The sequence below is a fragment of the Saccostrea cucullata genome, unplaced genomic scaffold, assembly GCF_032062105.1.
Source record: "Saccostrea cucullata isolate Sc308-1 unplaced genomic scaffold, CSIRO_AGI_Scuc_v1 ctg1320, whole genome shotgun sequence".
In the NCBI taxonomy this organism is placed as follows: Eukaryota; Metazoa; Mollusca; class Bivalvia; order Ostreida; family Ostreidae; genus Saccostrea; species Saccostrea cuccullata.
Window position 1 is genome coordinate 1 of NW_026930614.1, and position 70,713 is coordinate 70,713.

The 70,713-nt window shown below is 32.6% G+C and overlaps 4 protein-coding genes and 1 pseudogene across 5 annotated transcripts; all 5 read right to left on the reverse strand.

Moving 5' to 3' along the window:
* Window positions 1-224: 224 nt before the first annotated feature.
* Window positions 225-12,947, reverse strand: LOC134229265 (uncharacterized). 2 transcript variants are annotated; one of them, XM_062710976.1, is made up of 11 exons: window positions 12,895-12,947; window positions 12,299-12,439; window positions 8,753-8,832; window positions 8,496-8,567; window positions 7,975-8,251; window positions 5,764-5,889; window positions 5,524-5,597; window positions 1,863-1,934; window positions 1,547-1,706; window positions 496-605; window positions 225-342 (listed from the first exon to the last, which is right to left on the reverse strand). In XM_062710976.1, the coding sequence occupies exons 1-11, from the start codon at window positions 12,923-12,925 to the stop codon at window positions 241-243; spliced, it is 1,245 nt and encodes a 414-aa protein (XP_062566960.1). In that variant the 5' UTR covers window positions 12,926-12,947; the 3' UTR covers window positions 225-240. The 2 variants fall into 2 exon arrangements, with proteins under 2 accessions (XP_062566960.1, XP_062566961.1); XM_062710977.1 differs by lacking the exons at window positions 12,299-12,439; window positions 12,895-12,947 and adding an exon at window positions 10,465-10,596.
* Window positions 12,948-15,738: 2,791 nt separating this feature from the next.
* On the reverse strand, window positions 15,739-20,795 carry LOC134229263 (uncharacterized). The gene is made up of 12 exons (XM_062710975.1): window positions 20,741-20,795; window positions 20,388-20,534; window positions 19,663-19,742; window positions 19,289-19,360; window positions 18,756-19,038; window positions 18,256-18,381; window positions 18,009-18,082; window positions 17,823-17,894; window positions 17,486-17,645; window positions 16,457-16,566; window positions 16,201-16,294; window positions 15,739-15,947 (listed from the first exon to the last, which is right to left on the reverse strand). Exons 1-12 carry the CDS (start codon window positions 20,769-20,771, stop codon window positions 15,742-15,744), a joined length of 1,455 nt encoding a protein of 484 aa, XP_062566959.1. The 5' UTR covers window positions 20,772-20,795; the 3' UTR covers window positions 15,739-15,741.
* Window positions 20,796-23,200: 2,405 nt separating this feature from the next.
* LOC134229266 (uncharacterized) lies at window positions 23,201-32,517 on the reverse strand. Its single transcript, XM_062710978.1, has 12 exons — window positions 32,439-32,517; window positions 31,819-31,971; window positions 30,505-30,584; window positions 30,278-30,349; window positions 27,319-27,661; window positions 26,226-26,336; window positions 25,969-26,042; window positions 24,637-24,708; window positions 24,146-24,368; window positions 23,850-23,956; window positions 23,664-23,757; window positions 23,201-23,524 (listed from the first exon to the last, which is right to left on the reverse strand). Exons 1-12 carry the CDS (start codon window positions 32,452-32,454, stop codon window positions 23,292-23,294), a joined length of 1,578 nt encoding a protein of 525 aa, XP_062566962.1. The 5' UTR covers window positions 32,455-32,517; the 3' UTR covers window positions 23,201-23,291.
* Window positions 32,518-42,078: 9,561 nt separating this feature from the next.
* Window positions 42,079-53,381, reverse strand: LOC134229267 (uncharacterized). The gene is made up of 13 exons (XM_062710979.1): window positions 53,284-53,381; window positions 52,857-53,009; window positions 49,119-49,198; window positions 48,757-48,828; window positions 48,205-48,223; window positions 47,863-48,060; window positions 47,271-47,381; window positions 46,959-47,032; window positions 46,697-46,768; window positions 46,319-46,499; window positions 42,904-43,010; window positions 42,544-42,640; window positions 42,079-42,296 (listed from the first exon to the last, which is right to left on the reverse strand). Exons 1-13 carry the CDS (start codon window positions 53,297-53,299, stop codon window positions 42,079-42,081), a joined length of 1,398 nt encoding a protein of 465 aa, XP_062566963.1. The 5' UTR covers window positions 53,300-53,381.
* A 2,383-nt stretch (window positions 53,382-55,764) lies between these two features.
* LOC134229257 (uncharacterized) lies at window positions 55,765-68,986 on the reverse strand (annotated as a pseudogene).
* Between the last annotated feature and the right edge of the window lie 1,727 nt (window positions 68,987-70,713).

The following is a 70,713-nucleotide window of genomic DNA, read 5'->3' on the forward strand; positions in this document are numbered from 1 at the left end:
CCTACAACATATAGGTGGTGATTAGGGAAGAAATATAAAGTTTGATTCGTTAATTGTATCCTGGAAAATGGACAAACTATGAAATATCTCATATCAAAAACATCTCATGGAGATTTTTTTTTTGAAATCTGCTTTTAAATTAATTTGAAAATTAAGACAAAACAAATATTCCGTCACCGCAACTCTAGCCTAAGTGTACAAATGAAACTAGGAATCATAAGAAATGTATTGTATTCTTGTTTACATACCTCGCAATTGACTTTGAATGAAATACGATATAGCCTGTGCTTCCTTTTCTGAGAAATTTTCCATCAACATGGAGCAATGACTATGGCAGTATGCCTATAAAGAAATACAATATTCCATAATGTGAGGATATTACCTATGATAAATCAACAATGCTAAATTTTGAAACAAAAAAAGGGTCGATAGAGATTAGATCGTGAATTTGTGTCTCGGAACGAAATAAGAACACCGAAAGGTATAATTTTCCACCTCTGCTTTAGCATAGGACAATTGACTTGGTCCAACCATCATACATTTCCCATCAACCAGGTGGAAGTTTGTAGGACAATTATGGCTGGAAACTGTGTATCGGCAGCCAACTACAAAACAGAACGTTTCGAAATTAAAAGAAAAACAGGTCCTCAAACATTTTCACTTTTTGGTTATTTCTTAGGTATGTTTGAATTATCATTTAGCAGCAAATAAATACTTTTTTAAGTTACCTTTTTGTAATATGCCAAACGTTTTTATTATTATTTACATTTTTTAGATTCTATGCCATACCAATATTTTATATTACGAGTATTTAAAACATATTTCTGGAATTACCGGTAAGATTTCTTGATTGAAAGACCAATATAAGCTCTTTGTTACTTCGTATTACTATTCTGTTCTTTTTAGAGTAAATGGAAAAAAAAAAATCTTTTTCAAAACAATTTGAAACATGAAATCTATTTTCAAAAATTGTTGATCAATACATAACATAACTGTCTTATAAAATTTGCTTATGAAAGTCAGTGAGACATTTTATTTTTATCATAAAAATATCTATGAATAGTTAAGTAATAATTAAGGGGGGCAACTGTGGTTTTCAATGCGCAATGTTTCGCCCATCATAGTAAAATAAGAAGCGTATTTACTGTTTTAAAGCATTCTTTTTCACTTAATTAATAAAATTACACAAAACTAAGAAATTAAAGGTTTAAATATGTAATTACAATTTTATATAACAGAATTTTTCACCGATTTTTCAACTGATAGGTACCTTGACGTTGAGTGTGTTTTTGGTGCTATGATAAACTGAAGCTCTTAAAGAAAAGAGTATTTAAATTTTTTTTAATCACGTAGTTGATGTACTTGTATTTTGAGACGGTCCCTTAAAAATACATGGACGGTAGATTTTCCCCAAACTTTGCATGTGCATCGAAGGTATTGTAAGTCATATATGGTATAAAAATGAAGAGTTTCGCTAGTGTAGTTTTTACACAATAAAACCCCAGTCGACTCCCTTAAGGTGTTAAATTTAATGGTTATACATTACCTCCCGTGAATGGAGCTTTGGTGGTGAATGTTGACCCATGTGTCAATGCCACGTGGTTACAAAGATCTCCTGTACAACAATCACCATCCACTGAGAGCTCAACAGGATCATTTCTCTTACCGAACACATTACCAGCTTGAGTGTTAAACTGCTTGCATACCTGTACAAGAAGAACTCAAGAATTTGAGATAAAAATGTGTTAGAAAAGTTCCTATATTTGATGAATCTCACAGAAAATATATCTTTTTCACAAAGTTCATTTTATTTAAAAAAAAATCTGGAATATTTATTCGTTCGTTCAATAGGAATTGCCTACACTGTCAAGCATGCATCCCATTTTATATCCCTGCTCACCACTAAAGCTCAGTGTTTTCAGGACGTAGCATTTCTGTTCAAGATAAATTGTACTATAAAATTATTGCAGAACTTAGAAGTAAGATTACTCACTGCTGGTAATGTGCGAATCGAGAAAATCTTGGTTTCGGACACTGACTACTATTGGCACCTGTGAATTGTCTGATTAAATATATATTTTTTGAAATAACACAATAAAAATCATTTTCAGAAAGCAAATTTATTACATAGTTTAGCGATTGGATTGCTTTCATATCCGAAAAGTGCTTGATATCGAAAATATGTAAGTTGATGTTTACATCGTGTTTTACGTGTACTCGCATTCGAATGATATAATTATATTAAAAGGACTACTTGACTAATTGGACAGCTAAGTGGATAAAATAAACTTTAACAAACGTTATGCATGCCATGGTCACAAATAATGTGCTTTAAATGAATTCTATCTGAGGAATTTGCCAATAACTAGAGTTTTAACGTCATCAGAAAGAAAATTAAAGTACTAGATTCTGGTTTCTTCTTCTCAATAACCTTTAGAATTTTTTGTGTTCAAAAAATGGATTTTTAGAGTCTTCCAGAAATTGAACGGCTTCCTCGAATAAAAATCTGAACGATAAGACCACTACTCTTGAAGAATATGGCAAATAAAACCTATTTTGGTCAAGTAAAATTTTCTTCAGGGTTCAAAGCAACGGATTTAAGTTTCATTATCTGTTCAAATTTCTAAAAAAAAGTGGATAATTACAGTTTTTTATTTTCTTAAAATAATAGTTTGGATATTAATTCTTACTAGCTTTCGCTTTCACTCATTTGTCAAAACAAAGGGTACCATTGAGTACTAAGCTTGTCAAAGTCAAATGTTTCCTTAAAACAGTATGAACTACTCCCAAAATGGTGTCTACCAAATTTGCTCTGCGTCTCGTTGTAAATCAAACATCATTGATAATTTGTTGAATTTTGGCTTACATAACATCGGTTGTGTTTGTCCTGGTCGCAAAGGCCGGTAATCATCTTTGATGACTATTTTATCAATTATGATCATTGATATTCATCTGCTTATGTGTCTATAAAGGGATATTCTACTTTAGACAATATATTGATTTTGCATTTTCTGTCACAAGCCCTTATAGATAGCAAAAAAAGGTTAATATACTGTGCGTTCATCGATTTTAAACAGGCTTTTGATACTGTATGGAGAGACGGCCTTTGGTACAAATTATTTTCAAACGGTGTTAGTGGGAAGTGTTTCAACTATATTAGAAATATGTATGCAGGCATAAAATCGAGAATTAATGTGAATGGTGTGTCTTCTGAATTTTTTAACTGCAATGTCGGGGTTAGACAAGGTGAAAATCTTTCACCTTTTTTATTTTCATTGTATATCAATGACTTAGAAAATTATCTTACAGAAAAGAATGTTAACGGTTTAGAGAATTTTTCAAAAGAGATTGAGGATGATCTTAACATTTTTATCAAGCTGTTTATTTTATTTTATGCTGATGATACGGTTATTTTAGCTGAAACCGCAAATGATTTACAACATGCGTTAAATGAATTTTCTGTATATTGCAAAACGTGGAAACTCCATGTTAATGTTAAGAAAACAAAAATTGTCATTTTTTCAAAAGGACGACCCCCCCAAAATACATTCAAATACAATGACGATGTTTTAGAAACTGTTAAAGATTTCAATTATCTAGGTATTTTATTCTCAAGATCAGGGTCTTTTTCAAAGGCCAAGAAACACTTATGTAACCAAGCACAAAAGGCAATGTACGGCATTATAAGAAAAATTCGTTTATATAATCTATCTCTGGACTGTCAGCTAGATCTTTTTGATAAAGTTGTTGTTCCTGTTTTGTTATATGGATGTGAACTATGGGGATTTGAAAATATTGATATTATCGAACGTCTACATTTAAGATTTTTGAAATATATTTTAAACTTAAAATCTAGTACACCGAGTTTTATGGTATATGGGGAAATTGGACGTTACCCGATGCATGTGCGCATTTATACAAGAGTGATATCTTATTGGGGGAAATTGATGCATGGAAATGAGAATAAGATCTGTAGAATTATTTCTTTACATCTTTATTATAAATACACTAAAAATGGGATTAGTAATCCATGGATATCTTTCATACAGAATATTCTTAATACAACGGGGCTCTGTAATATTTGGACTAATCAAAATTTTCATAGTGTTAAATGGTAAAGAAACGAGGAGGGGGGATGTTAACCTATTGGATTTTTGGCCCAACGGAACATTTATGGGGAGACTCTGTATAATGTGGAGAAGATGCCGATTGAAGCATTATGAGCTGGTTTAAGAATAGAATTTCTTGGCAATACTGCAAAGAAAATACAGGGGAGTTAAAATGAATATAGAAATAACTCAGAGTGTATGTGTATTATAAAGAAATCCAGAGAGTTCCGAATGTGAAGATGTGAAGTAGCTTGGTCCTTTGGGTCATCTTTGTCAATAAATGTTAGGTTAAAAGAAGTACACATCAGATTTTTTAAAAATAAATAATGGATTTATTCGTTATTTTTAGTGTAAATTCATGTTTCTGGAATTTGTAAGATTGGCTGAATTGACCAATCAGAAATTAGAATCTATCTTTGGTTGTGCTTAGACGTAAAAAAAAAAACCCTCCCCTGTCTTTGTTCAATCGCATCATCTCGGGTCTTTCCGTCAGAGGTCGGAAAAACAACCTCAAATGTATTAACATCGCCGGATGTTAAAAAGTTATACATTTCCTGTTTAGTCAAATGTAGGATAGACGGAGTTAGAAGTCCCTTCTGTAGTATATTTTAGGTAATATCATTACATTGAATAAAGTAAAACTCCATATTCCACAGATAAAAGGTCTCCATGCATTTATTTCAAAGATAATGAAAAAGGAGGGTTGTCATGGCGTCTACCGTATGCATTCGAGGTCGTTTTTCCGTTAGTCGGAAAGGCCCGAGAAGTTGCGATTGGTCTTTGTTTAGAACAATCAGATAATGACTCGGGCTTTTCCGTCAGAAAAAAGGAAATTATGAAGTATTACAAATATGTAGTTATCTTTAAAGTGTAAGCTACACAATAAATAAACATAGTAATTTAATGCTACAACATGATACAATTGTTATCGTACGGTCTATCTATAGTAGTTTTCACAGTTTTCCCAGAATGCACGACCGTGAAGCCGAGCATGCGTATTCAAGGAATTTCGACTAACGTAGTTGCTAGCGCTCGAGAGCGCTAGCACTAATGTAATGTTCAACATGTAAAAAGCAAATATGAATAGATTCAGTAAAATACATTGAACGGGTGTAATCTAAAGCAGTTCCTGGATTGCTCCTTACATGTGTTCAACCAACAAGCAATTCTACTGCATAAAACCATACTGAACATTTATTTACTAATTACGACTTTAAAAAATGTTCATTACGACTTAATGAAATCATCTCTGAACGTTTATTTGACATAAACTGCCTTATTGATGTAGACCAATAGTAGCTAGTGTCCGAAGCCAAGATTTTCTCAATTAGCACATTACCAGCAGTGTTACTATTATATTCACCATTACCTTTTCGTAATTATTTCTGTTAGGAATTCAATATGAAAGAATTACCTCCCCTGGCTCACAGACAGTATGGTTTGTGCAGTTAGCAGGATTTGAGACATGTTGACATGAGTAACATTCAGCTGTGGAGAAAGAAGGTACGACAAATATATTTTATCACAAAATTCAAACAAGATCAATAAGATTATAATTCTTATGTCAGCCATTTTAATGGACAGTCGATCCGTGATCTTTATTATCAACATCAAATATTAGTGAAATGTCTTGTAACAGTAAGTGTAACCTCACCGCATTTTCCACACGTTCTGGGGCAGGCTTGTACCATACAGTCATCGGTACACATGTCTCGTTTGATCATGGCGAGGCGCTGGCAAGATGCATGATCAATATCATCACACTTGGATGAGAGGTTAGCTATGAAAAATATATGAACCAAAAAAAAAAAAAGATTGTATAGGATACCATTATGTAAAGGAATACTTTATCAATGTTACAAATTGCTTAAGACTTCTAAGTATCTCTATGAAATGAGCTCGAATATGAAAGTGTGTGTGAGGTCATATGTGTATGTATGGTTGGGGATTATAGACTTGCGTACAATTTGTGACAGTTCTGTGAGTGCTCTAATGAAAAAAAGGGCATATTCATCTGAATTTAAAACCTTCTTAAGCTTTCAAGAGTAAAACTTATTCAAGTATTGAAAGCAACGAAGGAAGGGCGTCTATTTGCGTTTCATTACTTGAGCAAGAGTATTCAATGTATACAATATAAGTATCTAAAATTAAGAAGAAAAATACGAAATGCTTCTGTAAAGCTTTAGGCCTTTCATTCTATCTTCTGAGGTTTTACAAAAATTAACTAATATAGTAACGTTACACGATAATTCGCGAAGCATATGACGTCGTTATTACGTCATAGTTAATAGTTCATTGCGTACAGGTAAAAAGACGGGAAATTTTTAGACTTCAAAAAGAACGATCTTGTACTTTTGCGTCGAATTTGGTCTGGACCTTTATTCATTAATCATTTTTAAGATTTTAACATTGAATTTAGATTCTACAATGCAAATTAAACTATATCCATTGCAAAAACCGCTATTAAAATCGATTGAAGTAGGATTAAGACTAGCCTGGTTCCCTGTCCCTGTTATGCTTCGTAATCTCCACGTCGCTGCCTTGGTAAGGATGATACAGGGGACCATGATAGATTAAGACAAGAACTATATTTTGTGTCGGAAGGCTTTTTAGAAGAAAATGATAAATTTTCCCCTTTTTAACTATATACAGTGCTGTTAATTTTAGATTCCAATTTCCCCCTATTTTTCATGCTGGTTGCACACAAAACTTTTTTGCGGTGAAATGTGTTATGCTTGTTCTGAAATATCTATTGAATTATTTCTTATGAATTCTTTCGATGAATTATGACAAATATAGTAAATATATTCTGAAAGTCCAGGAAAAAATGGGCAAAATTTAATACAAAATTGGCACGTTTGTAGTAATATCTAAAAAATTACATCATATACTCGCACTTTTGATTTTCTTTTCTGAATGATTAAAATAACTGACTTTTCTGCTTAAATTCTGCAAAAGTTTAAGACTTTAAAATAATTTTCTTGCTTATTTAATTTTCAATGTCAGAAAAATCACATTTTGTGAGTACAGAAAGGTCAAATAATTTATTATGCACAGCAATTTGAAATTTTTTCTTAGTCACAATTTAAAAAAGTCTTTTTTAAATAGATTTATAGTTTATTTTGTTCCATGCTTTATTTGGATAAAAATATTGGAGAGAAAACTTTGAAAATGTAATTTTTTTATGAAGACACACATTTCAGTGCAAAAAGGTCATATTTAATGTACTGTAGCGCCAAAAGAAGTATAATGACTACCATATTTTAATTTGATTTTTAATTAAGCCGTGTGTGTAGAGAGTAAAAACATACTTGACAAAAAAGTTTAAGACTTTAAATATCAGGAGCCAACCTCAATAAAAAATTTCCCGTACTTTTACCTGTACGCAACAATCTGACGTCATAGAACATTTGACTTTATAGTGATAATGGTTTTATAAAATAGTTCGGGTTCGGAATGCATATATTTGTATACGTCACAGCTCAATTGTTGTGATTATACCCTGGATCTATACAGACGTCTGTCGACACTGTCCCGTCCGGAGTCCACAGCTCAGGTGGAATGTAACCTATGTTACCCCTCACCTTTTTTCACAATTTCTACTTATTAAATACAGGTATTGTACTAGATTACTAAAGCACATCACAACAACTTTATTATATCGACGTCATATACTCCGCGAATTATAGTGTAACGTTACAATGATACTACAGTTGTTTATTTAGTAAAGCTTCAGAAGATAGAATGAAAGGCCTAAGCTTTACTGAAGTTTTTCGTGTTTTTCTTCTTCATTTTAAGTATTTGATTCCGACCACTGAGACCTTTTATTGGATTATCCATATATTAAGTATCTATATACTATTACGTTGTTGTGATGTCGTCATCATCGGCGGAGTTGTTGTTTGTGTTGCAAATGTAGGAGTTGTCGTTCGTGGATGCATTGTTGTCATCATAGGTGGCGTGGTTGTTCCAAACGAAGGTGTTGTCGTTCTCTTAGCTGATGTAAAGTTAAACAAGTCGACCTGTCTTTCACCAACAGGACGATTTCTGTTACACAGGTCATTATCACAACATTCACCCTCAAGGTTTGACCTACGTCCAATGAGTGTCGGTGTTGCAGATCCAAACAATCGTGTACAGACCTAGATTTAATCAAAAGTTACGATTGAAACTTGGTGGATTTGTCTTAAAGTTCTATAATAATAAGGGGAATTTCAAATAAAAGTGTATATTTAGTCATTGTTTTATTTTTCTTTTCTCGACTGTAAATGCTTTCAAAGTAGTATAAAATTTATATAACAATATTTTAGTAAACAATTTAAAATATTTACTATGTCTTAACCAATATCACTTATTTATTAATCTTTATAAACAGAAAACATTTACATCTGAACTTGCGCAGCCTTGTCTGTAATTGATGGAAAAATCATCTCCTAAAGACTCAGTTACGAAGCAAAACTGAAAGAACAACAAAGATGCTATTCTAAATAGTATCAAGTAAAAGGTTTTGGAAACATAGTAAACTTTTTTGAATAAATAAACCAAAAATGTTGAACTTCATAACAAAAAAAAAATCTTTTACTCGACATCAATTAACATTCTCTTTTGAAATAATAAACGGAAGAATTTTTAAAGTTACTTACATAAGAATTGTCTGAACAAATCACTGTGGTGTTGCACATTGTCGGCGAGGACAACCCATTACAATCGTAACATTTGAGGGCTGAATAACATTAAACAGGTTGGGATCACTCGCCTAAATGGGACATAATAGTCAGTTTGGGATATGATAGTCCAGATGGGATATGAATTTACAGTGCAAGAAATGAAATTTTTTATTTTGGATATAAATATCATAAATCCGCAACAGGAAAATTACCGGGGGGTATAAAGGTATAACTTTTGGTTCACAAGTTTTTCTGTATGGCCATTGTTCAGGAGATTGATCCCTCGGAAGTTCCATAACTTGTTGGGGATCAATCTTACAAACTGTAGGGTTGCAGAAAAACTTGCTTACCAAAACACATCTTCCTTTTTAAGTGCATTGATGCGGATTTATAATATTTATTGCCAAAATAAAAATTTATATCCCATTTGGGATATTTTATCCCAAACGGACTATTATATCCCATTTGGGTGAGTGGTCCAAACCTGTTAAAATAATGCCCCAAGAAACTGTTTCATTTCTGCCCTGATTAAATGAATCATTATTAGTTCTATGATTTATTGAAGAAGCTCTAGGCATTAAACAAAATAGAAATCATTCGCATATAGTATAATATGGACAGTATCTGGTACATGCAATGAAAACAAAATATTCCACTTTCAAGTTTGGACTGATTTCATTGCAAGTACAAGATAATGTATATAATTTTGGGGTTAACGCCCCTTTTTCAGATTGACGCCATTCTTGAGACCCATTTGGTTGTAGAAATTATGTCAGTCATGCCCTCATTGTATCTAGACATTTGTTGCAATTCGTTGCTCTCCGGTACAAACATGATTTTATTTCTCTCTCAACTTTAATGTTGATGTATATAACTTTAGTAACTTTTGTACATGTTTTTACATTGTGCCTTTGATTCACTGTCATTTATTGCATGTTTCAATATATGACCATTTTTATTCTGTTAAAGGAGTTATGTTCTTATTTGATTGTGGTTGGAAAGGAAAATAATAAAATATGTACACAACGGTTTTTTTTAATACCGAAATTAATTTAACATTTAGATTGTAATGAGTTCTGTGGTAGTTTGTACAGCTGAGATAAAAGAACAAATTTTTGAATGAATCCCCAAAAAATTATTTATGAAAATAAACAACAACAAAAAAATATTTTCTCTCCCTCCTTTCACACCACACCCAAAACTCAAATAGCTTATCAGATACAAAGATTTCCAATGGCTGTACTTTTATTATAATTTAGAAAAAGTTCATCTTTAATGAAAAATCTGTATAAAAGCTTTTGGAAATTTCTTTCTTAGATTTTATTCACAATGACATACAAATCTGTTCAATAAAATCACTAGTCACACTGGAATGCTCTCGCCACCACGTGCTGATCGGCTCCATGATAACCACACATGCGGACAATCGACTACAGAGAATTCACCACGGTAGTTTGAGACCCGGACTCGCTGGTTTCACTCTCCGGCTTGGAATAAATGTACTAAGTTTTTTAAAACAATCCAATCTCAGCATCTGCATGAATAGTAAGCTTCTTATCACACATCTCTTATTGGTCTCCGTCGAGCCAAACACCCCTCACGCCTTACACATTGTAAATATCATACGTTTAACTAACCTTAAAATAAATTTACACACAGTAAAGCCCAAAACAAAAGAACATACTTACAATATTGAATACTGACCAACAAAACAAATACTTTCACCGGCTAGGGAAAACACAGAAATATGACACTTTGCAAGCATTCCTTAGTACATGTTTCACACCTCGAACAAACACTTGCATCATCTCGGGTCCTTCCGTCAGAGGTTGGAAAAACAACCTCGAATGTATTAAATCACCGGATGTTAAAAAATTACACATTTCTTGTTTATTCAAATATAGGATAGACGGAGTTAGAAGTTAGCGGATCATTTTTCTTCACGTAGAGTGTGGAAATTTTTAGGTTGATGACGCTTTTTCTACAGGCAAAAGGGTCAGTTTTCGACGTCGAGTAATTACCCTGCTTAATCTACCATTTCTTCCACAGACTTTGGTTGTTTTTTTTTCAACCAGACTTTGATATCTCTGGAAGAACTGATATTAAGTTGTTCACGCGTAGGAACAATAAAAGCAGCAGTTTTTGTTTATTTTTTTTTTTTGGCACCAGTGGTCAAAGTAATTTATAGAACGGCTAAAAAACTCTCTAAATGTCTCACCAGTATATTGTTTGCAAACCCTGAACTTATCTTTGTACGTACTTGCCGTGAGATTGTACCTTTTCAGAAAGAATAGCTTTCTTTGTGACGTCATAGTCATAAGTGTCAAGTACACTACCTTTCAGATTTGGAACTAATCTCAAAGCCCATGCTGCTTTTTGCCATTTGTGGAGTGTTGCGAGCAGTTCAAAGGATTTTAAGAAAACATCTATGTCCTATACTTCAACATATTTGGGCAAGATATGCTTGACCTTGTGCTTCGTCTCCTTTTCAGTTGTACCAGGTTACTGTATAGTCGCTTTCTCTTTCGTCGCATGTTCCTGCATTTGTAACTCTTTCATTCTTACCAATAGCGTCCTCTCCTCAAATCCTTTTCATGAAGCACTTTATTTTCTTGAGTATCTCTCTCCAGTTTGATTCTTGCAGCTCAATCTCCTTTATCTCCTGTTCTCGTCTAACTATTCTCTCCTCCTGCTCAACTGCACTGGCATGTTTCCACACCTCAATACACGTAGACAAATCATGACCTTTATCAATAACCTCCTGAACCCAACTAAAGTAAAGACATCATTATTCTAGAGAACAACAACCACCTCCAACCAATGAGTAGCCTTTCAGTGTGTGACTAGTAGTTAAAAAACATACTATGAAATTAGAAACACAATTATAGTGAACCTTTTCTACTATTCTAAACCATTAACACTCAACCTGCCTTAAAAATACCACCGCTGCCACCATATGTAACGATTTCTTTGGAATTTTGTACGGCTGAGATAAAAGAAGAAATTGTAAAATTAACCCTAAAAAATATTAATGAAAATAAACAACAAAATAAAACTCTATCCCTCCTTTCACACCACACCCCCCAAAAAATAAATCAGTAATTAACTTTACAAATATCTGATACACTGTAATGAAATCACTATAAATCATTCTTTTTGTCTCAAATAGCCAATCAAATAAAAGATTTACAATAGCTGTACTTTATTAGAAATTCAAAAAAAGATCAACTTTGAAGAATAATCTGTCGTCTACGGTTACTCATTAACCCAAAATAAATCAACAAAAACTAAGCACCCACACATGCACACAAAAAGTAAGCAAAGGCTTGGATTAACTTTATTACACAGATATTAAGGTATTTATCCATTTTTTGCAATAAATTGCAAGAATTGTCTACAAATATACTCAAGGTGTTATTTGCCAGGTACCTTCATACATATTCATTATTTAAGAAATACTATTTTTAGGGTATTCATTGTTACAACAAGAATTTTATCAACAAAAAAGAGAAAAAAACGTACGACAAAATTTGCATGTTCTTGGACAGATCTTTGATAAGCATGGATCAATGCAGATATTAATATTGGCAGCAAAACCTTGGCACGCTTGATCATCAACATTGTCACAAAGCTGCTGGGAATATATTGCAGCAAAGTGGATCACTACACCGAGAAAGAGCTAAGTATTACTTCAATAAATTCTGATCGATTGATATAAGAATTTTGTTGTGAAATAAAACGTACAAGTTCCTTCTTTATTGAACACTATACAGGTATATATGTCAAATTATAGATAAGTATCAGAGATCGGAATCATGCGTGATTATTGTTATTTCTTGCAAAAAAGAAACGAAACAAATAAAAAGCTAAAATTAACAAAAATAAAATGCGAAAGAATCCAAATTTTTTTTTTGAAATTATATTCTGTTCATTGTGATAACATACGTGTCCCTAATTTATTATCTACTTTGAACTTTAGTCCAATAAATACTGTTATAATATGTTTGAAACATTCTCTGAATCTGCTTTCAAAAATATGACTGATCAACTGCTAACTTACAGCGCAAATAAGAATTAAATAAACAGAAAACTGGAAGTAACAATAAAGTATATCATACCTAAGAGTTGAATGAAAGCCCTCATGGTCATGTCGATATCAACTGTTCGATTGCTTATCTATATATTTGCAGAGAAACAAAACCATGCAATAAATTACATAATAATATATTTAATTGCAGAACACATTTCACTTAAAGGGCAATGTCTTGAATTGGGATAATGGGTTATGTATAGTAATTTAGTGTCGTAAGTTGAATTACATCCGATGCTGTACATCCAAGTTTGTATACAAGTCCGCTCCATATGATTCGGATATAACGCATTTCTGTAAGGATGCAATATGAACTAGTGCTAATTGTAACTGGGACCGTTACAGATGTTCCCCAAACGCTTCCCAACTCCCTTCTGGTGCCATATTCCCTGTACGCTTCAATAAATAGCCCAAAATCTATGCATTTGAGACTTTAACAACGCCAAATTCATTCAGATTTTAGCATTGCACGCGTGCGCATGTGAATGTATGTGCGTAATGACCATATCATCCTGTCTACACAATCCATATATATAAATATACTAAATATTAAAGTATTTAATCCAAACGTATTTAAAAATACGTTCATTCAAGTGTATTTTTGATTTAATTCATTTCACGTGCAAGCACGTGTATACATGAGCATGGTGACCATATCTTCTTGTAGAAGTCCATTACATCTATCCATGTTCTAAATCCCACCCCGTTTGGTTGAAAACCAAGGGAGTTATAGCTTTTTAAAGTTTCAGCCAATTAGATTACAGCGCACTTGTATGCTTGTACATGGTGACCATACCGTCTTGTAGAAGTTCAATATATCTATGTTCCAAATCCCACCCCATTTGGTTGAAAACCAAGGGAGTTATAGCTTTTTAAAGTTTCAGCCAATCAGATTACAGCGCATGTGTATGCATGTACATGGTGACCATACCGTCTTGTAGAAGTTCAATATATCTATGTGTCAAATCCCACCCCGTTTGGTTGAAAACCAAGGGAGTTATAGCTATTTAAAGTTTCAGCCAATCAGATTGCAGCGCACGTGCATGCACGTGTTTTCATGATAATTGCTATATATCATGTTGTAGGATATCCCAATGCATGGCTATGTTCAAATTTTCAAAGGATTTCGTCGAAAAACAAGAAAGATATTAAGACTTTAGTTTCAGCCAATCAGAGCAAAGCGCACGTGCATGTGCGTGAGATCTTGCTATTTTGACCATGTCATCTTGTCTATACTACTAATATATCCTTACATTATGAGTTTCAAAGCATTTCATAAAAAATATAAAAGTTAAGGCAATATACATTATATTGGCCATTTCACGTCTTGCACGTGCTCCCTCTTGCCAGCACACGTGCATGTACGTGCTTTCATGAAAATTCTTATATATCATGCTGTAGATCTTTATAATATATGACTATGTTCAAAATTTCAAAGGATTATGACGTAAAACAAGAAAAATATTGAGACTTTAGTTTCAGCCAATCAGAGCGAAGCGCACGTGCATGCGCATGAGATCTTGCTATTTTGACCATGTCGTTTTGTTTATACTACTAATACAGTGGACCCTCATTTATCCGGACGCTTTGGTTCCCTGTCAATTTGTCCGGATATGTGAAGCATCTGGATATCTGAATCACCAGTTAAACAAGACAAAATAACATTTAAAAATTTCGTTCCGATGAAAAATCGTGCGGATACTGAAGCATCCGGATATCTGGCGTCCGGATATCTGAAGGTCCACTGTATGTCTTTATATTTTGAGTTTCAAAACGTTTCTTTAAAAAATAGAAAAATTACGGCAATATACATTATATTTGTTATTCACGTGTTGCATGTGCCCGCTCTTGCAAGCACGTGCACGCAAAATGACCTTCGTTCGGCAACTCTACATAACATGCCTACTTACCCTAAAAAGGTTTCACCTAAGTCGGATGTATAGTTTACAAGATCACTCGTGGACAAAATTTTCCCAGGAAGAAGAGAAAAAAATTAATAAGAAAAAGAAACAGAGTAAAAACAATATGTTCCCCAACTTCGTTTGGGGAACATAAATATATGCTACTAATACGTACATACTTGATACGAAGTATTTAAACTGTTTAATGAACTATACAATTTTCTTTTTGAAATTGAATTGAAATGACTATTTTCCACTATTTTCTGAAAATTTTAAATAAATATAATGATGATTTTTATAGATCGTCTCTTATCTAATGTTATATGTTATAAATAGTTGTATATATATATATATGCAAACATGGTCTTAACTTGGAGAGTATAGGCTGCGTTGCAATCATTTACTGACGTCACGCCATCACAGTTGTACGTAACATCTCAATGCTAAAAAAACCTTGCAAGTTATGTTTAAGTTTTTCATTTAACTATCGAATTTGGATAAAATAAAATCTTTAATATACTTTTTTACAAAATGCTATTAAAATATTTGCTAATCTGATGCCAAAAGATATAGTCCAAGTTCCCATGCAAATTTTTTTTCCAAAAAGAAATTTTAATTTATATCCACAACTTTTCCACTGATAAAAGTAAATCTCATAATATGAAAAGCCTTTCAGTAGCTAGTATTATTTTATAATACCTACAAGATATATCTATATATAGAGTTGAAGACGACAGAATTTTTTTTTCTTTTAACATATAAGTTTTTGAAGAAGTTTTGCTTCATACAGTGTATATGAAAAAAATATAGGTCTACTTGTAACGTGGCGCAATCGTATTTTTATCCCCATACACTACTTGCATTCTCTTCTTTTCATTTTAAATAAAAACATTTATTCAATGCAAGTAATTTAATAAACTTCATTGTCAAGGGAAAAAAAATCAGTATAATATATATAAAACTTTATTCCCATTTTATTTCATTGGAGCTTGACACAGGAAGTAGTGAAGTGACGTGCACGAGACCGGATGTACTCCTCTTGTTGATGAAGAGTAGGTCAGACAGTAGTGTCCACTAACGGGGGATGAAGAGTGGGCTACAACAGTCCCGGCAACGTTCCAGGTATAATCTCCATCGTGATCAGCATCCTGAGCTCCAATGTATACATAATTTGATCGACCTACAACATATGGGTGTAAGTTAGGGAGGGAATTTAAAGGGAGACAAAGAATCAGTCACTCTAAAATAGGCAAACCATAAAATATCTTGTATTATAAACGTCTTGTAAACAAATTTGTTTTTGTTCTAAGATGAAATCCGTTTTAAATTAATTTCTTTGAAAAGAGAAAAAAATGTCATATCGACTCAAGCATAAATGTAAAAATTATTGTATTCTTGTTTCTTATAGTGTGGAATGCATGTGTTGTACATACCTCGTAACTGAGTTTGAATGAAATACGATATAGCATGTGCTTCCTTTCCTGAGAAATTTTCCATCAACATGGAGCAGTGACTATGGCAGTAGGCCTATAAAGAAATACGATAATCAATAATGTGAGGATATTGCCTATGATAAATGAACAATACTAAGTTTTGAAAATAAAAAAAATATTAAAACATCTCGATAGATATTGAATTGAGAATTTATTTCTCAGAACGAAATAAAAACCAACAGGGGGAATAACGCACCTCTGCTTTAGCATAGGACACTTGACCAGGTCCAACCATCATACATTTCCCATCAACCAGGTGAAAATTTGTAGGACAATGATGATTGGCGGCTGTGTATCGGCAGCCAACTACAAAATAGAACATATTTAAATTTAAAAAAAAGCAGTTCCTCAAATATTTTAACTTCTTTGATTATTTTTTAAGGATGTAAAATCATCATTTAGCAACAAATGAATACTGTTTTCGGTTAACATTTTGTGATATGCTAAAGGTTGTAAAACTTTTTTAAATGGTACAATATTATTGGTGGTTTGATATTTTATAAAGATAGTATGCCATGCCAATATTTTATTTACGAATGTTACAAACATATCTTTAGAAGTAAGATTTCTTTATTGAAAGACCAATATATGTTCTTTGTTACTTTGTACTAATATTCTATTCTTTTCAGAGTAAACGGAAAATTTCTTTTCAAAACAATGTGAAAATGAAATTTAAAAAAAAAATATTGTTGATCAATGCATATCAAAACTTTTTTTTATAAAACGTGCTTAGGAAAGGCAGTTAGACATTTTAATTTCTAAATAAAAATATATATTTATAAATAGTTAAATAAAAAGAAATTTTTATATTTTATAAATCTATAGTAAAAGATTTTTAAGACAAGCTATTGAAAATTAAATAGGTTGATGAAACAAGAATATCTTGTTTAAAGTCATCATTTCTCAATACAAATAGAAAAGAGTCATTAAGCAATCCTGTTTTAAAACGGAATTGAAAAAGCCAATTTCCTTCCTAATTTGCACCAAAAACGTAGTAAGGCTTTATCTATTTAGAAGCATTTTTTGTATTTCACTGAATTAGAATGTAGATATAAATCCTTAGTTAGTGAAAAATAAAAAAAAAGTTTAGATAACGAATGACCAATTTAAAGAGAATTCCACAATCAATACAAATCTGTAAATAAGTAATAAAACACAGAATCCACCAAATCCAGAGGTGAAACCAGGTGCCAAGGAAGATTAAATACGAATGGTTAAACGTTACCTCCTGTGGGGGGTGCTTTGGTGGTGTATGTTGATCCATGTGTTAATGCCACGTGGTTACAAAGATCCCCCGTGCAACAGTCACCATCGACTGAAAGCTCAACAGGATCATTTCTTTTACCAAACACATTACCAGCTTGAGTGTTAAACTGCTTGCATACCTGAACAAGAAAAACTCGAGAATTTTAGATAAAATGTTGTTAGAAAAGGTCTTATATTTAATGAATCTCACCGAAAATATTAATATTTTCTTTTTTTGCAGATTTCATTTTATTTAGATTTAAAAAAAAAAAAAAATTATGGAATATTTATTCACTAGTTAAATAGGAATTACATACACTGTCAAGCATGCATCCCATTTTATATCCTTGCTCACCACTAAAGCTCAATGTTTTCAGGACGTAGCATTTCTGTTCAAGATAAATTGTACACATGTACTATAAAACAGTTTCATAACTTATAAGTAACATTACTAATATATTCACCATGACTTTTTCGTAATTATTTTTTTAGGAAAGAATTACCTCCCCTGGTTCACAGACAGCATGGTTTGTGCAGTTAGCAGGATTTGAGACATGCTGACATGAGTAACATTCAGCTGTGGAAAGAGAAGGTACACCAAATATATTTTATCACAGATTTCAAAAAATATCAATGAAATGATATTTTTTTCTTCTAATGCCAATTATTTTAATGGACAGCTGAGCCATGACCTTTATTATCAATATCATATATTGGTGGAATGTCTTGCGACAGTACACATAACCTCACCGCATTTTCCACAGGTTCTAGGACAGGCTTGTACCATACAGTCATCGGTACACATGTCTCGTTTGATCATGGCAAGACGCTGACAAGATGCATGATCAATATCATCACACTTGGATGAGAGGTTAGCTATGAAAAATGTCATATAAGAATTAAAGATTGCATAAAACAATATCATACTTAGGAATACTTCTTAAAATATACAACCATGTTATTCTAGGTCACTGAATATCTCTGTAAAAATTAACTCGAGTATGAGAGCGTGGTGCTGTGTGGGAGTATAATTATTAAATGAGGTTTTCGACTTGCGTATATCTTTTTGATATTTCTGTGCTTTCTTTTTGAAAAGAAGTTTATCTTCTGAATTTTAAGCCTTCTAAATCCTTCAGGAGGAAAACATGTTCAAGTACTGAAAGCAATGGATGAAGGGCGTCCATTTTCATTCTATTACTGGAAGAAGAATATTTAACGTATTTTATTTAACTATATATATTTAAGATTACGTTGTTGTGATGTCGTCATCATCGGGGGAGTTGCTGTTTGTGTTGCAAACGTAGGAGTTGTCGTACGTGGACGCATTGTTGTCATCATAGGTGGCGTGGTTGTTCCAAAAGTAGGAGTTGTCGTTCTTGGACGCATTGTGGTTGTCGTATCGAAGAAGTCCACCTGCCTTTTACCTACAGGACGATTCCTGTTACAAAGGTCGTTATCACAACATTCTCCCTCAAGGTTTGACCTACGTCCAATGAGTGACGGTGTTCCAGATCCAAACAATCGTGTACAGACCTAGATTTAATCAAAAGTTACGATTGATAAGAGGTGGAATTAATTGTCTTAAAGTTCTACGATAAAAAGGGGAATTTCAAATAAAAGTGTATATATAGTCATTATTTTATTTTGCTTATCTTGACTGTAAATGCTTTCAGAATAGTATTTGCTTACATTTATATACAACAATACTTATGTATTTCAAAATATTGACTGTGTTTTATCACACAACACGTATTCATCAATCTCTGTAAACTGAAAACTTTACATCTGAGCTGGCGCAGCCTTGTCTGTAATTGATGGAAAAATCATCTCCTAAAGACTCAGTTACGATGCAGGACTACAAGAACAACAAACATACTTTCCTAATTAGTACATGTATCACTTGAAATATATGAAGATAACGAACAGTATTCAAGCTCAAAAGTCCAAGTCCAAGTCAAGGAAAGGATTTTGGAAACAAAAGCAACATCCTTAAGTACATTATATGTATTTTTGTTTATATACTGATGAGCCGCATGGCTTAAAGTTATTCAATAAAGAAGAATTAAGTAAAGAAAGAAGCTTAATTTTTTTTTATACTTAAGATCAATTAATTCTAGTATTTTCTATTATATTTCTTTTATGTATAAAATTGCTTACATAAGATTTGTCTGTACAAATCATTGTTGTGTTGCACATTGTGGGCGAGGACACTCCATCACAATGAAAACATTTGAGTGCTGAATAGCATTAAAATAAAAAAAATGTCAAGACAATGGTAACATTTGAGGGCTGAATAGCATTAAAATAAAAAAATGTCAAGACAATGGTAACATTTGAGGGCTGAATAGCATTAAAATAATGGCAAGACAATGGTAACATTTGAGGGCTGAATAACATTAAAGTAATGTCAAGAAATTCTTTCATTTTGTCCTCATTAAATGATTTGTTTTTTACTAATTCGATGATTTCATAAATAAGAGTTGTTAAGCAATAAAAGATAGATTCTCATATACAAGTCCATGTAAGTTATCTAGAGCTCATGCAATGAAAACATTTTCAAATTTAGGCTGTCACATGTATTTTATGAATATGATATGTGAATAGAGAGGAATTTATCCATTTTTTGCGATAAATTGCCCTTTCCTTGAAATTGCTCCAAACAAATACACAGTGTGCTATTTGACACGTAAAACATTTGGCTTCATACCTATATATTAACTTTTTCTTGATATTCGTCTTTCAATAATTGTCAATTTTGCTATCTTAAAACGCATGCACAAGATGTAACTTTATTTTGCTTCAGCATAATAAAAGGCATACTATCTTTTAGTTTATACATTGTGGTAACGAGACTTTCAACAATAGCAAAAAGGAAAACTTACGACACAGATTGCATGTTCTTGGACAGAGCTTTGATAAGCATGGATCATTGCAGATGTTTACATTGGCAGCAAAACCCTGACAAACTTGATCATCAATATTGTCACACAGCTGCTGGGATGATATTGCAGCAAACTGAATCACTACACCTAAAAAGAGCTAAGTATTACTTTAATAAATTCTGGTCGATTGATAGAAGAATTTTGAAGCACAATAAAGCGAATGAGTTCCTTCTTTATTGAAAACTTGTATACAGTTTATAAATATGTCAAATTTCAGATAAATATTAGAGATTGGAATCATACATGATTATAAAAATAGCAAACTAGAAGTAACAATAAAGTAATTATCAAACCTAAGAGTTCAATAAAAGTCCTCATGGTCATGTCAATAGTAACTGTCCGATTGCTTATCTAGAATGATAACCAAGGAAACATATAGGTGTGAATTAGATACGGCATATTTTCTTACCAAACGTTTAAACATTTAAACCTTAAACATGTCTTTAATCATCTAACTATAGCATTGATAAAAAAAATTCCTGTTCTTTTTGAATATAAAACATTGTTTTAAAGTTCATATCACCTTAGAAAAAGTTGATTTATTTAAACAGATATCATATAAGATAACGGCATTGATAATGAAAAGCCAGAAGTCCGTACTTAATAACAGCTAGATCGAACGAAATAAGGTTCACATTTTCAATATTGTAATGTAGATTAGAGTTCATGTCTCCAAGTTGATTCAATAAACAAAACCCAACTTCGTTTTTGCAAATATTTTAGTCAAAACAAAGACCCGGGTAACAAAAACAATCTAAATTTCTATTGAATACTGACTCTTTCATACGAATTGTCAGGGCAATATTTTTTCGCTGAATCATCTTTTGTTTTTATATTTTCCTAATTTTGACGATGATCACACAAAGGGATTGACGGGGGATGCTCAGGGGATGCTCACTCCACCGTTTTACCAGATCCCACATTATTTTTTCTAGGAATGTGTCTTCACAAAGTTTCTATTATTGTTTCATTAAACATAGATTGTTATAGCACAGTGACTCCTCTTGATTGAAATTGGTAAATATTGAAACGTTCAGTAAGACGTTGCATATAGTTGACGTACAAGAAGTTTATAAATGAAGTTCAATTACTGAGTATGTGTTAGAATGGTTAATCGTTCCCTATCATAGTGCGATAAAGAGTACAATATATTGCTCCTCATTATATTTAGTAATATGACCATAGTCATTGCCTGCTAGTTTATGAAAAGGATAATGAAATGAAAAGTGGAGATAGGAAATACACATGAAACCCTAGAAATGTAACAATTATTGAGGTACTATAATTCAAATAGCTTGAATTTTTTTTGTCCTGTGGCTTTTTTTTCATTGAGATAAGTCCTGTCATTGCTAAGTGCATTATTTGTAAATAACTAAATTTGACCTGCTCCGTGATCCAATTTTCTTAATTTTAAATCATGAAGAAGTTTGATATTTAATAAAATTTTAAAACTTAATTTTTAAAATAATATTTACCCAGACGATTAATTATAAAGTTATGGTATACTTCAAACAATCCTCGTGCCTGAAGAAAATGTAACAACACTATAGCTTTTGATTCTTTCAAAAGGACTAAGCTGTACATATATACTTTACCGATAAAATATCTAGGTAAGTGAATGTGGTGACCACCATTAAAATTAAAATTCCAAGAAAAAAAAAACAGGTATTAACTTATCTCATAATATACATTACGTGACGTTTTTACCATTTGCTAATTGAGATTTAAACCTTTATTTTTTCATTTTATTCATGTAGAAATAAAAAACAAAGCACAAGAATACGGTTAATTCTTTTATTTAAAAAAAAAAACCCCTGGGTGCCATTAATCAACACCCACCTTAGTATGTTATTTACTGACAACGTACAAATATAGAGATTCACCTTTAAATCACAACTGTTAATCGGTATCTTCTTCAATAAAACAGGAACTCGGAAATTTTCCAGTCTTGTGAATGCTCAACAACGAAATACTGTTGGGAGAGTCTTCCAACGAACTGTCGATAACTTGTTGTGCTCCTCTATTACCCGACTAGTAATGAAGCAGACTTTATTAAAAAAAAAACTACACAATATGACGTAAACACTTGCAGTTTCCCCATCTCGGTATTCAAATTTTAATCGACGAAGTTTATTCAATAAACATAAATTATTCCCATTCATATTGATGTCGACTTGGTATATCACAGTGAACTTGAAATAAGATGGAACACATAATATGCCATGTCTGTTTTTTATTTGGATGTTATTCTGACTTTTAATGACTTTTATGAAAATATTCCCATCATGCTCTTAGAACGATCAAATTTTTTTATAATTGTAACAATTGATGTAACTTCAATTCAATTCAGCATTTTTAAATTCTACGGAGATTATAATGCTGTTTAAGGAAACATTACCATTTAATAGGTTTTATTTTGGCTGACTTGTTTCATGTCAATGATCAAGCCAATGCTTTTGTACTTTTAATTACGGAATGTTCCTTCTACTTAATCAATAAATAGGCATACGGTAGGTGTGACTCGTCAACAGGGTATGCTTATTCCTTCTGGTATCTGATTTTATTTCTGGAGTTTCTGAGAGTCTGCGATTTGTGTCTTCTTATTCAAAGATTTCCTATATATCGCTATTTGTTGTTTTCAACAAATCGGAATGATCTTTTATTATATTTAAGTATCAATATTAAAAATAAACTAAAATAAATATTGATACAGGTTGTGATATGTCGGCCTAGTTATTGCAGATGCTTTATATGCCAGTTTCAAAATCAGTAATTAAAGGTGACAATACAGATTGAAATATAACTGAAATAAGCAAGAAATTAAATGAGATCACAAAAAATACTTTATTTAAATTTTGCTTCACAGATATAATAATGAATATCATCACATGAAGAAGGCTTAAGCAAATGGTCATGGGGTCCCCTGTGCCCCCCGTGTCCCTCTAGAACAAGACAGTCGTTACCGTGTAGGTCACGAGGAACACCTGGAACTCTTTGACGTGACGTGTCCCAAACCAGGTGATTATGGGAATCGGTGTGAGCTCCCAGTATAATAACTTTCCTATCATTTGGTAGACCTGTAAAATTAGTAGAATATTTTTATATAGCTATCATTCCACAAATAATTTTGTCAATGTTAAAAAAATTAGTTTAAATGGTATTTCAATGCCACTAGGGCAAGGAAGAATAATGACAATAAATAACTACTAAACTTACCCCAAAATACACTATCCATAAGGATCCGGATGCTATCTATGTCACGGTCTGATATATTTTCTAAGAGATTAGAGCAATGATACTTGCAGGAAATCTAAAATGAAGCATTAAGTTGATAATTTTGGTTTCGCTCAGCTTTTTGCTATACATAATGTGAATGAATGTGAATTCTCTTCATTACATTACCTTTGCACTTTCGTATGTTGACAATTCTGTACCAATAAAAAGACATTTTCCCTCCACAAGACTAAAACCAGTAGGACAGTGGTGTCCTGCTACATACATGCATCCGTCTAAAAAAAATATTAAAAATGCTGAATATTTTTCATAACTGCCAGAGTCATGTTTAGAATTCAAATTACGTATTTTGAATAATATATAAAGCATGTTGCGACCTTTATTAACTTATACTTAAAAAAATCTTCTAATGCCTTGATTTGTCTCAACTCCGTTTTTCAAACTATAAAATGCACAAAATCAACCTGGTGGGGTCGTGGTAGATTGAGGCTGCGTAGGCGCATGCGTAGTTGTATGCGTAGGAGCATGTGTAGGAGCATGCGTAGTAGTTGTGGTGGATGTAGTGTGAATAATGGGGTGGTGATTGCAGAGGTCCCCATTACAGCAATCTCCATCTAAAATCAAACCTAAATGGTCGCTTCTTCGTCCAAACACATTGCCAGCATTTATGTGGAACCTTGTACACACCTATGTTATGTAAAGTTTTTTTTTATTCTATAGAAGGTGGAAAAATGGAATTTGTGAAAGGCGTTTTGCTTGTCAATTTGCTTATAACAAGTACTATAAAGTCTAAACCAGAAAGGAAAAACATTAAAAAAATATTTTCAATAATAATGATATTGGGGGGAAAAAGAGTACACGAAAACATATATCCCTCCTGCTTCTAATGGAAAGTTTACATTATTATTTCTGTCCTTAAGTTTCATCAAAGTTTAGTAATTTGTGTATGTCTTACATCTTCATGAAGACATCCTGCACGGTAGCCATGCTCCCCATTGTCTAAGTACTTTTCCACTACATAGCATTTCTATAAACAGTATAAAGTTTTTTTTTATAACCAAACAAAAAGTAGTTTTAGCGTCATGTTTTGAAATCTGTATAAACTGTAAAAATTAAGAAATAAAATAGATTATTTTCTATTTTTTTATCAATATAAATGATGCAATCACTTTTCAGGAAAAAATATGCAAAAAAAAAAAAATTAAAAAACTAAATGCAGAAACGTTAACAAATTATCCTTGGTTGTAAGGACAATGATGAAATCTCTTTTGTACATGTACAAATCTGCTTTAATAAGATGTCTAACGAAAAATAGAAAGAGGGCGCTTTTGATTGACATTCGGCAGGAATCTGGGCGTAATTGAAAAGTGGAAATTTTATCGACATGTCACATGAAATTTTAACATTTTTTTTATTTATCGGGTTCCTGTGCAACAGGAAAGGAAAATGTTTTCTCGAAATTAAGCTTTGATTTGCTAAAAAATAACTTGAAAATTGGCCAGATCAGACATTTAGTACAAAATGGTACATTTTAAACACGTTTTTCTAAAATTTTTCTATCTCTGGGTCTTCTCTCCATGATTTTTAAACGTTATTTGTGTGTATTTTAATTCAAAGAAACGAATACACATTTTTAAAAAATGGAGAGAAGACCCAGAGACCACGAAAAATGAACTTTTCCCAAAAAAATCCAAATGTGTGAATGTGATGCTTCTTTGTCCTTTTAAAATCATCCATATATGTGTAGCGGTGATAGCTCAGTAAGTTGGGCTACCTGTTCAGTGCACTCGAAGTGTAAAGTTTTTTGGTTCGAGCCTTGCAGGGGGCGTTAATTTTTTTTTTCATGCAAACAACAATTTATTTTGTCAGTTTCGTTTTATGTACTGATGTATTAAAATTTTGAATTAGATAAATTTTGGTTCAGTTTGGTTCTCGAGCGAAATCAATTCCAATCTTCTATTCTATAATGTACATGAACACGTATCATGCATCTATGCATTTAATATTTTAGGTGTTTATTTGTTGTGAAACATAACTATGTTATAGTACCCCCTAGGAAAAACGGACATATATGTTACACTCTCACAAAGTCTTTCAAACTAAATGAAAAAAAACCTATGGACGTGTTTGTAAAATCTGACCAGCTATGTTCAGCCAACCAAATCATAGACATTTAAACCATAAATGTTTCGTACAAATGATTCCTGCAGATCACACGCCAAATGCGCCCATCTTCTTTTATCTGTTAACTATCAAATTATTTACTAATTGATTATAAAGGGCTTACCTCGCCCAGTGAACAGACTGATCTATCTGTACAGTTTTCTGGAGTGTCCATGAAAATGCAGGAATAACATTCAGCTATAAAATCAATTACTTTTCAATATTAATCAGAATAATTTCTTTACTTTTTTCATCAATGGGTACAATAAAAGTCATAACCCTAAAGTCCATTTTAAGATAAATAATTTTATTTAATGGCATATGATAGCACTTATAAGAAAAAAAAACACAATTATGATCTGCTTTTATATTAATTCTTACGGCATTTCCCACAGGTACGTGGACAGACGTGCACAAAACAATCATCACTACACATGTCCCTCTTGAGAGAAGCAAGTTTTTGACAGGAAGCCGTGTCGATATCAGCACAACCTTAAAATAATTTTTATTGACGTATCTGATTGTTTATGATAAATTTTGAAGGCTACTTGTGTTTTTATCAGTTTTTAAACAGTGATGCCTAATAACACTATATATATATATATATATATATATATATATATATATATATATATATATATATATATATATATCGATAGCCGAGCTGTCTAACGCGCTGTTCCTGCACTGCTAGGAGACAGATTCCGTAGGTCGAGAGTTCAACCCCGGGCTGGGGCGGAAGTGAGTATCCTTGTAAAAGTGAATTTCTCTGTGCTTTCTATATTAATATTTCTTCACTTAGGGCAGTTATATTAGTTTAAGAGTTGTTGTAATTTGTGCCTTATAAATAAAATTAATATCATCACAACATGTATTGGTAACGATCCTCTATAAACTAATGTCCAAAATAACTGTATCTCACTTCCATTCTCAATGACTGTGTAGTGTAGGGCAGCGTTGTGAGAATTCCATCGGCATCGAAAGCAAGTTTTTAACTTGCCTAGATAGCCGAGCGGTCTAACGCGCTGTTCCTGCACTGCTAGGAGACAGATTCCGTAGGTCGAGAGTTCAACCCCGGGCTGGGGCGGAAGTTAGTATCCTTGTAAAAGTGAATTTCTCTGTGCTTTCCATATATATATATATATATATATATATATATATATATATATATCAATCTCAAATTTAGCTTTTAACTTTTTTTTCAATCAAAACATTATTTTTCTAATAATACTTTCTTTGCCTACAGATTTATTATCGTATAAGCAGAAATTTTAGCGAGGAATGAATTTTGGCATATTAAGCAAGGATATTGACATCGCTAAAATCAATTATCCCTAACAAGTCTCCCATATTAACCGCTTTTGTTATGTTTCTATATATGCACCATAAAATCGCTAAAATTTCTACTAGCTAGCATAAAATATATTTTTCTACTAATAGGATACATCTGGAATATAAATAAAGAAATACCTACCTGGTATCTTTGAGGTTGTTATTACAGGTACTACAGTCGTTGTACCTTTTGTGTTCGTTGACGTCATAAAACTGCTTTTTATATTGTCTTGTGTTGCATTAAATGTTAACTCATTAGTGATTGGTGTTGATGTAGGGTTCATGGAACCAATCGTTGAATTCGTTATAACGTCAGTTCGGTTCGTAATAATCTCTGTTGTGGTAGTTTCCAGACTGATGACTATTTGCCTCTTTTTACTTGGATCATGTTTGTTGCAAAGGTCAGAATTACAACATTCGCCATTAATACTTTTTTTCTTTCTTCTGCCTAGTACTCTCCCATTCCCAAATAAACTACTGCAAACCTAAAATGAGTTACAAACAACAAAAACATATTAGACTCTCAAAAGTAAATTTGCCCTACGAGGTGAAAAAAGACAGCAAGGATTCATAGGTAACTAATATATATATATATATATATATATATATATATATATATATATATATATATATATATATATATATATATATATATAAAGCACAGTTTACAACAACTCCTAAATTAATATAACTGCCCTAAGTGAAGAAATATTGATATAGAAAGCACAATGAAATTCACTTTTACATGGATACCCACTTCCGCCCCAGCCCGGGGTTGAACTCTCGACCTTCGGAATCTGTCTCCTAGCAGTGCAGGAACAGCGCGCTAGACCGCTCGGCTATCTAAGCAAGTCAAAAAACTTGCTTTCGATGCCGATGGAATTCTCGCGGCGCTGTCCTACACTACACGGTCATTGAGAATAGAAGTGAGATACAGTTATTTGGACATTAGTTTTTTAACAGAGGATTGATACCAATACACGTTGTAATGAAATTAATTATTTATAAAGCACAGTTTACAACAACTCCTAAACTAATATAACTGCCCTAAGTGAAGAAATATTGATATAGAAAGCACAATGAAATTCACTTTTACATGGATACCCACTTCCGCCCCAGCCCGGGGTTGAACTCTCGACCTTCGGAATCTGTCTCCTAGCAGTGCAGGAACAGCGCTCTAGACCGCTCGGCTATCTAGGCAAGTCAAAAAACTTGCTTTCGATGCCGATGGAATTCTCGCGGCGCTGTCCTACACTACACGGTCATTGAGAATAGAAGTGAGATACAGTTATTTGGACATTAGTTTTTTAACAGAGGATTGTTACCAATACACGTTGTAATGAAATTAATTATTTATAAAGCACAGTTTACAACAACTCCTACACTAATATAACTGCCCTAAGTGAAGAAATATTGATATAGAAAGCACAATGAAATTCACTTTTACATGGATACCCACTTCCGCCCCAGCCCGGGGTTGAACTCTCGACCTTCGGAATCTGTCTCCTAGCAGTGCAGGAACAGCACGCTAGACCGCTCGGCTATCTAGGCAAGTCAAAAAACTTGCTTTCGATGCCGATGGAATTCTCGCGGCGCTGTCCTACACTACACGGTCATTGAGAATAGAAGTGAGATACAGTTATTTGGACATTAGTTTTTTAACAGAGGATTGTTACCAATACACGTTGTAATGAAATTAATTATTTATAAAACACAGTTTACAACAACTCCTAAACTAATATAACTGCCCTAAGTGAAGAAATTTTGATATAGAAAGCACAATGAAATTCACTTTTACATGGATACCCACTTCCGCCCCAGCCCGGGGTTGAACTCTCGACCTTCGGAATCTGTAGCAGTGCAGGAACAGCACGCTAGACCGCTCGGCTATCTAGGCAAGTCAAAAAACTTGCTTTCGATGCCGATGGAATTCTCGCGGCGCTGTCCTACACTACACGGTCATTGAGAATAGAAGTGAGATACAGTTATATATATATATATATATATATATATATATATATATATATATATATATATATATATATATATATATATATATATATATATATATATATATATCCAAATTTGAAAATTTCACAGTGTCCTGTTTTTATATAAGTAAAATTAAAATAAAAAAGGCAACACAGATTAAAACGTTAGCGCTTTCATTACATCTTCAGACGTTTTATACAATAGACGTTACCATGAGTATTGTAAAACATCATGAAGAAGAAATGAAAGCGCTTGTGTTTTATTTATTTCTGTGTTTCATATATATATATATATATATATATATATATATATATATATATATATATATATATATATATATATATATATATATATATATATATTTGTTATACCCTTATAAATATCATTCTATATATTTATTACTTATAAAAAGTCCAACAAAAGAACTGTTAATTACATCGGTCTAACAATTTCACTATTGACTGGTCTTACATAAGAATTGTTAGACTGCAACGTCACTCGTCTGTTACGTCACAATTAATCATCGTTCAATATCGGCGACGTGAAAATAGCCGAAGTTAAGAGCTACAAGAGTTGTTGCTAACAGCACGGTAAGGAAGAAGGGAAAAGTATGTTTTGTGATAAATAATTTTTGTGATACAACAGATATATAATTGATTTTGTTCTTTCTCGGCTTGATGTTATATATTTACTGAAGAAGCCATAATTTTCCATATAAAATAAATGATAATATAGCGTGTATTGATTAAATTGATCAATCGTAAGTGAGCAGTGAAGGGTATAACAAAACAGTTATAGACTGGGATTCGGGCAACATATGATTTGTTGGACCTGAAGGTGAAAATGTTGCCCTTGGCCCGCGGCCTCGGCCAACATTTTCACCTTCAGGTCCAACAAATGTATTATATATATATATATATATATATATATATATATATATATATATATATATATATATATATATATATATATATATATATATATATATATATATATATATTATAAATACTGTTTCAAATTCATGCTATAATAGGATTGTATATACTTTACCTGATGAAAATCAATACTCGGAAATAGTTAAATCTGAAATTCAAAAATAAGTTACCTACTAGATTTGTGGCACATCCAAGTTGGTAGGTAATTGAGAAGTCAGAGGCTATGCCCTCATGCACTAAACATTTCTAAGAGAAAGACACAAAATACCATTCACTTTAATGTGGAAAGAAAAATACTACATGAAAAGAACACAAAACATTCTTTTCCACAGATTAAGAGCAACACATGATTTAAAAAGCATTAAGAAACTATTTATAATATTCATTATTTATCAACTCACATATGTACGATCAGGACATATACGTGTTGTGTTACAATTATCCAGCGAGTTAGCATCATTACAACTGTAGCATTTTCTAGCTGTAAATATTCACAAAGCAGGTTAATGAATATGTGTGTACATTAGAAATAATACAATGCTTTCTTTGGTTGACAGAAGGAAAGTTATTGTTACAGCTTTTGCAGTAAAAATACATCACTCGCATATGCGTGTTTTGTATTTGTTTCTGCAACAGATGCAACATCAATTTCCCTAATAACAACTTACGAAAGCATTAATTTTACATTTTAGAACAGTTACAGACGGACAGTCTCATTACTATACATGTACATCTCATAATTTTTATAGCAATTTGGAATTCTCTATATGACTTATTCCAATATAGAAAGAAAATAAAAATAAAGTTCACCCAGAAGGTGTCTAGCAAATTGAACCGTTTGAATTTCATAATCTCGCATATTTTATGGTGACATATAAACCATGTCTACAAGAAGGATATGGAGATAACGAACAGTAGTCAATCTCAAAGTTCATAAAACAATACAAAATAGGAGCAGAGCAAACACGGACCTCCGAAACATCAGAGGTGGGGTCAGGTGCCGTGGAGGAGTGAGCATGCCCTGCTGACCGGTCACACCCGCCGTGTACTCCTTGTCATGATCAGGAAATAACGGGAAAATCCGTCGTCAATTCAGTGTATAAATAATGGACTAACAATTAGTATGAAAAACGTCAGACAGCATTTGACTCAATGATAATCTGTCATTAAGTCAAATGATGATGGAAGATTTTCATACTTATTGTTAGGTCAGTATTTATAGACTGAATTGTCAACGGATTTTCACGTTTTTTTCCCGATTATAACAAGGTGCACGCGGCGGAATTGACGAAGTGGCAGGGGATGTTCAATCCTCCATGGTACCTGATCCCGCTTCTGATGTTTTAGAGTTTCGTGTTTGCTATGTTCCTGATTTTAATTGTTCAAATTGATTTATGGGCTTGAATAATTGCGTTATCTCCATATATTTCAGTTCAACCAATCAGACAAAAAGGAATTTGTTAATTACATAGAATAAAATATACTTTGTAATAATAATTTATATCAAGGATTTAACAAGTAATTTGAATTCACCTTTTAATGGGTGCCTCTCAATTGGAAATTGATTTGATTAGTTAATCTAAAGTTTCAGATTCCAAGCACATTTACAATTACCAAGTGTTCAGTTTAGATTTCATTCACTGCATCTTGTATTTCAAGTTACTGTAAATATTGTAAGAAAATGTCATTCTATATAAGTTCTAACGAATTCTTACGACACTTGTCGCAGGTCCTGGGACAGATTTTGGACAGGCACGGATTTGAACATACATTGACATGAAGATTGAAGGTTTTACATAAGTCACTATCCATGTCGTCACATTGAGAGTCCAGGCAGCAAGCTACGCTCAGGATACTCACAAATATACCTTTAAGTTTTAACAATAAAAGCAAAAAATTCAGTATACTCGTAAATTTTATTTAAAAAAAAAACAAAACATTTTTAGTGTTTCATTGAAGTGTTTTCCATTTATTGTTGTTGGCATTTAGTTAATTCAACTAAGAATGCTCGCAACTAGTAAATATAAATGCTATCTATGAGAATTATGATTTTTTTTCTAGGTATAAGGTATACTAATAAGAACGTTAAGAATACAGAATTTAACAAGGTTAGTTTCACAGAAACAATTCAAACACTTAATTTCTTTATTTACTAAAGTTAATGAGAAGCACTTCCGGTTCGTAATTCCTAAACCATTATCGCATTAGTAGGTAAAATATTGCTATATTCAATAAACAGAAGATAATGTTAAAGAGTAAATCGAACAAAAATAATGCTGTTCATGTTTAAGAATCCTACTGAAAATTAAAGAAGATTTTAAACAGTTTGGATTACCTAGATTATGCTTCATAGCGTATTGTTGAGATGACCTATCCAGGCAGGTATGAAGGGCTTAAATAAATGATAACAAAGATTGTCTTAAAGTCTTAGTGCAATGCACTTAATTCAAAGTTGAAAGGGATTTAGATAATTCACTATTCTTGGTCTATTCTGGGAATACTTGATGATCATTTAGTGATGATGTCTGATAAGTTGAGTGACCAACATGCCTAATCCTCCTTCAATCTGGAATATAGTTTGAAAACAAATCCAGATTTTTATGAAAGTAATTTTTACAAAATATTAAATTTTTCGTATACTGATACTTAGGGAAGGGGTATTGGAATCGAACAAAGCTAATACTACGAGTAATGTAAACATACTGAGTTTCACTTTAGTATACAATTAAAAAAATGATTATATAAATTTCATACAAAAAAAAAACATTTGTGTTAAAATTCCTAATATACGAATAGTAGCATTGGATTTCAGTTTTAAATACAGTGTATACAGATGTTAGTCATGCTGATAGCGTTTAAGGACACGCATCCTAAAACAATCAGAGATTGGTGTTCATTACTTACCCTCTTTCAAATGTTAATTATGCATAAATCAAATTTCTACAACATTTGAAAATAATTGCATGCATTACGTGATTTGTTCATTTTTGCCAGCAGAACACTTCATCTTTTTCTATACTTAATATCGCACTTTATATATAAGATATTTCTTAGATGCTTTCAATTCTAATTAAAAAAAACTTTATGCGGCTGAAATTATTCATTTAATATACATATCTTAAAAATAGTAAAACTAGTTATTTTCTGCTTGATTATGGAATAAAAAGATTCTTTATGACTTCAATTTTTCAGTAATATTTTTTGTTTATCAAACTAATTGATCGCTGATAATGCAGCCAGTTTAATGCTTGATACATGTGGAACTTACGCAAGTGTAAATCAGATATTGATACTTAAAATTCCATATTACTTTTATGAAATTTTATTTTACAAAATTTTACCAATATCAAGAAATAAAAATTTACGACTTTTCAATACTTTATAAAACCATCATTGACAGCTGAATTTTCAATAAAAATGTAAATCATAAATATGCACACCTTGTCATTGCTCATTTGCAAAATTATTTGGGCAAAACATTCTGATTGTACACATAATTATGTACTCTGAAGGTGATTGCTCGAGTTTCTGAATGACAATATCTACTGCTATGTTGTTTTTCGAAATCAGGTCTTTCAACAATCTTTTCAAGTTCCCAGTTGGGTACCAATTTTGCCAAATTATTGGAAGACCTATTTCTGGTTTTATATTAAGCAAAATTTATTTAAGATTTCTACCTTCAACTTGACTTATATAGGATATATTGACGGCATATTATTAAATGACAGTAGTTTCCCCCCATTTATATGTTTATTAGGTATATCTCATTAAGGGGGCCGACTATGGTTTTATTGCGTAAAAACTACAATAGCGAAACTCTTCATTTTTATACCATATATAACTGACATTAACTTTAGTGTACATGCAAAGTTTGGGCGAAATTTACCGTCTAGGTATTTCTAAGGGAACATCTCAAAATACAGGTACATTTACTATAGGATTATATAGGGAAGTGCCAATTTTTAGCACTTTAAAGCAAATTATACATATACTACTATAGCGTTTTTGTTCAAACTATAATATATGATGAGTAATACTATCTTGTACATTATGTGTAAGAAACACAAAATTCTACCGTCTTGTTACCAGAGGGGGCGTCTCAAAAGGCCAAAAATTAACGAATTTGCCTGTTATTATAGAGTGCTACAAACTATGACGCATACATATGATTTATACCAAAAAATAATAAAATATGATGAGGAGATTATCAAATTCCTATGTAGAAAATTTCAAGAGCGTATGTTTTAATAACATTTTTATTACCCCTTTCTTTCAGAGCTTCAGTTTATCATAACGTCAAAAACGCACTATAACGACGTCAGCCTACCTATCAGTTGCAAAATCGGTTAAAAATTCAATTATATAAAATTGTAATTACATTTTTAAACCTGTAATTGCTTTATTTTGTTTAATTTTATTAATCAAGTGAAAAAAGTTGCTTTAAAACAGTAAATACGCTTCATTTTACTATGATGCGCGAAATATTGCGCAATGAAAACTAGAGTCGGCCCCCTTAAAATTGAAATAAAAGATACCACAGAGTCTGACACTTTTTTTTCATATTTGGACATTTTACTAGAAAAGATGTTAATGATAACCTAAAAACGAAGCTTTATGATAAACATGATATCTTCACCTTTTCAATCATCAATTTCTCGAATTATGGAACATGCAATTACAGAAATAATAAAACTGTTTGAATTCATATATCCTATCTTCTAGTTTATTAGGAATTCACATATATAATATATATCATGACAATTTACAAATATGATTCCTCATAATATATAACCATTATGGACAAATAATCATCAAGGAAGCGATTTCAGAAGTCAGAAGAACCTTTCTGCATGATGCGATACAAGTGAAAATCATCTAGACACGATTCAGGGTTTGTGTGAAAAAAGTCACATGAAATGAAAAAAAATATTTCCATATTATGTATAAACCCTGAAATACGTCTAGACTTGGCACTTTCATTGAAGGCGTTCATATGACTTTGTTTACTGGTTTACTTATCACTGCAGGCACGACGCACTTGTGAATCTTTAGATATGTGCAATGCTATTTTTAAAAAGCTGTCGTAGATAAAGACTTCCCAATTTGTGACTTAAGATAATGCCCAATATAATGCATATAAATGATGGGACTTGTTCTAGTTCTGCAGTTTAACAATAGAAACGGAACACGACGGACTGAAATATTTAAATAAAGGGGTCATGTCTCGATATTTTCTTCGACGGCAAGAAAAAAATGTCGGATAAAGCGATGTTACCTACTCTTACTGTACAGAAATAATGTGCTAGCAACAAATTATACACCGTAGCTATTTGGTAATGATTTTAATAGCGCCCTTTTTAGTGATTATTCTCAACATCGATTCAAATACGTTCGGGTTGAATTTTCAATGTTAATCATAAACATATGATGTTTCTTTGAGAAAAAGTAGGAACGTCATATGTGGATCGAATTGCTGAAAATATATTATTATTATTATAAATACATGTACAGTATAGGATGAAATAAAGTCGAATAATTTATCGAATATATTAACTTAAAGTTTATTTTCAAAATCAATAATGCCACCCCAAATGTTCTTAATTAAAATTTAAAGAATGCCATGATATCGCTTCTCTTTATATGCACTGTAATCCGGTGTTCACAATTAGCCCGTGCAGTTGCAGTTACATGTAACTATGTGTTTATTTATCTGCGAGATTATAACAGTCATTTGGTTTCATTTAGAAAAGTACCGTTACTTCTGTATACTTGTCTGTTATAAATAATAGCATGAAAAACAATGATAGAAATTGATGCATAATTACAATTAAATTTTAACAAAACACGCCTAAGTGTAGGAATACCGTTGCTCCATTATTATGCGCTACACTGTAAGACTATGAACTAAATATCGACGATTTTTTTAATTTTTTTTTTTTGGGGGGGGGGGGTCTTGTTAATAAAATAATCACAGGTATTTCTATTCAGAATATCATTAATATCATAGCTAGTATTTGAATGTATTTCTATTTTCTGCTCTTTTCGAAAATTACTAAAATCATGTTTATGAACATAAACAAATTTCAGATTTCTCCGGTTCAAATAAAACACAAACACAAATATGGGCCCTTAAAATATTTGAACACACAACACAGAAATTAACTTATTTTAATCAGCAAGTTGCAATGCCTCAAGTTTTCAGATGTCTGTGTAACTGTTCGGTTTTCCTCAGGTAAGTTTGGTGTGGAGTGGAGCTTACTCGAAGCGGATGAGAAGCCCCGAGGGAACGACGCTGTCTAGTGTACATACTACCTACCGGTATATACACAGGATGTTACCTGAGTGTATTACCTGTATGCGTCCAATTTCTTAAAGAAAGAACACATACTTTTCAATCTTGATAAAATTCTAAATGAATTAAAGATATATCATATAATGAAATAGAAAATAGAGAATAAGAAGTAATTTGAAAATAATGCCCAAGCCAAAAAAGATGTTATAGAAAGATCATCAGAAAATCAAATACATTAACTTTGTATTTATTCTCTTATTTTTTCACTTTAAGTTCACCATTCACATACTTACTAAGCTAAGTATGGTATAGACTATAGCAATTAAGTTATTATTTCACCTAGTCAAATTCCCGTTTTCACACATTTTTTTAATTACCTGTAATTCAAATGTGTGCAAAAACGGGAATAAACCTGTTTTCCTACGACATTGTAAAACGAAGCCGTTTTTTTTTCATGTGTAGCTCATGAATTGAAATGCATGAAATAAAGAATGTTTTTGTTGCAGACAGAATCCTTTTTAAATTTTTTGTTTCAAATAAATATTTTCAATAATTTGACAATTTTAATATATTGTGTTTTTCTTAATCAAATTTTATAACAAAAATACATTTTATTTTACCACCAAAATCTGTTGTTGTAATCTGGCGACAAAAAGGGAAGTAATTCAAATTACATGTCATGTACATGTGCTAAACGAAAGAAGAAAGTGGATCATAAACAAGTCTCTCGATAAATAACAATAAAACTTAGACAAATTCGACAAATGGTCAATAAACTGATAAACCAGCGTTAGTTTTATTCGCTAGAATTAAGAAATTAATATACTGATCAAAAAGGAGGAAAAACGATCATGCACGTGCCTTAATATTGTGATATTTTTCTTCTCTCTATCTCCCCCTCTCTCTCTCAATCTTCTAACTGGTACAGATATAAACAGACACGAAATAACATAGTAATGGATCATTATTTGATTTCATTAATATCAAATACTTCATTAATTTGTTTTAAAAGTTTTTTTTTTTTTTACTTTTATTCTTTTTATACACTCCGTTTAAAAAAAAAGCAACAATAATTTGACACAAATTCCAAGGCTAATATCGCATCTGAAAATGATATCAATGAAATAATAATGAAACAATAAATCAAATGTGTCGTTGAATGGCTAGACAACGATGTGCACATCCAGCGAGCGTTACCCAAGGTATACCATAAGACAGGTGTGAAACCCCCAGGGCATGTCGTTTCCTGCTCAGACACTGCTAATCCCTATACACAGGAAATGATCGCGGCTAATACTTAATACACAAAGAAACAGAATTTTTCAAAGAAAACAAAAATATATGAATTTTTGCATTGAATATTTATTAATATAAACTATAATTTCGTCTGTGAAGTTTATAATTACACCTGCACATCCTATCTTATCTATTGAACACGAAAATCGAGAAATATTAAAATTAAAAAGAAAGACATTGTATTAAAAAGTAAAACATGTTAATGTGAAGGTGAAAAACGATATTTTTTCTTGATCTCTTATATAAAGTTCATGTGCTCAAAGTTAACTCTCGTCATCGAATGCTTTCCGGTCATTTGACAATTTGAGAAAAATGCCTGCACATTTATATAAAAGAGGGAAATACATTAAAGAAAATTAATTAATTAAATTAACCTAATTTGGGAACAGAACATAAACGATGAGAAATAAAGAAGAATAGAACTTTTTCTTGATATCTTGGATAAAGAAAATTTAAGTTCACGTGCCCACTACATATGTAACTGCAAATGCTCGTCATCGGATGTTTTCCGGTAATTTGACACTTTAAGAAAAAGCCTGTACATTTTATATACAATAAATTGAAATTAATTAATAAACAATATGAAGATGTACATTTTTAAAAGATGTACATCTTTTTTTTTTCAAATGAATGCTGAAAATCGTTCATCGAAACTTAAACAGTCTGAGTTCAACATTTATTACAGTTTGCATATAATATGAAGATTTAAAAAAAAAACTAATAATTTCTAGTATTTAATTTTGTTTCTTGATAGATTCTTAATAACACGAAATAATTAACCAATTGCAAAGACGTAACAATTTCATAAAATTTTCTATTCAATTTCAAAGATTGATATGTAATTTTAGAAACAAAAATAAACTTATTTTTTCTTAGTTTAAATTCTATTCATAGCAAAATTTATTAATAAACACACGGGTTTTTTTTTTGTTTGTTTGTTTGTTTGTTTCTTTTTTTTCTCTTTTTTTTGTTACAGGGAAAATTCGCAAATTACAATTCGGGGAGATAACTCCCGTTTGTTTACGATACTAATTGTCAGTAATTGATCGATGATTTAACCGCGGCGGGGACAGGTAAGTGATGAATTTCCCGCGGAGGGAACGCGGTTTACCTGTCTACCTGGCCAAATACCGCGTTGTGATTATACCGCGGCGGGGACGCGGGAAATACGGGATCCGCGTTGCCTGTACTGTAAATGTTTTTGTTTGAAGGCAGGTACACATTTTTCTTTTTTTTTTTTTTGGCATGATATGGTTGTATTGATTCTATCATCAAACTTTTGTGAAACTTTTAGGCCAGGGAGTGCGTGGATTAAACTTTCCTTAATCATAGTCTTTAGTGCATTGGGTAAATCGAGAACATTCTGACGTAGTTTGAACTATTTACATAATATATTGCTCATTCATTGTACATGATGTTTTGATTAATGACGATTTATATTTTTTATACACAAATTAGTCTTTATTCATTGGCAAAAAAATTCCTCTGCAAGTTTAATATATCTGTGTTCTCAGTCGACCAAGATTTTGAAAAAAAAAAGAATTATAGGAAGTATTGGCTGAAAAATAATGGGCTGAAGGTTGGGACTAAACGAATTTCAATTACAGGTAAGATACAGTATGTTTTCTCTTATTTTTATTTCATAGTACAACTATAAATCTGTATATATTTATTATTCTCTGTTCAATGCTTTAAGTTTTGGTCACATGTTTTAAGATATTAAGTAAAATTTTGTTGCATTGGGGATTTTTGTTACGGGAATTGTTTATGCATATAGTGTTATTATGCATATATTATTATTATTATTATTATTATTATTATTATTTATATCATTATTATTATTGTTGTTGTTGTTATCCCTTCGCAACGAAGTTGAAGCGATTATTATTGCAATCTTTGGTCCACTAATGAATGGGTAAGATAAATAATTTGGTCCACTAGTAAATGCGTTAAGATCTCCTTGTACTTAAAAACTCCGTCAGGGGATAAAACAGTGTTACCCTTTAACTTCTTTATTTTAAATTTTTGTTTCGTTTGTTTTTAAGACTTGAGTATTTCCTTACAAACATACACTAGACAAAATTGCTAACGCACCACCTATAAAATAATTAATTTTTTACTTTAAAAAAAAAAACAGTTTATAATGTATTTGATATATAAATATGTTACTTTAATAAAAAAAAAAGTAAGGCATATTAATATCAAACCTTATTTAAAAGATACAATGTTTATGAAGTGTGACCAATTCATAGAAAATATTAAAATCTTGTCTATTCCTTTTTCGAAGAAAAAAAATCAGTTTTTTCTTTGTATTTGTGTTCTTTACATTTGTACTAATTAAAAACTCGTAAAAAATTACACCATTTACGGCGTTTGACGATAGAAGAGCGTGCTAAAGCAGGCAGTATGGTGTCTGCAGGGGGTTCCTTTAAAGAAATCTGTAAAAAATGAAAACAATAAAAAGCTTATGAATTTCACTTATGAAAATTTTTTGCAAATAAATAAACATAAATTTTTTTATTATAGATAGCCACGGCATTAAGTTAGCAGCATACAATAAGTTGAGAATTGTTACACAAAACTAGGTCAACCGGAAGTTGAGTGAATCTGGGATGGGTGCTAAGGCACCGGATGATTACTCGGCGATATGAGAGTCAATGACTGTCATTTGATTTATAACTATGTGGCAGCCTCACAGACCACCATAGTGATCAAGAATTTCATATCTGGTCAAAAATGGTGCGCAGTGCACAGCTGGAAATCTGTTTTCGGACAAGAAAGTTACGGGGTATTCAAGGGTCCTTCTCATGATACCAACTAAAGACACTTGTCCATTCCACTGTTTTGGAAATAATGGCATATTATATACACTTGCACCGATCCAGCAAATGTTGAATTCACAAATAAGATTTAACAAGTGGTGCGTTAGCAATTTTGTTTAGTGTAGATGTTAGCAATACTTACTAAAATACGGTTATCGGTCTGCGTAGCACACGTATAACAGCTCATTGTGAAGGTTAACGTTTCTTAAATGAAAGTCAAATCCAAAGTTCAATGACAAACGGTCAAGATTTTTGGAACTGTTGACAAATGTAAAATAGTCATAACATCAAATATATCGATATTTTCATCAAGATCAGAGTTTGAAAATGGCTGTATTTCCAAAATCAAATGATCAAAAGTTTGGTTACCCATGAAAGGATTATTTCACAAGGAAACGTGTGCAATATTAACGCGCTAGTCTATGGCGCGTAAACGTTGCTTTATTCGATAATCTTGTGATGTATATTCAAAATCTTATGATGTATGTTCAAACTCTTGTGATGTATATTTAAAATTTTGTGGTGTATATGCAAAATCTTGTGATGTATATGCAAGATCTTGTTATATATATTCGATAATCTTGTTATGTATATTCAAAAACTTGTGATGTATGTAATATAATCTTGTGATGTATGTTATATAATCTTGTGATGTATGTACAATATGTTGTGATGTATCTTCAAAATGTTGTGATGTATATTCGATAATCTTGTGATGTATGTTCAAATCTTGTATTTTACGTTCTGCATTTTTCCTTGGATTTGGGATTTTATGACGTCTGTCGCTAAACACAAGTAAACAACAGAGCTTAATTTCAAATGTCAAGAAAGCATTTTGGATGATTTGTCTAAACTTTAACGATGTTATACGATTTTTTTAATTTTTAAGATGTTATATACCGTAGGCGGCTTATTTTAGACGGTTGCTAGTTTTGGCTTATTTTGGCGTTTTGATGATAGTCCCATAAAATTTTAATCGCTATGATAGTCAGTACTCTTCTTTGAGTCCATATGCAAAGAGTTGAGACCCTGTGTCCGCTAAAAAAGAATTAAGCCAAACACTGGCATACCTTTGAGCAGGCAAAACGCCACGAAAACCCGCGATACGGTAACAATAAGACAAAGCTTCTCGGGCGACATTACCAGAATGATTGCCCCTCTGTGACAGGAAAGCCCTAGAGTGTTATTTCTCCCGATGCCGAAAGCAGGAAAGCCCTGGAGTGTTATTTCACCCAATGCCGAAGACAGGAATGCCCTGGAGTGTCATTTCTCCCGATGCCGAAGGCAGGAAAGCCCTGGAGTGTCATTTCTCCCGACGCCGAAGGCAGGAAAGCCCTGGAGTGTTATTCACCCGATAGCGAAAGCAGATAGTGACATAACAAGCCAGGGCTTTCCCGTCACCGAGGGTCTTTTATTCTGGTATGTCACGCTCAAAGCCATTTGATAAGTGTCTAATATAACAAAACAAAATTCAAATGACGAGACTGGATGAAAAAAAACCCAACAAAATAAACAATCAAGAAATTCGAAAAAGAAAAGAAAATTAATAAACAACTTGTATTAGTTCATTTAAATTCCGCCTCACAAATGTAAAAGTGATGATGATCACAAGAAGTTGTTCGCATGAAATGGTGGTGGTCATCTGTCCGAAGAACGACGCACGTGTCGGATGGAGAGTCGTGAGGGACACCTGGAACAGCATGCCCAGATGAATCCCACACTAGATGATGATGGGAGTTAACGTGAGCACCAACAAACATCTCTTTGAGTTCAGGAGATACATCTATCGGCATAATAATAACAAAAGCCAAAACGTTAGGAATATATTTTGATATATTCAATGTTTATACGTTTTCAAATGATAAACTGAATTAAGGGTCATACTACAAAAAGGTGAAGATAGTAAAATTATAAAAACAATTCTAAGGTTAAGCCTATTAAGACACATGATAGGTGAAAATAGTAAAATTATAAAAACAATTCTAAGGTTAAGCCTATTAAGACACATGATATCACAATCCACGACTTACCAGGAAGAAGCCGGTTGACGTAATGACGAATATTATCCGCGTCCCGCTCAGATATATTATCCATAAGTTTAGCACAATGGTGATTTTCGCAAGAATCCTTTATTAAATATAATATCTTTATAAATCTTTAAGCTCTTACAAAGTACACTAAAGCAAAAAAAAAAAGCAAACAAACAAACAAACAGACAAACAAAACAAAAAAAACCTAAGTTCTTCAAAAAACTTCAAAAATGATTTCAATCTTAATGTAACATTGTAAGACACCTTTGCTCTTTTAAAACTCTTAGGTACAAATTTTATTTCAATTTTCTTTTGCTGTATTGTAATTCGCTTCTGAATATAATGTATGTTTTACGTTACCTTTGCTCCGCTGTAAGTCACTAAATGCTGTCGAACAAGAATACACTTTCCACCCAATAAGAAAAACCCGTTAGGACAGTGACTGTGTTGCGAATATTTGCATCCGTCTGCAATACAATTAAGCCAATAGAAATAATCAAATCTTTAATGAGAATAAAGTCTAGTTTGGTCAGTTTTGTTAAGCGGACCAATGGTATAGTTTTATGCAGTTATTGCTATTAGCTTGATAAATTATTCCGAAAAGTTTTATTCTAAAAACAGAAAATGGATCTGAATTATTAAATAAAGCGAATAACATTAACAAAGAATAAACATTTCTATTACATCAATCAATAATTTTATATATGTATTTTATATCATTCAATCAAATGCTGGTTGACTTTTTATGCGCCCGGATTGATAGATCCATGGTATATATTGTTTTTGTCCTGTCTGTTTGTCTGTCTGTCTGTCTGTTTGTTTGTTTGTCTCCAAACTTTAACCTTCGCCATAACTTTTGAACCATGAAAGATAGAGACTTCATATTTGGTATGCATACTCCACTAATTAAGCTCTTTCAAATGACATCAAGGTCAATGACCTTGTGACCTTTACTGTGACTTATATGCTAAAGATAACTTCTTATCTGCAAACTTTAACCTTCGCCATAACTTTTGAACCATTTAAGTTAGAGACTTCCTATTTGGTATGCACACTCCACCAAATAAGCTCTTTCATATGACATCAAGATCAATGACCTTGTGACCTTGACTGTGACTTGTATGCTAAAAATATTTTTTTCGTACCTTTGCCATAACTTTCGAACTATAGAAGATAGAGACTTCATATTTGGTATCCATACTTTACTAATCAAGTTTTTTCAAATGACATCAAGGGCAATGGTGTTGTGACCTTGACTGTGACATGTATCCTAAAATAGCTTTTAAAAAAAATTTATTGCCGCCGGGCGCATAGTGTTTCACAAACACATCTTGTTTTCATACTGATTGTTAGTTCATTATTTACAAACTGAGTTGTCCACGGATTTTTCCGTTTTTCCCCGAACGTGACATGACGCAAACGGCAGTTGTGACTGGTCGGCAGGTGATGCTCACTCCTTCATGGCTCCTGATCCCACCCCTGATTTTTATTTCGAAGGTCTGTGCTTACTCTGTTCCAATGCTGTATTGTTTTATGGACTCTTCAATTTGAATACCGTTCGTTATCTCCATATATCTCACGTAAAAGAATACAATGCAAAATCGATATATCGGTGAACTATGATCATTGTGATGATGGAATAAAGATGTTTTTTTTAAGTAAAGACATTTAATTAAGAAATAAACAACAATGTTAAAAAGTTCTCTGGGAAATGAACTTTTAGTTGGTCACGCGATCAAATCCTGTGAAGCCCGAAGGGCTTCTCAGTAGAATTGATCACGTACCAACTAAAAGTTTATTTCCCAGTGAACTTTTTAACATTGTTGTTTATTACTTATATTTACATTTGAGACGAATAAATTTCGAGTAAAATTGCATTTGTTACACGAACGGGCCGTCATATTGCTATATTGTGACGCGCTATGACCTAGAACTTAGAAGTTGTTTGGTCAAAGTTACTTTACCTCGCTCCAACATTTGAATGTTTACATTCATGTTTAGCAGTCCAGTTCAGGAAATATCTCTATATAGTGAAAGAACAATGATTGCTGCTGAGAATAATCTTACTATTTCATAAGTTCTTACAATATTTGAAGTCAAAAGCGGTGGTATCGCCTGTTTTAGTTTACATAACTCCAAAGGAGTTTCGGGTTAAAATGGTAAGTGCAGTTTTAGGTTAATTATAGTATTCAAAACCTTATTCACATCAAAAGAAGATTCGCTGTACATCTCGTGATTGAAAAATATCCATATTGTTTATCATTTTATCTTTTTTATCGTTATTACCTTAGAAATATTCCCAAACAAGTTGCACCGTGACAGAAATATGCAGACAAAATATCCCAGAATTTTCTCTTCATCTAAGAAAGATATTTGCAAATGTAAATATATCTTTATGTTTGTTGTGTAACTCATATAAGTTTGAGCCTTATAGTTTACAGAGTGAGAAATTACATACTGAGAATAAACTACTGCACTTAATTTCTTTTATTTTGGTTTTCAAGATTGTAAGAATATATAAATTTCATTTATATAAAGTTTATGTCTCCCAGTTAATCTATACATAAGCTTTACTTCGGCAATTTCTTAATTGAGCCAAGCTTATACAAAATATTTCCATTTCTCTATGTTTTCTCTGCGATTTCTCTTTGAAAGTTAGTGGATCTGATTTCTTCATAGTTCTACTGGAATGTAAATTAGGCAAATCGATAGGTCAGGACCCGGGGTCATCAAACATTTTTAGCCTAAATCAAAATCTTCATGTTTTACTTAAATATTGTGGAAATCAAGCAGATCAAAATAAAATATATTTCGGTATTAATTCACAAAACTCATTTTATTTGCAAAATTTGAGATCAATTCAATAAATAATAAATGTTTGACAAGTGATTGAAAACTTGACTTAAGTCTTGGTCTGTTTAATGATCCTGGGGCTTGGAACTAAAGAGGCCTAATACGCATTTAAATCTCGTACATGTCTTTCCTTGTGTCTGACGCTAATTATAAGGAGGCTAATTATGCATGAACATCTCGTGTGGTTGTCTTTGTGTTTGACGCAAGTGGGCGGGAACTATTGAAATTGACTTGGAAGTACCGGTAATTTAAATCTATTCGTCTACAGTTTTAAAAATCAAAGTCTGCAATATTACAGTGTATTTCGTAATGAAACGGAAATTAAAAGAATCACAGTCTAGTTAGTATAGCATTCCAGGGTCATCAACGATAGTGGGAAATGTGGGATAATTCATGCATACACTGTAACAGGCTTACTAGACTAACTAGACAGTAATTCCTTAATAAACTCATGAAACAATGATATCAACAGTCCTCTTTAAAGTCACCATTTATTAAGTTCTATGGTCGATACAATGACTCTGTCATCAATTAAAACCCATTACTTTCTCGAATAATGACTGTCATTTTTCATACTCAATATAAGGCCATTTATTACAGATTGTATTTTCTACAGATTTTTGCGTTTGTACGATCATGACAAGGAGCACACGGTGGGTGTTATAGGTCGACAGGGGATTCTTACTCTTCCATATGGCACCTGAGCCTGCCTCTTATGTTTTAGAGATAGGAGTTTACTATCCTACCGATTTGTATTTTTTAAATTGACTTTTGAGCTGGCTCTCTCTTCTGTATAAGCATATTTCATAATTACGTTTTGACGAGATGATGCTTCATTTTTTTCTTCGTCTGGATTAAAATGGATTAAAAGAGCAATCGATTAAACCGCCAAAAAACCAGCAATTTTTCAAGAACAACGTACATGGTGCGGGTGTTGTTGGCTGAGCATGTGTTGGCGCATGCGTAGTGGTTGTTGTAGTATGCACAAGAGCGTGATGATTACATAAATCTCCATTACAGCAATTTCCATCCAACGTCAAACCCACGTGGTCACTCCTTCGACCAAATAAATCACCAGCATTGACATGGAATCTTCTACACACCTATGGCGCATTATTTAATAATCAGTTTTCGTCATATTATTTTTTGAAAATATTTTTTGTCTAATGTAATTGAAAAAAATCGATGGACTACATGTACTTTACTTCAACGCCAAGTGGGCAATATTTTAGCCATATTTCGGTGGTAAAAAAACGAAGTTGGTTTTTTATATATTAATAAATAATGATCAGGAACTTACATTTTCATGAAGACATCCTATTTGATAGCCATGTTTTCCATTATCCATTAATTTCTCCAAAACATAACATTGCTGAAAATGTTTAATCTTTGATAATTAAAATTCGTAGTAATCATTTAGATATATTCTAATTACTAAAATAATTTTACTAATTTGAGCTTTTGTTTCAATATTAATTAAATAATAAGGATACAATATATTAGATAAATATCTGTAAAAATCAAAATTAATTTTAGATAAAGATCTTTCTTTAATAACAAACCTCTCCTGGTAAACAGACAGACGTGCTGGTACAGTTTTCTGGGGATTCCACAAAGTGACAGGAATAACACTCAGCTACAAAGAAATACAGTTTTCATTTATAAAAAATCTTATATATCGATTGCATTACGAGAAAGGTATATTCTCTACGTTAAAAAGACATAAGAGAGGAGGACCTTGTCTTTTATTTAAGAAGACATGAAAGAGGAGGGACCTGTATCAATATATAGGAAAATGACTGCATAATCATGCTCAATTGCTCTAAAATAGATAGATAATATATTTCCTTTCCATGACTTTTTCAAACACTTACAGCATTTCCCACAGGTGCGTGGACAGGCCTGTACAAAACAATCATCACTACACATGTTCCTTTTGAGAGTAGCAAGTTTTTGACAGGAAGCCATGTCGATATCAGCACATGCTTAAAAGATAAAATCAGGAAGTCTTTTACGAGTATAAGATATATTCACTTAATTCTGCTAGGTAGGATTTTTGATGCAGCAAGTTAATAATGTAATCCTGACATGCTGATGAACATTTACATTTGAATACAAGCGATCGAATCTGTTTTATATACTAGTTTCTTTAGTAATTATCTTAATTACAGATAAAATTCATTGACATTTTATACTCCTCGTTGTGGACGTAGAGTGTGCGAATGACATTAATACAAAATATTTATTAAAAATCAAATTTATCAGATAGAGACTAAAATATTGACATGCTGTTGAATTAGAAACATAAGCACCCTTTCTCTCAGTACTATTTAAGAACATTATCAATTGATGCGTTCAACTCTATACTCCTTTTTATCACTATGATTGCTATTAAATCCATCCTTTGTCTTTGAAAATGTAATTTTTAAGAAAGTTATTATTTTAAAAAATCCAAATATTAAACACCATTTGATGAAGTCGCAGAAATCGTTGTTCCGTCTGTGGTAGGTTTGTCCGGTATGGTTCCTGTCATTATAACAATCTGTCTTTTCCTCTTTACTGGCACATGCCTGTTGCACAAATCAGTACTGCAGCACTCGCCGTCAATACCATGCCTCTTCTTCTTACCCACCAGGATGGGGGCTCCTCTAGTGGTGGACGCTTCTGTCGTAGGTTCTGTCGTGGTTGTGGCTTCTGTTGTGGTAGCTTCTGTTGTGGTTGTGGCTTCTGTTGTGGTAGCTTCTGTTGTGGTTGTGGCTTCTGTTGTGGTGGTCATGTATGTGGTTGATGTGGTGGTGCTCGTTGCACCAAATAATGAAACGCATACCTTTAAATAATAAACTAGCATCACAAAGGTGTAGATAACAGACAGGGATCGATCTCAAAACACATTACAAAACTCTTGTCCATCATGAGTAATTGAAAACAAATCACTTGATAAACAGGTGATTTTCTTAAAAATAATCTCAAGTTGATGAAATAAGAATATCAGCAGTCTCGATTAAAGTAATAATTTCGTAAGTACTATGATCGATACAATGACATTGTCAGCAAATACAATATGTCAATGTATCAAATGCTGATTTACGTTTTTAACTATCGGTAATCGTTCGTCCAATGTTCCTACACCGAATTGACGACGAATTCTTCTGTTATTTCCCGATCGTGACAAAGAAGAAACAGCAGGTGTGACCGGCCGGCAGAGGATGCTCACTCCTCCATGGCACCTGATCCCATCTCTGATGTTTTGAAGGTCTGTGTTTGCTTTGCTCCTATTTCGTATTGTTTTTTGAACTTATCGTTATCTCCATATGTCTAAAAATCTTGCCAGAACTAAAAATTGCTTGTAAAGTTACTTACGTCCTTTGTTGCACATCCAAGCTGGTAGGAAATTTTAAAGTCTGATGAGATACCTTCATGTACTAAACAGTCCTGAAACGTCGTAAAACACCCATGAAGAAAATAACTCAGGTTTGAGCATTACCACGCAAACAGGTTGTTCAAAAGATGGAGTAATTAGTATGTTTTGCAAAAAGCATTTTTTTGTCTAATTTTTCTTATTTTTACGATAATCTAAAGATGCTTAATACCTTTTGTTTAAATAAAATATATTAAATTTTTTAAAACGGAAAATACATAGATTAAATCGATATCAATAAGATTAAATGACAAAATTAAAAGATTGGATTATAAGCATTGTTTGTATTTGTTTAAATGCTTACATAGGTCAGATCCGGACATATTCTTGTTGTATTGCAATCATTCAAGGAGGAGACACCGTTGCAACTATAACATTTCCTTGCTTGAGTAAGATGTTCGAGAAAAAAAAAACATTTCAATTATATCAACAACAAATAACAAGTGTCTTGCAAAACGTTAAATACGAACAAATAAGGTTGTATGAAGGTTCTGTAAAATCACATACTTTCGAGGGGTCAAATTTCCTGGTTTCAGTGGTTTATGGGAATTTGATTTTGTGGTTGAAGAATTGTTCTGTAGCAATATATGTGAAAAATGGCATTTTGTGGTGGACATTAATTACTGGATCTCTTCATACCTTGAAAACCTCGAAAATTAACCCCCATAAATAATAGTGATTTCACAGTAAATGGTCTGAAGGGATATAAGACTTACAATAACCATTAACTTAAGTATAGTGAATAAGTTGATAATTTATATTTTTTTAAATTATATATGTTAACATGGATCAGACGATTTGTTTTTGGTACTCTTCAACTAAAATACTTGATCATTTGTTAATATTATTATATTATATTCAAAATACTTTTGATTTTAGTAAATAAAGTATCATCTTTCATTACAAGAATTAAACGCTGTACACATGAAAGCAATTTAAAAAATAAATGAAACTAGTGCTAATTGTAACGGGGACCGTTACAGATGTTCCCCAAACGCTCCCCAACTCCCTTTTGGTGCCATATTCCCTGTAACCATTAAATAAGACAAACTCTATGCATTTGAGACTTTAACAAGTTTACCCGGAAGTGTACCAAGTTCATTCAAATTTAAACATTGCACGCGTGCGCATGTGAATCCATGTGCGTAATGACCATATCATCTTGTATACACAATCTATATATTTTAATATACTAAATATTAAAGTATTTAATCAAAAAGTATTTAAAAAATACGCTCATTCAAGTGTATTTTTTATTTTACTCTTTTCACGTACACACACGTGCATACATGAGCATGGTGACCATACCTTCTTGTAGAAGTCCATTACATCTATCTATGTTCTAAATCCCTCCCCGTTTGGTTGTAAACCAAGGGAGTTATAGCTGTTTAAAGTTTAAGCCAATCAGATTGCAGCGCACATACACGCACGTGTATGCATGTGCATGTGACCATATCTTCTTGTAGAAGTCTGTTATATCTATCTATGTTCTAAATCCCATCCTGTTTGGTTGAAAACCAAGGGAGTTATAGCTATTTAAAGGTTCAGCCAATCAGATTGCAGCGCACGCGCATGCACGTGTTTTCATGATAATTGCTATATATTATGTTGTAGGATATCCTAATGCATGGCTATCTTCACAATTTCAAAGGATTTTGTCAATAAACAAGAAAGATATTGAGACTTTAGTTTCAGCCAATCAGAGCAAAGCGCACGTGCATGCGCGTGAGATCTTGCTATTTTGACCATGCGATATTGTTTATACTTCTAATATATTCTTATATTATGAGTTTTAAAGCAGTTCATCAAAAATGTAAAAAGTTACGCCTATTTCAATTAAATCGGTCATTTCACGTGTTGCACGTGCACGCACTTGCAAGCACGTGCGCGTAAAATGACCTTGATTCCGCAAATCTACATAACATGTCTACTTACCCTAAAAAGGTTTTACCTACATCAGACGAACAGTTTACAAGATCATTCCCGGACAAAAAAGTACCCAGGAAGAAGAAGAAAAATAATAATAATAATAACTAGTGCTAATTGTAACGGGAACCGTTACAGATGTTCCCCAAACGCTCCCCAACTTCATTTTGGTGCCTCATTCCCTCTAAGTTTCATAAAAAAAAAAACTAAACTCTCTGCATCTTAAACTTTAACAAAGATTTTGCTTAAGTATACCAAGTATATAGCAAATTTTTGCATTGCACGTGCGCATATGTGCATGCATATGCGGAATGACAATATCATTGTATCTACACTATTAATTCATTTTCATGTACTTGATATCAATGCATTTAATCAAAACGTATTCGAAAATGCGCTAAATCAAGTGCATTTGTAATTATATGAATTGCACGTGCACGCACATGCATGCATGTGCTTGATGACCATACCTTCTTGTAGGGGTCCATAAAGAGGATCTATGTTCTAAATCCCATCCTGTTTGGCTGAAAACCAACGGAGTTATAGCCATTTAAAGTTTTAGCCAATCAGATTGCAGCGCACGTGCATGCGCGTGTTTTTTTAAAAAATTATTTTATGTCATATCGTAGGATATTTTAATGAATGACTATGTTTTAAATTTCAAAGTATTTTGTCAAAAAACGAATAAGATATTGAGATTTTTGTTTCAGCCAATCAGAGCAAAGCGCACGTGCATGCGCGTGAGTTCGTGATAATTTGACCAAGTCCTCTTGTCTATAATACTAATATATTCTTATATTCTGTTTTTCAACACATTTCATCAAAAAATAGAAAAGTTACGGCTATATCAATTATATTGGTCATTTTACATGATGCACGTGCGCGCTCTTGCAAGCACGTGCGCGAGAAATGACCTTGATTCCGCAAATCTACATAACATGTCTACTTACCCTAAAAAGGTTTTACCTACATCAGATGAACAGTTTACAAGATCATTCGCGGACAAATAAGTACCCAGGAAGAAGAAAAATAATAATAAGAAACAGAGTAAAAACAATATGTTCCCCAACTTCGTTTGGGGAACATAATAATAATGATAACTAGTGCTAATTGTAACGGGGACCGTTACAGATGTTCCCCAAACGCTCCCCAACTCCCTTTTGGTGCCATATTCCCTGTAAGCTTCATTAAATAAGACAAACTCTATGCATTTGAGACTTTAACAACGTTTACCCAGAAGTGTACCAAGTTCATTCAAGTTTTAGCATTGCACGCGTGCGCATGTGAATGCATGTGCGTAATGGCCATATCATCTTGTCTACACAATCAATATATTTTGAAATACTAAATATTAAAGTATTTAATCCAAAAGTATTAAAAAATACGCTTAAACAGTTGTATTTTTGATTTTACTCATTTGAAGTGCACGCACGTGCATACATGAGCATGATGACCATACCTTCTTGTAGAAGTCCATTATATCTATCTATGTTCCAAATCCCATCCTGTTTGGTTGAAAAACCAAGGGAGTTATAGCTATCTAAAGTTTAAGCCGATCAGATTGCAGCGCACGTGCATGCACGTGTTTTCATGATAATTGCTATGTATCATGTTGTAGGATTTCCTAATGCATGGCAGTGTTCAAAATTCCAAAGGATTTCGTCAAAAAACAAGTAAGATATTGAGACTTTAGTTTCAGCCAATCAGAGCAAAGCGCACGTGCATGCGCGTGAGATCTTGCTATTTTGACCATGTCATGTTGTCTGTGCTACTAATATATCCTTATGTTATGAGTTTCAAAGCATTTCATCAAAAATGTAAAAAGTTACGCCTATATCAATTAAATCGGTCATTTCACGTGTTGCACGTGCACGCTCTTGCAAGCACGTGCGCGCAAAATGACCTTCGTTCCGCAAATCTACATAACATGCCTACTGACCCTAAAAAGGTTTTACCTAAGTCGGATGTGTAGTTTACAAGATCACTCCCGGACAAAAAAGTACCCAGGAAGAAGAAGAAGAAGAAAAATAATAATAATAAGAAACAGAGTAAAAACAATATGTTCCCCAACTTCGTTTGGGGAACATAATAAACATATGAAAAGTAAACAACATACGGCACTTATTGCAGGTCCTCGGACATAGTTTTGAAAGACACGTGTCATCACAAACACTGACTTTATTATTAAATGTCCGGCAAATATCCTCATCTATGTCGTCACAAGTAGATTCCAGACCCCACACCACCCCAAGGACACATAAAAGTACGCCTAGAAATTATATTCAGAAACTTGCATTTCAAAACACCAATACTACTTAAGTGTTGTCATCGTTAGTCAAAAATATTTCTTTGCTACTACGACTCAAAGAATATAATGTTCTTTTTTTATGAATGCAACTTTCTGTCATGTCAATACAAACAAAGCTGTCCATAATTTTCAATTGTATGTAGACAATATAAGTGGATAATGTTAAACATTTTTAAAATATGTTTCAAGGATTTTGTAGAAATGTTCATAAAATATACAGTAAGATAATGCTTACCTACAATATGCCTCATTGTAAATCGTGCATTTGAAATTTCCACGCAAGTAAAAGATTACCTACCAATGTATATATCGTGACGATAACGCCTACGTTAAAATGTACTTAAATCAAAGATAATGTAAATTTACAGGATTCACAATTCATTGTTAGAACAATTCTAGGGACTAGATACTTATCAACACTTATACATCAATACATATACTTACATGTACCTATTTTTTTCTGACGTTGTATTGACCTGAATTTCCAACAGTCTAAAGAAGTAAACGTACACTTTGCAAACATATTTTGTGTGTAAAGTATTATAGGAATATTATTTTTTAAAAGGAATTATAAATCAAATTCAAAAACAAAGCACTCAAAAAATGAAGACCAGCTCAATAGTGTAAATCACTTTGTTTTTGCGAGATATTGCCTCTTTATTAGCGGGACAAAATTTTCACAAATTTTGGTCATTGCTGAAAGAATACTACTATACGCGAGAATGATATTTTCGCAAACACATTGTCTTTCGTAATAACGCGAAAGTTCTCCCGAATAAACATTGATTTACGGTACATCAATCAGTGTTTGGGTCAAATACTTTCGAAAAATATGCAAATTATATTAAATTATTATAAATACTATTGATTTTAAAAGAAATCGACAACAAGCTAATTACTACTGATGACCGTTGAGGCCAGTTTAGGTAAAGAAATATTTTTACGCAATAATTATTGCGTTTAAACGCAATAAAAAAATATTTCTTTCTCTGAATAGGTTTCAACTTGCTGTCGTAGATTACGTGTACTTTCACTTTCTAAAGTTATTCATTACATTTGATTACTTTTCCTTCATGTAATCACGTGTTTACTCTAGATCGTACAAAATTTTATGAGGATTTTTGTCGCGTTCCATATTAATTTGTTTATCTTCTTACATTTAGTGATATGTTACATGTAATTGTTCAAGAAAGAATTGTAACTTTGTGCAATGATCGATTGAAAGGGAATTCTGACATCTCCGTGGCACTTGATCTCACCTTTGTTGTTTAAGAGGTCTTTATTAATGACTTGTGAGTTTTTAACATTGAAAAAAAAACTTATTAATAATTCAAAATAGAAAATGTTTAAGTGCATTAATGGATGCAAGGTAGATTTACTTACATGCATACCTGCATTTGATTGTTTAACTTCTAATTGCTAGATGTTTTTTAATGAGAATTACAAGTAACACTTGGAAGCTTGGATATACTTCGTTATAAATAAGCTGACCCAAATCATACCATCATACTTGTTTAAGTTTAGCTGCTTATTTATTAATTATATTTTCTAAAAAAAATTATGAATCATATCTTTTCTCATCTTAATAGAATATTCAGCTGTGCAAAAAAAGCTGTCCCCATTGCAATCATTATTGATTTTTTGTGACATTGTTAAAACTATTTAAAGTATATGTAATACAACATCAATACTCTACTGCGTTAGGGTAAAAAAATTCATTCCACTTGTAGACTATATGGTGCGGACGTTAAGTTTAAGGTGTAAGAAATCTTGATGAAAACATTTATCTTTACGTGAACTTCACTTTATACTGTGATATAATATGAATTAGAAACAATAAAGATTTTTTGATGAAACATACAATTTTAATTCATTGGAGCCTGACACAAAGGCCTTAAAGAATCAGTACAATCCTCAGCATGAAGACCTGGCCGAGCCGGAGAGTAACTTGCACATGGTTTAGGACTGTGTAATCCTAATATGGCTCCCAAATAGTTAAAACTAACTGCATGTCTTCCGCTTGTATTCCAGACGAATTCGCCATTTCTGTGAGGATCATGAGCTCCAATGTACACGTGGCTCCTTCCAATTACTTTATTATAAAAAATCAAATAAAAACATTATCAGGAAGAATTCTTTGAAAACCCCTTTTTAAATAATGGTATTGTCAATCCAATTAAAGTTTAGTTTAAAAATACCTGTTTTCCGTTTCTTATTTCGTTGTCTTTACACTTAATAATATTTTTGTAAAAAAGCTGTAATATGGTTTGTGATTTCTTCATTGCGATTATTGCCATTGAAACATTGTAGCTTGGAAGGCACACTTTTTTAAATAACAGGGATTAGATTTTCAATTTCATAACAACATTCATATTGTTTCTATAAAGAGATTTAATTTCCTTCTCCTAAACAGATTTTCTTCCAATTTATTATAAAGAATTACAATGTATAAAATGAAAACATCGGAACAAGTTTTGATAAACAGTAGAAGATGAAATGATAAAAAAAAATTGAAATGAATTATGAAAGTCCATGGCTTAAATACGTGTAGTTGAAAGATTCGAAGTAATTCAAATTTTTTTTTTAAACTACTATACGTTGCATATTTTCTACATGTATACATCCTTTGTATTTTGAAGTTACAATTTTCTGCAACAAATTAATTACATGTACCTTAGATAAGAATTCATTTTATAAATTCATAACCTGTTATGGATCATACAAAATGTTCAAGTGCTCTGTAATCTCCGTGTGAAAGGTTTTCGGCCAGTTTGGAACAGTGCGTCTTGCAAAAGTTCTAAAAAGATTCTACAAGTGGTATTAATTTAGATAAAGAAAATAATGTGACTTTGAAAATGGAATAGGATAATGAATATACATGTCGTAATCATTCTTACCATAGCATCATCGTAATTTAGAGCAGTACTTCCAATCATATAACATTTACAATCTACAAGAAGTTTGCAGGACAGTGGTGATTAGCAGCTGTGTAGGCACACGCTTTAATAGGAAATAGGATTAAATTTTTTTTTCTATATCATTATACCGATTTTTTTATTTTAAATATATATAAATTTCCGTATAAAAAGAAATGGTGATACAATTTTCCTTTAACATGGATAGTGAATACCTAATTATTTATTTAAAAGAATTGGTTTCTTACAAGTAGTTGATATATTCCTTTGGTAGAGCTAAATATATAGAAATAACGAACAGTATTCAAACTCAAAAGGCCAAAAAAAAACCTAATAGAAAATAAGAGAAGAGCAAACACGGACCTTAAAAACAATAGAGGTGGGATCAGGTGCCATGGAGGAGTGATCATCCCTTGCCGACCTGTCACACCCGCTGTGTTTTCCTAGTCATGATCGGGAAAATAACGGAAAAATCCGTCGTCAATTCAGTGTATAATTAATGTACCAACAACTAGTATGAAAAACTTCAGTCAGCATTTGACTCAATGATAAATTGTATTTGCTAAAAATGTCATTGTATCAAACATAGAACATACAAAATGATATAACTTTAAACGAGACTATTAAAAACCTTGTTTCATCAACCAACATGTTTGTCAATAATTTACCTCTTTGTAGATATCGTACATACATGTACGTAGAGGTGTACTTTGTTTTGAAGTGGTGTATGCTATGTAAAGCTATCAGTATGTGTTTTATAAGTTTTAAGAATAGTATGTATGTGATCTTCACGAAATGCTGGTATCTTGAGTTTTTAATAGCCATTCTTATGTTGTATGCCTTATGCCTCCTGTACTTTTATGCCATGTAGATACTTTAAAACCTTGATAGTACGACCTTGAATACTTGTTAAGTGTTGAATTACCAAACATAAAGTATCGGTATATTAAATTTTCAATTATAGTTGATTAGGTAAAATTTCATCACGTGCTATTTAATTAAACCTTTGACAAATGGACCTAGGGTAAATTCTTAACATTATAAGCATACATGTATTTGTAATCAACGTACTGCTTGAGGGAGAGTAGTAGCAGTCACGTGGGTCAGGGCGTAATGGTTACAGAGGTCACTTGAACAACAATCCCCATCTAGAGAGAGTTCAACCGGATCTGCTCTCTTACCAAAGACATGACTAGCTTGGGTATGGAACTGACTGCAGACCTATCAAAAGTATCCTTATTACCATGCAAAAAAGCAGACAACATTTTTCATTACATGCTCTTTTATAAAACAATCAAAACGCAGTCATTGGAATATGAATTTAGTACTAAATGTTTGAATAACTTGCCTTCTGATGCATACATCCAACCTTGTAGAAACGTTCCCCATTGTATGAAAGAGTCTCCAGTACATAGCAGGTCTGCAATAAAACTATGATTTAATGTTTCAAAATAAATTTCCTTACATTTAATTTTCAAACAAGATTTACAGGATTAAATAAAATCACAAGAAAGTAAATAGGCTAAGGCGAGCTTTAACCTCTTCCCTGCCACATTGTGTGGTTGTGTTACATTGTTCAGGATTCTTCACATGATCACACCAATAACATTCCGCTAAAGTAAGTAAAAGTCATTTTGTTAATTTAGACCAATGAAAAAAAATACTGAAGGAAAACATGTTTAAATAAGTGTTTTAAATTCAATTTGAATGAGAAACCGTAACAGAGAAAATTTTGCTTGGATTAGCACAGGGAGAGAGGATATTCTAAATTTTATAAATATAAACTGATCATATTTTACGAAAAAGGTATAAGCAAGACAATCTTCTGAACAATTTTTCAATCGAGTTAAATTATCAACAAACAAGTTGATGAAGCAGGAATATCAACAGTCTCATTTAATATAATCATTTAATAAGTCGATAAAATGACCTTGTCAGTAAATACAATAAGTCAATTGCTGAGTGACCTTTTCATTAATTATTGTTAGGCCATTTACACTCAGAATTGTTGGATATTTTCGTTATGATAAGGAACACACAATGTGTGTTACGGTTGTCTGCAGGGAATCCTCACTCCTCTATAGCAACTGATCCCACCTCTGATGATGTACAGGTCCGTGTTTGCTCTGCTCCTGATTTGTATTGTTTGACTGGAGCTTAAATTAAATACTGTTCGTTATTTCGACATGTATATATTTCATTTCAAAGCAATGCAACTTTAAATGAGTGTGCCTATTTTAAAGTGCCAAATGTTTCCATTTAAAGGGCACTCACAACACTGTCCACACGTTCTTGGACAAGCCTGTACCACACAAGGATCACAGCATATGGCTTTATTGAGACTAGATAGTCTCTGGCAGGCTGATATGTCAACATCCATACATTTGGAATTGGGTGTACCTGTAAACATTATGCTCAGTATTTAACTATGTATGGTAAAAAATAACCAAAAACAACATGTGTATTTTTATTAAAGAAGCTCAAATACCAGTCTAACATTATTAAGGAAAGTGAGATCTATAAAAGAACCTTTTGGCTTCGTTTAAAAACCTTTTTTTTCAAAGAGAGAGTCCACGCATGTTTTATTTTATAAAATACTTACTTAGAGAAATGTGAATATGTAGATGCTGTTTTCGGTCTTTTTTTTTTTTTTTTTTTTTTTGGCTTGTTTATATTCCTGTCAATATTTTTTCACTCGTATGGAGATACGACAAATTGCCGTTAGAGGGCTACAAATTTAGACCTTTACTCTATACTCAAGGTCATTGTGCAGTTAGGGATCTTTCTTCATACTAGCACCTTCTGCGACACAGGATCTCAGTTTTAACATATATAGCCTCATCGGAAGGATTGGTACATGTATCTACGTCCCGCGGAGGGATTCTACCCTGCAACGTAAGGATCAATTTCTTACTTCGCGGCTCTAGAGAAGTCTCTCTAACCACTGCGCCACGAGGGAGACTGCATATTCTGTAAATATGTTTCAGACACTTTTGAAAATTTCTTCTTCATAATATGCACTGCATATAATTATCACCTGTTGGTGATGTCATATTTTCAGTGGTGGTTATTTCCATGGCTGTAGCTGGAGTTAGCGCTTGACGCCTACTTCTTGTAGGTGTAGGCGAGTATCTGTTACACAAGTCGGTGTTGCAACAATCACCATTCAAATTTGCTCTCTTTTCCAGGGTCTTCTTCCCAATGATTATAGTGAGCTGAGCTGTAGTTACTCCAAATAATCGCAAGCACACCTGTATTCAAAGTAAAACATTTTTTGGTTATAAAACAAATATATTTTTAAAAAATCATTTTTCAGTTTACGGAGATGAATTAAAAATCAAAAAGTATGGAATATGCCTAAATTCAACCAATGAAAATGTCAAAAGCTCAGTGAAATCAAGCACATATATATGTACACTAAATATTCTCTAGAGCTGAAAAAAAAATCAAAAACATGTGTACCTTACTCAAACACTAAGTTAACAGGAACTCACATCATAAGTTGCACAGCCCAAACGGTAAGTCATAGAAGAATCTGCTCCTAAGGATTCGCTAACAATGCACCGGAAAATTAAATCTTATAAGTATAAGCTTGATCTTTGTTTGTTTGTTTTAGGTAATATCAGGATGTTTTGCACAAAAATATTAAAAATTCTTCCTCGAAGGTGGATATTGTCATGGTATAAAGCAGACTTTGTTAAAAATATCCTTGAAATATAGATGTGTCACTTCAACGAGATGAATTTAGCCAAACCTATATGCTCAAAATAAATTTTCTGTTCATGAATAAAATATTTTAACACAAAAAGACACACCATGCTATTGTCAGGACACTCCAATGTAGAATTGCAATCGCTTACGTTCATCACAGAATCACAGTTGTAACATTTCAATGCTGAAACAAATTCCTGACAATTAAAGATCTTCATATGTACGCCATTGTCATATGGCAGTCCTTAATTCTTATGAATATTCAAAAGCATTTCTTAAAACTTAGTAAATGTTTTCTTAATTGTGGCGAATTACCAGATGATTGAGAGAGAATAAGAGAGAGAGAGAAAAAAAGAAAGAAAGAGAGACAGAGACTTACGACATCTTAGACATGTTCTAAGACAAAGCTTTGACAGACATTGGTCAAAGCAAATATCCTGTTTATCCCGAAACTTTTCACAAACAGTAGCATCTATATCATCACATGCTGTCTGAACGAAAAATCCCTCATTGCGTAACAGAAGGATTACTGCAATTAAAGAAATGAAAGGTTTAGTTGACATATAGATGTTTCTGTACGTAGAGTAAAAAAGAAAGTACATTTTCTTAACTGCACTTACCGACAATAATAATTCAGAAAACGTTCATGTTGTGCTTGCAATCGCAATTTTACTTTATCTCTCTTATCAGTGAAAACAATGCATGAAAGAAAACTTGAATGGTTGGGCATGCAACTCGACTACACTACGTTGCAACCTTTCTGACGCAACAGTTATGGTATAATTCATCATTCTACACTCTGCTTCATGGTTATTCGTGCATTTAAGGTCTAGATACCAGCATCAGTGGCGGATTTCAGGTGAGGGGCGCACCGGGTGCGCGCCCCCTAAAATTGTCAAAGTTAGTGTAAATCATAGTTTGATCGAGAAAAAGTAAAAATGTCTACTCGGTAGACCTCATTTTTACCCTACAGAATCTCTAGAATCCAGAGCTTCTCCCTGGACCCACTGGGGGCCTCAAGGCGGCCCAAGGCCCCTTGCCTACTTTTGGCGCCCCCTCTAACTTCAATTTCTGGATCCGCCTTTGAGCATAAAGTACCCTACATTGAATAATCAAATATATAATTTTTTAGCATACAAATAAGCAAAATGAAAGTTTATTTACTAATGTATTGTGTAAGTGCATCGATGTTTTATGTCTTCAAATGCTCGCCTGGCTACAAACTACTTACAAACTATTTATGTCGGGATCAATTACCTATTTTTAATCTATGACACAATTGTTTTAATTTACAGCCAATCAGCGCGGCTTCTCTCAATCACGTGATAATTGTTTCTTATTTACCAGAGGAGAAAGTCACACTAAATTGCAAGGAAAAATTTTTGTCGAAAAAACCCTCATCCACCCCCTTTCTTCCACTTTTTTTTCAATTACTATTTTCTTTTTTCCAACCCTGTTTTGATGGCAGGCATATCAGTGCCTGCTTTATGCTATATTTAATTTTAGGGGGTCAGATATGATACCAAAGATTTTTTGTGTTCTTTCTAAGTTTTCGCTAGTCTTTTCTGACCCCCGTAATATGTGTTTTTTTTTTTTGCTTAAATAAATGACATTTTTTCACTTTCAATACTTTTATTATTTTCTTTTAATCCATGAAAAACTTGATCAGTTGACTTGGCTTCTGTCTTGTAATAATAACAACAAAGGAAAATAAAATATTTTACACAAAAGAAAGGGGATCAGACTCACAAGCTCAGATAATAAGTCACGTAAAATATGAAAAAAATATCTAATCCTCTCCCCCCAAATGACTAGAAAATTATCTATAAAAATAATCATAAATGTTCGAAACATAAATTAATTCATGGTGATTATTGTCGGTAAATTTCATGTGCCAGGCAACCATGTTGTTCGTTGTATTATGTTTAAATAACTGGTTACATATTCTTGATTCATTCGATGGAAATAAGGCTTTTTTCAATATTTAACATTTTCCTGGCTTGTAAAAATATTACATAGTATAATTTTAAAGTACTTTTAATGCCCCCGTAATCGAAGATTCTGGAAACATAGTTTTACCCTATACGTCTGTCCATCTGTCTGTATAGCTATTTGCTCTCAAAAAGTATAACCTTGTCGAAAAGTTTTTACTCGATGGGGTAATGGCTTTTATATTTCATAGGTGTATTCCTTCTGACAGGAGTTTTCTTTGGGTACCATTATATTTGACTTTTTGACCTTGGAGTTTAACACACTTTTACACAAAAATACCAAACTTTTACCTTGGCCATAACTTTTTTTTTTTTTTTGAACGGTTGGTGCTACGACTTTCATACTTCACGTATGTAATCCTTTCAAAGGATGACGGGCATGGGGATAACGAATAGTATTCAATATCAAAGTTGGATTTGAGCCTATTTTTAGAAAACTTTATCCATGATCATGGTTTGTGAACATTTAGGACCAGGACTTTCATACTTCACATATGTAATCCTTGTGACAAGACCTTTTTTAGAAACCAACAACATTGACTCTTTTACCTTGACCCTGGCTTTTTAATTAAATAAAAAATAAAATCTTGTCCATAAAATTTGAACAGGTGTTGCAAGGTCTTACATTTTCCACCATTTTATTTCTTATGAGAAGACCTTCAATTATATACCAACATATTTGAATGCTTTTGAGAAAGTTTAACCTTCGTCATGCCATAAACGGACATCGGAGTTTCACTAACACATCTTCTTCTATATGTATACATTCAAAGTATAATTCTATTCAACCTTTAGTACTATGTATGGACGATTGAAACTTACACAAAAGCAAAGATACAGTGTATGTGTACTGAAAAATGCATAATTCATATTTAAGCGGCCTTGGCGATGACTATGATGCACAAATTCATAATTAATGCATATAAATCATTTTTAAATACAACATGTGGACCGAAAGTGCGCTGCACTGATGCCAAAAAATCTCAATACCAGTGATTGCGCTAAATTTGTAATAAGCCAATTTACAATGAGAGGCCTCTGAAAGGGATGAAGTCATTATTATTCCTAACCTATATCTATAATGAGATCTGTGACACATTTGTTTTTAATTCTTGAGAGAAAAAAAAAACATTTGACATAGAGAAAAGTGGATTTTGCCACATTTATTATGATAAGGCATAAAGTGTGAAGAAAACAAACCGCAATTGTGGTAAAAAAAATCATCAAAAAAATTATGAACTAAAAATTTACATTTGATACATCAGTGAGCATTGGAACTGACGACAGGTTGTATTTGTAAACAAGAAAGGTTGCTTAGAATTTGTAAAATGTATATATAGCCTTAAACGAGATTTCTTTCATTTCATTCAGATTAACACGTATAAGATCACCGTGTAATATTGATTCTCAATAGAATAAGTAACGTAACTTCATGTAATTACAAGACTATCGTACAGGCTTTCATTAATGCTAATTACTATATTAACACGTATAAGATCACCGTGTAATATTGATTCTCAATAGAATAAGTAACGTAACTTCATGTAATTACAAGACTATCGTACAGGCTTTCATTAATGCTAATTACTAGTAAACTATTTTTAAAACTAATGTCAGAAAATGTTAAAAGACCGAAAATATAAGTAGAAATCAAAGCCTAGTTTTAGAGAAATGAAATGGGCGGAAGATGGTGTAAAGAAAATTAAGATAAAAAGTTTAAACTAGATATGATCTCGTTGCGAGCAACGAGGGGTCTTCCGTCCGATTCTGAAATAAAAAAAAGAAAAATCTAGCAGAAAAAAGGATAAAAAAGAATCGGACATTCGGGGGAGCGAACCCGGGTTGCCCGCGTGACAATCCGACGCACTAACCATTCAGCCATTGAAAACACCGCCTCAAATTTTTAAACACGAAAATCTCGAGATTGCCATTTTTGATTCTAAAACAAATTACATATTTTGCATTCGCAAAAGAGTCACTGTTAAGATATCTAATATCAAAGAAAAATCTTGGAAAACAAAAATGTTGAAAATTTCGGTATTTTAAATTCGCTTCCGGTATCGACCGGAAGCAATGACGGAAGATTTGAAAGTATAGGTGCAAAACTACAACATGTCATCTATTAGTCCTGAAAATGACAACATTAAAGCTTTCGTCGTTTTTTAGTTTTTGTGTCGACAAAATGGTCACTAAAAATTCGATAAAAGGGCGATATCTTCCGACCGGAAGTGATTTTTCAAAAATTAAAAAAAATGGGTCAGGTTCAGATCATGATACATCATCTCTGAAAATTTCAAAGAAATCCGTCCATGCATCTCTGAGAAATCGTCTGCACAAAATTTGGACGAAGAAAAATAATAATAACTAGATACGATCTCGTTGCGAGCAACGAGTGGGTCTTCCGTCCAATTCTTGATGAGATGAGATAAGATTTTGATTGCGATTTTCATTCTAAAATAATGATTTACCACAATCTGTAAAAAGTCATTGAACATTAAAGACTTAAAAAATCGGCCTTTGGTCCCTAACGGCCCCTAATTTTAAGAATCGGCCCTTTTTATTCATATCATCTTAAAGCTCTTAAGATTTTGAACACTTTTTGCTCAACAACTATTCAGAAATTCTTTTTCGTTTTTGAGCTATTAGTAAAAGAAATATTTGGGGGCCAACCCTTCAACTCCTTAATGGGTACGTTTAGCAAAAAATAAAAGGTTGCATATTGTTTAGAACATTATTTTGAACATCTTTTATTCAATATTGCTTATCAAAATATTTTTTCCTTTCGAGATATAAAGCATCAAAGATTTAGCATTCTGGCCCCTTGTGGCCCCTAATTATGTACCATACGACATAAAAATCATAATATATAGTTGTAGATGGTTGAGATAAACATCTTTGCTTCAGTAATGTATTACAAAATATTAACTGATAAAGAGTTAGCGATTGAAGACTTTTGGCCCCTCTTGGCCCCTAACTCGAGTGCCCAGCCCCTTTGTCGGGATCTCATCTTAAAGATCTTTAGATTTTGAACATTTTGTGTTCAAGAACTGTTCAGAAATTCTTTTTCGTTTTTGAGCTATTAGCAAAAGAAATATTTAGGGGCCAACCCTTCAACTCCTTAATGGAGACGTTTAGCAAAAAATGAAAGGTTGCATATTATTCAGAACATCATTTTGAACATCTTTTGTTCAATATTGCTTATCAAAATATTTCTCACTTTCGAGTTATAAAGCATCAAAGATTAAGCATTCTGGCCCCTTGTGGCCCCTAATTATGTATCATACGACAGAAAACCCATAATATATAGTTGTAGATTGTTGAGATAAACATCTTTGCTTCAGTAATGTATTACAAAATATTAACTGATAAAGAGTTAGCGAAAAAATATTTTTGGCCCTTCTTGGCCCCTAATTCGAATGCCAAGCCCCTTTTTCGGGATCTCATCTTAAAAATCTTTAGACTTTAAACATTTTTTATTCAATAACTATTCAGAAATTCTTTTTCGTTTTTGAGCTAATAGAAAAGAAATATTTAGGGGCCAACCCTTCAACTCCTAAATGGGGACGTTTAGCAAAAAATGAAAGGTTGCATATTGTTCAGAACATTATTTTGAACATCTTTTGTTTAATATTGCTTATCAAAATATTTCTCCCTTTCGAGATATAAAGCATCAAAGATTTAGCATTCTGGCCCCTTGTGGCCCCTAATTATGTACCATACGATATAAAAACCATAATATATAGTTGTAGATGGTTGAGATAAACATCTTTGCTTCAGTAATGTATTACAAAATATAAACTGATAAAGAGTTATCGAAAAAAGACTTTTGGCCCCTCTTGGCCCCTAATTCGAGTGCACAGCCCCTATTTTGAGATCTCATCTTAAAGATCTTAAAATTTTAAACATTTTTTGTTCAATAACAATTCAGAAATTCTTTTTCGTTTTTGAGCTAATAGCAAAAGAAATATTTAGGGGCCAACCCTTCAACTCCTTAATGGGGACGTTTAGCAAAAAATGAAAGGTTGCATATTGTTCAGAACATTATTTTGAACATCTTTTGTTCAATATTGCTTATCAAAATATTTCTCCCTTTCGAGATATAAAGCATCAAAGATTTAGCATTCTGGCCCCTTGTGGCCCCTAATTATGTACCATACGATATAAAAACCATAATATATAGTTGTAGATGGTTGAGATAAACATCTTTGCTTCAGTAATGTATTACAAAATATTAACTGATAAAGAGTTATCGAAAAAAGACTTTTGGCCCCTTTTGGCCCCTAATTCGAGTGCCCAGCCCCTATTTTGAGATCGCATCTTAAAGATCTTAAAATTTTAAACATTTTTTGTTCAATAACTATTCAGAAATTCTTTTTCGTTTTTGAGTTAATAGCAAAAGAAATATTTAGGGGCCAACCCTTCAACTCCTTAATGGGGACGTTTAGCAAAAAATGAAAGGTTGCATATTGTTCAGAACATTATTTTGAACATCTTTTGTTCAATATTGCTTATCAAAATATTTCTCCCTTTCGAGATATAAAGCATCAAAGATTTAGCATTCTGGCCCCTTGTGGCCCCTAATTATGTACCATACGATATAAAAACCATAATATATAGTTGTAGATGGTTGAGATAAACATCTTTGCTTCAGTAATGTATTACAAAATATTAACTGATAAAGAGTTATCGAAAAAAGACTTTTGGCCCCTTTTGGCCCCTAATTCGAGTGCCTAGCCCCTATTTTGAGATCTCATCTTAAAGATCTTAAAATTTTAAACATTTTTTGTTCAATAACTATTCAGAAATTCTTTTTCGTTTTTGAGTTAATAGCAAAAGAAATATTTAGGGGCCAACCCTTCAACTCCTTAATGGGGACGTTTAGCAAAAAATGAAAGGTTGCATATTGTTCAGAACATTATTTTGAACATCTTTTGTTCAATATTGCTTATCAAAATATTTCTCCCTTTCGAGATATAAAGCATCAAAGATTTAGCATTCTGGCCCCTTGTGGCCCCTAATTATGTACCATACGACATGAATATCATAATATATAGTTGTAGATTGTTAAGCTTAACATTTTTTGTTCAGTAATATATACCAAAATATTGATTGTCAAAGAGTTATCGATTAAAGACTTCTGGCCCCTTTTTGCCCTTAATGTGATGAGTCAGCGTTTTTTTCTTGGTATAATATGAAAGATCTCGATGTTCTGCACAAATGATGTTCAATATGTTTTAACAAAATATTTATACTTTAAAAGATATGATGCGAAACGTCTCAAAAAATCGGTCATGATTCGTGTCCTAAATTTTGACCCCTACCGAGCTCCCATACTAGGCACTTCCGGAAAATATCCTGACCATGTTGCAATATGGCAACATGTCCTCTATCATGCCTGAAAAAATCAGCTTTCTAGCTTGAGCCGTTTTTGAGTTCCATCACAGACAAGGAGGTCATCAAAATTTCGATCAAAGGGCGATAACTCTAGACCGGAAGTGAATTTCCAAAAAATGAAAAAAACGTATAAGCTTTAGATAAAGATACACCTTCTCCGAAAATTTGAAGTAAATCGGTCGAGTCATCTCCGAGAAATCTTCTGCACAAAAATTGTAAAGAAAAAAAAAAGAATAATAATAAAAGTGAAAAAGAAACAATAGAATAATAGTAGGGTCTTCCGTTGGAGACGGAAGACCCTAATAATAAAAGTGAAAAAGAAACAATAGAATAATAGAAGGGTCTTCCGCTGAAGACGGAAGACCCTAAATAGTTTTAAAAGTAGACAATTTTAAATTGTGTCTCTTATAAAGTCTGAATTAAGGAAGAAAATCAAGGAAAGATAGCTGGGGAAGAATTGATAGGAAAACTTTAAGCTAAAAAAAAAATAAATAGAAAAAGAATGACAATCTCCTGTGACCAAGCAAATTCATGAAACAATTGAAAATGTTTTCCAGAATAGAGACGAAAAGAAAAGACGTATTTTTTCTTCAGAATATTTCCTAGAGTAGATTTGAATTAATAAACGACTCAGATTATCATCATAATAACATTTTACTTCTTTAATATTTCCATAGTGTGTGTGAGGGTGTGTGTGTGTGTGTGGAGGAGGTGTGAATCGTTGTAAATATTAGTACCAGTATATCCTTTTTGAACATCGCGGCAGTGAATAAATATTTGTTTATATTTTGATTTCCGTAAAACATTATATTACTCGTTGAAATTTTAGAAACGGTCTTTTAGCCAATCAATATCCAAGAAAATATTCAACTAGAGATAAGTACATATTATCATCATGGTGTAAGATGAGTTTTCAAGTCAACACGCAGAGCTTTGACGCCTTTTACGGTGATAAAAGAAAATAAAGAAACGTTTGCCATGCATGTTTCCTAGATAAATTATCATATAACAAAATAGTGATATTTAAGCATTGAATTATCATTTTTTGAAAGATGCAGTCTCATAACTGCAATTGTGTGTGCAAACAAGTTTGAGTAACGCGCGTTAGCACGTTATGAAAATTTGTTCGCACACACCATTGCAGTTATGAGACTGCATCTTTCAAAAAATGATAATTCAATACTTATATTTATAAGCCTCTGTATTTTCCGCAATTTTGATTTTTTGAATTAAAATTCCATTCTTATCCTTCATGTAAGTTGCAATTGATAGAACAGCTTTTGGAACAGCTTAATCCAAACTTCCAGCCAGAGTTCATTTGTTCACAAAACAAAATCTGCAAACGAAAATAGTGCACAATAAAACAGATAACAATAATCAAAGTTTTCTTTATTTTTCAATCTAATATGATAAACTATATTTTTGCAACAAAGAAATACAAAGGAATAGTATACAAGACATCAATTTTTCAATTTGTTTAAACTGTAATGGCGTAGTCCCTGTATTCATACCCCAGAATGACTTCGGTAATTTGGTCTTGTGTGTTATGTGTATTTATCACTTGTAATTTTATAATGATTTTCATTAGGGTAAAACAAATGTAACCGAAGGCTTTACGTAGACATTCCAACATTTCATTTGGTGCAGAGCGAATATTCGAGCGAAATTTGATTTCATCCTTAGCTTCACCCTCAAGAAGCGAATAAATAAGATCACATTTTTCAGCAACAGACATATGTATAGCATGGAACACAGAAGCCAGCTCATCGATCCAATCATCAACTGGTACATTATTTCCATTGAACTTTTGAATTTTTCGATCTTTGAAATAAGGATTCACAAAGTGGGGAACATCACGTTTTAAATCACATTTCAGTAATTCCTTTTCAAGCCCATGAACACGTTTTTGTAACTCCCTCTTATTCATTTTGCTTATTTCACAAATATTTTTCAAAAGAATTAATTTGATATAAAAAAAATCTTATCTAAAATAACACCTTTTAAACAATGAAACCCCTTTTCTATAAATAAATCACTTATAAATCATAATAATTTAACGGTCCAAATTTGAGAAAAAAAAAATTAAAGTTCAAGTCATACACAGTTCATGGGTCAAGTCCGTGGTACACCGCCAGCCATCTTGGATTTCCCTATCGTCCGTCGTAGTTTGTCGTCGCCTTGAAACTGTTTCCCCCGTTGGCCTCCGTAGTTTGTAGTCGTTCAGTCCTCGGGATTTACGTGCTTTGCCATTGCCGTTTTAAGTGACTGCTCGCAGCGCCATATGTAACCGAGCAGTAACAAGACCAGGTCACGTTTAGATTAAATCTTTATTAAACAGCAACAAACGACAATGGCATGTGTCTATAAAAAGAATATACATAAATTATAACAAAATAGAATGAAAATAATAAATTATGAGAAAAAATAACAAGTTATGAAAAAAGAAAAGCATTTCAATAGCAAATACCTTTACGGACAGCATGGCCTCGAGAAGTGTGACCTTGAAAAACTGGCTGGCGGGACAAGTAATTTCAATCGAACATGAGTATTTACATCCAGACCTACTGCGCAAGTGGATTGAGTTGATTTTAAAAATACGCCAGTCAGGAATGAGATTACAAAGAGTGTTCGACAAAAGCCTTTACAAAATATAAGAATCATACTCACTAAATTCAATAATCGAATAAGAAATAAGTTAACAAAAGTGAGTACGGTATTAGCCTAAATAAATATATGAATTAAAATATGTAATTACTTGGTCACACAAAGTAAATGTAAATATAAACAGTTAACGAGAGGGTTTTCTGAAAGGAATTTTGGTGATGGGGTATTCCATGTACATTCGGAGCTAGATATAAAGAAGTCTTTTTTAGCTCACCTGAACCAAAGGTTCACGTAAGCTTTTCTGTCAGAATTTGTACCTGTATGTTGCCTGTCGTTGTTGTCGTCGTCATCGTTGTAAATTTTTGTCCCCCGCTTGAAAAGTGGGGGATATTAATTTGGGTCTGTCCGTCCGTCCGTCCGTCATTCTGTCGTCTGTAATGCTTTCGTTACCACAGGATATCTCGAGAACCCTTTGAGCTTTCGCAATGAAATTTGGCATAGCAACTCCCTGTGGCCTAAGGAAGACCCCTAATGATTTTGAGGTCAAAAGGTCAAAGTTCAAGGTCGTAAATTTATACATTCTGTCTGTGTATAACACTATCCCTTCTGGGCGATATTTCAAGAGGATTTTGAGCTTTTGCAATGTTATTTTATGCCAAAACTCCCTAGAACCTCTCTCACCCCTCTCAAAGTGTCCCGCCCCGTTTGTTTTATTAGTATTTATTGTATTACATGTCGCTTTTTTTAGCACAGGGGCATGAGGAGAGTTATTACGTATAAAACAGGTTCTCGGCGGACTTTATATTCTTATTACATCTATTAGAACTATTTAATAAAGATTAAATTAAACACCATGAATTGTGTAAAATTTTGACATATATACATGTATGTGAATTCAGTTTTAGCATTTAATTTTCCTCTGCGTCTAGCAGTTCTGTGGTCTAGTGGTATGTTTCTCGCTTCACATTTGAGAGGTGCTGGGTTCGAATCCTGGACGAACCATTTTCTTTTTTTTTGAAATCCTTTTTTTTAATAAATGATAGCATGTGA

What these genes read in the sequence shown, in the direction of transcription:
- LOC134229265 (XM_062710976.1), bottom strand. Translation starts at nt 12,925, where the DNA reads ATGACCATGAGGGCTTTCATTCAACTCTTAG. An exon ending in CAGAACGTGTGGAAAATGCG is followed by an intron (nt 5,598 to 5,763) that starts GTGAGGTTACAC and finishes CTTTCTCCACAG; the next exon opens with CTGAATGTTACTCATGTCAA. An exon ending in TGTCCTATGCTAAAGCAGAG is followed by an intron (nt 343 to 495) that starts GTGGAAAATTAT and finishes ATTTCTTTATAG; the next exon opens with GCATACTGCCATAGTCATTG.
- LOC134229263 (XM_062710975.1), bottom strand. Translation starts at nt 20,771, where the DNA reads ATGACCATGAGGACTTTTATTGAACTCTTAG. An exon ending in GACTTTTATTGAACTCTTAG is followed by an intron (nt 20,535 to 20,740) that starts GTTTGATAATTA and finishes AGCTCTTTTTAG; the next exon opens with GTGTAGTGATTCAGTTTGCT. An exon ending in TGTCCTATGCTAAAGCAGAG is followed by an intron (nt 16,295 to 16,456) that starts GTGCGTTATTCC and finishes ATTTCTTTATAG; the next exon opens with GCCTACTGCCATAGTCACTG.
- LOC134229266 (XM_062710978.1), bottom strand. An exon ending in CAGGATGTCTTCATGAAGAT is followed by an intron (nt 24,369 to 24,636) that starts GTAAGACATACA and finishes TACATAACATAG; the next exon opens with GTGTGTACAAGGTTCCACAT. An exon ending in CAACATACGAAAGTGCAAAG is followed by an intron (nt 23,758 to 23,849) that starts GTAATGTAATGA and finishes GCTTCATTTTAG; the next exon opens with ATTTCCTGCAAGTATCATTG.
- LOC134229267 (XM_062710979.1), bottom strand. An exon ending in CTGTCTGTTTACCAGGAGAG is followed by an intron (nt 46,769 to 46,958) that starts GTTTGTTATTAA and finishes AAACATTTTCAG; the next exon opens with CAATGTTATGTTTTGGAGAA. An exon ending in TGACTTACAGCGGAGCAAAG is followed by an intron (nt 42,641 to 42,903) that starts GTAACGTAAAAC and finishes TATTTAATAAAG; the next exon opens with GATTCTTGCGAAAATCACCA.